This window comes from Equus quagga, chromosome 2, assembly GCF_021613505.1.
Source record: "Equus quagga isolate Etosha38 chromosome 2, UCLA_HA_Equagga_1.0, whole genome shotgun sequence".
Lineage (NCBI taxonomy): Eukaryota > Metazoa > Chordata > Mammalia > Perissodactyla > Equidae > Equus > Equus quagga.
This window is the reverse complement of record NC_060268.1, coordinates 122,521,612-122,591,715: the sequence shown is the minus strand read 5'-3', so window position 1 is coordinate 122,591,715 and position 70,104 is coordinate 122,521,612. Positions and strand designations below refer to the sequence as shown.

Below are 70,104 nucleotides of genomic sequence, written 5' to 3'. Positions count from 1 at the left end.
CATCTAAGGGGACTCTTGGGTTAAGCCTTGGGGTGGACCATGGCTTGGCAGAAGTGAAAGTAGCCCTCAGCCCATTTGATCAAGGTTGTGGGAATTGGTAGCTGCATTCTCATGGAGGGCTCCAAAGTGGAAAGCAACAGGTTGATTTTCTAATCTAGGCAGCAGGGGAGAGGAAGTTTCTCCTTTCCTGGGCAGTATTTGTGTGGGGAAAAATGGCATCTGAGGCATGACCTCCCTTGGCCCTCCCTTTGCCAAGTCCCTTTTCTTAGGCTCTAGCTTCTAGGGTCAGTTCACTAAGCAGCTCCCATTTTCACAGCATCCTTCCCCTGCCTCTAAATTTAAAGGTAGCTGTTATCTTCTCAGGGAACATATCAGCATGTCTAAAGTATATTACATTTTCATTTCCCTAGCTGTAGGGTAGCATGTTTTGGAGTAGATTCAAAATTAGTACTGCCTTTGGCCTCCCACTCTGGGCTCCACCTCTCATCCCTTATAATCCTTCCTGTTAACAATAACCATTTAAAATAGAAATGGCTGATAACCTCAATGTCACACTGTAATAGGGCTTGGCTTACAGGGGAAAGACCTGGGTTCTGTCTCCTAGTTGTGATGTAGTGGGACTGTGTGTGAGTTCAGGTAAGCCACCAAACCACTCTGTCTCAGTTTCCTCATTTAATATAATGGGATCATAATATTTGGAAGGCAGTATAGTACAGTGGTTTAAGGGCATGGACTCTGAAGCCAAGTGCCTGGACTCAAATCTTAACTCCTCTACTTGCCAGCTGTGTAACCTTAGGAAGTTACTTAGCCTCTTTGTCTCTCAGTTTTGAGTTGGTAAAAGTACTTACCGTCATAGGATTACTATGAGGACTAATAAGTTTAATACATACAAAGGATGTAAAACAGTACCTGAAATATCATAAGTGTAAGGTATCATCATCATCATCATCATCATCACCACATTGTAAGGATCCACTGAGTTCATATTGTAAAAGTACTTTGAAATTGAAAAGTGATATCCACTTTGTGACTATTACCTTACCGAAGGTATTTAATCGTGGAATTAATTATGCTAAGCCTTCAGGTTAAGGAGGGCTGTTTTGAATGGCACCTTCCCAAAGCCTTGATAACCTACCCTTGCCTGGGGAATTCCTCTGCCCACAAACTGGCATGGAGGACACAGATCCCCATTATTTATATAGAGCCTTAGATGCTGGGGAATTAAGAACTGAAGATATCACACTTCCAGGGAATGACTTAACCACCTCTGCAGGAAAGAGTTGGGGAGGAAGGCCTCAGTCAGCATCCGGTACAAAGGCAATGCCCTGGCACAAGACAGAGACCTGAGAGGGAGTTATGAGAAGCCTGGCTCTTGTGCCAACCTTCTGGGGACTGGAGGATAGTCCCTCCAGGCCCTAATGTCCTTATCTCTAAAAGAAGAACAAGAGTCCCTGTTCTGCTCACTTCATAAGGTGCTTGAAAGAAGACAATGAGTTAGTAGTCTCAGATATAACAAAGAAAAGGTATTGTTGGAGTATAAGGTTATACTGTTACTTGGCGAATCCCCATAGCTGAACCAAACCTCCCTAAAAGTGAGTTCTAGTGGAGAGTCAGGGTGTGGGGGTGAGCAGTATGCCCTCTTTTGATATAAGGCTCTCCTGCTGCCGCTTACGTTTGCCGTGTCTAGCCTTTTCTGCTAGATTGTTCAGTAAATTGCACTCATTGAAGGCTTTGATTGAGTCTACAGAAGTTTGGCCACTCTGCCACTTAGTTTTTCCACTGTTCTGTATCTGCATGGTCAGGGGCCTATGGAAGGCTTTCTTTGCTTTTCAGCCCTTCTGCACTCACCGCACATCATACAGGTGTTTTTGTAGTAGACACCAAGTCCTATGTGGTAGACTGTGTACTCTTTTCTAATGTGACTTCACTGCTCCATCCATCAAGAGCTGTAGGGACTCTTGTAGGGACTGTCTTTGTAGCTGGCTTTGACTAATAAAATGTGGTGGGAGTGCTATTATGTGACTCAAGAGGCTACTACTTTTGCCCTCCAGGGATGCTGGCCTGAAACTACTGTGCCATGAAGGAGCCTGGGATAAAGGTTCTTGTAAGGAGAGAGGCCCAGCTGATCAGGCTATCCCAGCTGAGCCCAGTCCCCAGCTGATGCAGCTGCATGAGTAAGCCCAAGGGAGACCAGAAGAACTGTCTAGGCAATGCACAGAATCACAGACATAAAATCACAAACATAAGCCACTAAGTTTTCGTATAGTTTGTTAGGCGGCAATATATAACTGATATAGCTAACATTTTATTTCTAAAGCCCCTTCCCACTGGTCTTCTCTATCTTGAAAGGCCTAGCTCTACTTCTTTAGGAGCACAGAATGTGTTCTCCCAGCCTTTTTGGCCAATATCCAGTTCCATACTGTCCTGAAGTCTGTTTTCATGAGGCTGGGCTTGGCTCTAAGGCTGTTGTATTTTAAATGCAGTGGTGAGTCACTGTTGCATTCTCACTTGGCTTTTCCTGGAATTAAATGGACCAACACATATGCTTTCAAAACTTTTGAGTTAAGAAATCACAAATTTAGACTTCTGCCTGTGGCCAAGATGGAGTAATAGGGACCAGATTTACCCTCCCACTTCATTGATGCCCCCTGCTTTGTCACCATCATCCTAAATATGATACTCCAGATGTGATATGGACCCAGTACTGAGAACAGGCAGCCCATGCTCCCCTTGACCTGCACCCCATATGTCTTTCACTTCATGTTTGTAATTTCATGAAGGAGATAGAACCTGAGCAGACACTCTCTGTAGTAGGTTGCAAAATGGCCTCAGCTGACCTTTCCAGCCTAGCCTTGCTAGGTAACCCCTCTTCCTGCTACCTCCTCCCCTATTATCCCATCTGTTTTAATTTCCATTCTTGCCATATTATTTGTAGTTGCTGAACATTCCAAGCCGTATCATGCCTGGGCATCTTTTCTTATTTGCTGCCCTTCCCTTCCTTGTCTGCCACACAAATGCATCCTCCATTTTTAAGACTATTTACTTCTGAGGCCGTCCTGATGCTCTCAGGATGAACTGACTCCTTCGTAACCCTACTGTTCTCTGTTCACATAGCAATCTTTGTACCTACAGCACTTTAAAATACTTGTTCATATTTGTCTCCCTTTCTAGACTGTGAGATTGTTGATTTTTAATTAGTCTCCAGCACAGTGTCTGACACATACTAGTTGCTTAATAAGCATTTGTAGAGAGGAAGGAATATGTGTCACAAAATCTGAAAGAATAGGGATGGCCCTCCCAGGTGGAAGAATAGCCCATGCAAAAGCTGTGTTCCTCCTGAGTGATGAATACGGTAACTTGATTTCATGCTAACAGAGCGATTGTGGCATTAATTGAGACTTCACTAATTTTGAAGGAAGGACAAGTTGGATAGTTCATTTTATACCATTTATGAACACAGGGTTTGTTCAACTAAAATACTGTGATATAAACAAGAGCAAGCATTTCAATTAACCTTAAACTCTTAACATGTAACCCTTTCCATATAAACAATTGATGGACTGGATTAGAAAATATTCTCATCTGTTCATTAAAACAAATTTCCTTTAAGACCTATACTGAGAAGCAATTTATTAGCATAGTTCAACTAGATTCCTGAAGGTAATAAAACAGTTTCTTTTAATATGCTTTATGATTTCAGTCAAACCAACTCTTGTTAGATGGGCCTAGTTAATCTAAATTAACTATATTTGAAGTCCTTGGTACTTCAGAGAGCAGAATGATTCATTCAAAAGGTATGTCTTTGTAGCTTGTCTCATAAAATTGCTGGAAACCCATAGGAATCTGATGCTGTTTTGGAGGAGGTGAAAGAGGTGTCCTTGGTACACTTTGGTCTCTAGATTTGGACCTCATGAGCTTGGTGGCTTTCTACTTGTAGGGGAGCTGTAGCAGCAGCCCTGACTCTTAACAGGCACCCTTCCTAACCTTGCCCCCCTCCAAAAAAAAAGCCCACTTCTATACACATATCATACCCACAGAGCTTTCCTGTGGCATAAGAGCCTTAAATGAAGAAAAACACAGACTGGTCATGGAGGGTCATCCTGTTAGAACAGAAGGGTGTTACCTGGGGAGGAAACCTTGCTGCACATGACCACACTTACCTGTTGGGAGAGCAAAGAGGCCATTAGTGCTGTGCTGTGCTGTGCTGTGCCTCCCAAACAGGGTCTTAGGCAATTCTTCCAGCTATGACTTTTCTACTCTTTGCTAAAATCCCCTGGAGTAGAGGTTTCAAGAAACTAAGGAAGCTTTGGGAAGAGCAGAAGTGCGTGTGAAGGCCTCCTCTCCCATCAGAAAGCAATGCTGGGCTTCTGGGACAGGTGATGTCCTTTCCTGAGCCTCCCCAGAGGTGGAGCCACAGCTGGGCTTAAAGGCATTCCAGGAATCTAGGAATTCCAGTAGCTTCCTCCTGCCAAGACCTACAGCAGGTTACTTTGGAGGCCGCCACTGCTGTGCTGTGGTTTCCACCTCCCAAGTCAGATTCCATGGGAAAACCCTAAACCCAAGGTGGCCTGACATCCTGAACTGAATGAGAAGGCAATATTCTGAACTAGGCAGGAAAGCCCTGGTTCTGTATGTTCTTTTTTTTTTTCCTTTTTTCTCCCCAAAGCCCCCCAGTACATAGTTGTATATTCTTCGTTGTGGGTCCTTCTAGTTGTGGCATGTGGGACGCTGCCTCAGCGTGGTCTGAAGAGCGGTGCCATGTTCGCGCCCAGGATTCGAACCAACGAAACACTGGGCCGCCTGCAGCGGAGCGCGCGAACTCAACCACTCGGCCACGGGGCCAGCCCCTGTATGTTCTAATTGTGTCCCTTCATTGACACAGTGTTTCTCATCAGTCTTTGCAGTCTCCTTCCTTTGCTTGCCTGCCATTTTTCCTAGTTACACTGAGCTTGGGTGTGAGGCTTTCATTGCTAAAATTGCCCTTCCAGGTTGTGTTTACAGGGCTTAGAGTACCAATCTCTGCAGAGGGGTCTGGGAGCATACCTTTGGTCTCCCTGGCCCTCTTCTAGGCAGTTATTTCTGAAATCATGGTTCTTTTATATATTTAAATATTATATATGTAATAAAATATATACACTTTCTATCTTATACATATATTATGTATTTTAAATATTTACATTTCCTGTACCATTGACAGACTCTCCTGGTTGGCTCTTTTGCCCCTCTTCTCTGAGATACCCCTTTCTTTCTGCAAATGGCCACTTTTTCCATTCAACTTAACAGCTATTTGTTGGTCCACTATGAATAAAGCCTATATTGCAGGCTGTCCAGGGGAGTTAAAGATGAAGATTAAACTGTCCACTCTCAAGAGTTTATAATCTGATAGAGGAAAGCAGAAAAAACACAAATGACTGTAAAGGATCATAATCATTCTGTTTATTGAGCACCTGCTGTATGCTTAGTGCTTTAAATGTAATATTTCATTTAATCCTTGCAAGCCTTGCAAGACAGTGATATCATCCCCCACTTTACAGCTTGTTGAAGAACTCCCTTAAGGTTATACTGTTAGTAAGTGACAGAGTTGTTATTCAAACCTGGGCCACTGTCTTCCAGAGTCTATGAGCTTCTCTACTGTACCAGGAGGCCTCTCAGTGCAGACCATAAAAGGCAGATCCCATAAAAGTGATATGAGACTCCAAGGAGGAGCTGGATCTGGGAAGGCTTTAGAAACACATTTGAGATAGCTGTGCCAGTTTACTCCTCTGAGCAGTAGATGCCAAGATAGAATTAAATGTGCAAAAGATTTATTGAGGGATAAGCCTGCGATGGACAAAAGAGAAAAAGCAGAAGCTTTGGATTTCAATATGGGAAGGAAGGAAGATTGGGTAGGAAGAGTCTCAGATGGCAGCACAGTTCTAAAAAAGTTTTGGCGAGGCCAAAGGGGCATCCTCAAGCTGAAGTGTCCTGTTAGAGGAGACCCATGTTTTGCAGGGATGGACCTGCATGAGTACCACCCCCATGCTCAGTCATCGTCTGGGAGCAGCCTGTGTGGCTTCATTGGATACAGAGGGGCAGCATCTAGAGCAGTGAGGCTGTTGTGCTCCTCATAGCAGGAGATCTGAACAGTGCATTTTCATGGCTGCCATGATAGGCTTAGAAGAATTGGTTAAATTTTAGGGGTAGCTATGTTGAGAATGACATTTGAGATAGCGCACTTTCTATGGAGCACTAGTCCCTTACGATCCTTGAAAAAACTGGGAACATATTGCATTCCCCTTTCAGAAACTCATCATGTACAATAACTCAAGGCTCTGTGAAGTTCTACTTAAAGAAATAGGTTAACCTTGGTTTAACCCAGCAGTTCCCCAAACCTATTTGACCACAGAGCTCTTTCTATATATGTAAATTCTATTAATGCCCTGTGTAATTAGTGTTCAAAAAAAAAAACTCTGTGGATGCTTAGGAAGTTAAGTTTAGGCCATGTTTGGGTGACTTTAGCCTGTATTTAACTTTGTGCATGGGTTGCCTCATGGAGGGGTTCTGAAGAGGGGAGTCATGCACTCACAGTTGTGTTATCTGGCAGTAGTGTATAGTGGAGATTGGAGCAAGATGGTGGCCCTCAAAGTTAACCACTGATTACTTACAGCCATAATCAGCCCTGTGATTGCCCCCAGTCTCCATACATAGCATGTGAATCATTTGAAATCCAATTGCTTTACTTCCAACCAGAGGTCTAGGAGAACTCACATTGTTGGGAAGGATGGTGAGTCTGACTGACCAACCTCCTACAGCCAGAAATAATGGCCCATTGTCCCTCTGGCTTCCTCATCAGCTTCCCACTGTACTTAGTGTCCAGGCGGCTGCCAGCCAAGCTGCCCTTGTGACTTTCCCAGGCCTCAGAACTCCCCCTCACCCTCCTTCCACTGCTTCCCACACCAGCCCCAGAGATACAAGGCAGCCACACAGTAGATGCAGGCAGCCGTGGGATGTGAGTCATGAGACATTCTCAGCACTGACCCAGTGACAAGTCTGTGGAGAAGCCAGCTTCCCTCTCCCCTGTTTACCTTTGTTGTGGAGGCTCATGCCCTCATGACAGATTTACCAGGGAAAGTTTTTTAAGGCAACTATCTCTGCTAATGGGCTATGACAAGGATGGTCCAAAGCAGTGGACTCTGAATCTTCCATAAATATGATTAGTCACCCTCAATGGATAAGGCTTGGACAATGGGGAGGCAATGTGAATTGTGGTTAAGAGCATATGTCCCAGATTCAGACATAGCTGGGTTTCAATTTTGTCTCCATCACTTAAAGAACTAGCTATACATCTTGGGCCAGTTATCTAACCTCTGTAAGCTCATATTTCTTATCTATAACAGGTATCTTTATAGTACCTGTTTCATAGGGTTGTTATAAGAATCAAAAAAAGCATATGAAGTATTTAGAGCAGTGCCTAGCAAGAAGGAAGTGCCTGATATATGTTAGCCCTGATTATTCTGATTGTGTTTTCATTACTATCGTCATCATTATTAGATATTGGGTGGGTGGGTGGCTGGGGATAAAGGTGAGTGAGAAATCGTTCTCACCATTAAGGAGTTTGATAGGGAAGGCAGAAGGCAGAAGTATTTTTTTTTAAACATGTTTAGGTAACTTTTACTTAAAAAAAAAAAAAACCATAAACAAATATTCAACTCCAGCTAATGATATGCATGCTGAAGTATCTAGGGGTGAAGTGTATGATGTCTGCAGCTAACTTTGAAATGCATCAAAAAGGTAAGATGGATTGATGAATGGATAGATGGATAGATATGGGATAAAGCAAATACAACAAAATGGTAGTTGTGGAATCTAGGAGGAGGATATATGGGTGTTCATTATACAATTCTTTCAACTTTTCTGTCGGTTTGAAAATCCTTATAATAAAATAATGGGAAAATATGTAATAAATGCCATAAGGTAACAAATGCCATAGAAATTTAAAGAACGTAAAATGAACCTATAGGTGGTAAGTCAGAAAAAAAAAACTGTGATGTGGCGTGAGTACATTTGAGTTAGGATGTATTTTAAAAGGATTCATATGGTTTAACTCAAAATGGGGGTGGGAGGAAGGAAGCATTCTAGGTAGAATGAGCAGCATAAGCAAAGGCAGTGACACTGAAAACACCATGATTTGGGAATAGTCTGTGATCTGAATTAGTACAGGTGGCAGATGGGAAACAGGACCTCTGGAAGGCAGAGTAGGATCATGTTCCTCTTCCTTATATCAGAGACCTTATCCTATAGGTAAAGGGGAGCCACTGAAGTTTCTTGAGCAGGAGCCTCTGTGCATTTTCCCAGTTACTTTGGGCTAAGCTTTCCCATAGAGGAAGGTGTGAGCTTTTTCAGGGAACAAAACAATGTTTCACGAGTGCTCATCACTGTGACAGTGTAAACACTGTACACAGTGTACACCAGTGTAATTGGAACTCTGAGCAAGATTGGAACTCTGAGCAAGACCACAGCTTGCTGACTAGATAATAAATAGCTTTATATCAGTCTCTGCATCAACCCAGAATCACTACATTGGACTATCAATTGAGAGGAACTGCATGGAGCTTCCACTTAATTTGTGTCATGACTGTTAAGCTGTAACTCCATCCTCTGCTTCAGTCATCACATTTTATATTAAATACTAAATCAGAATGGAGTCCACCCTGCATGTGATCTGGAGAGCTATAGAATGCTCCTCCTTTCTCCTAGTCACTGCTGGGATTTGATAGATAGTCTAGATCAGTGGTTTTCTTGCTTTAACGTGCCTAAGAATGACAGCCCAAAATTTTATGCACAAAACCAGGCACATTGTCCTTTTTGCGCAATTTCAGGGATTTTTCACAGGTACTGGCTTGACTTTCAAGCCTAGTTAATCCTAGGATACCCTTCACCTCTAGCTGTAGGTCTTAACTCCCCAAAATATTTTAAGTCCCTCTGATTTTCTTTGCTTTCCTTCGTTTTCATCCCAGTCCTTTCTGTGCTTCCTTCTTCCTCATTCGTCCTCCCACTGCTGCCTTCCCTGCCACTCCATCCCACAGTGCCCTCTAGAACCTCATTCTATTGTCAACAAACTACCCTAAGTCCTCAGCTTCACTACCGAATGCCTTTCACTCTCCTTACCTTAGCACAAAACTACGTTTTCCCATGGATATTGGATCGCAGGGAATGCTGCTTGTTCTTCCACACCCTCCTCAACCCTAGTGCTGGACCTGGGGATGGAAAGGGTGGCCACTTTCTTCATTCCTCCACCCTCTTATAAAATCACCTCCTTTGAGGTTCATGCCATCCTCTACTTATCCTTTATGACCTGCTTCCTGGTCACTCTCCCTTGTTCCCTGAGGACTTTGGCACCTGACTCATAGTTTCTCTCTCTACCTCATATCCTAGCCACATCCTGGTAACTTCAGTATCCCTGCCAACAACCTGTGCCTATCCTACCATTGTGTATTGGATATATGTGGGGCAGAGGGATCCAACAACTTAACCTCACCCGTCATCCTTGACCACCTCAGTTCCAGTGAACTTCACTTCCACTATACCCTTCCATGGCCACTCACCACCCAGAATGCCCCACTGCTAAATCTTACATCCCAATGTCCCACATTCTAAACATAACCACAGCTTACAATCTTCTTTCTTTCTCTCACTGTCTCATTTCAATGTTTATTTCAATCACATGAAGATTCCCAGTCCCTAACCCTAATCTTCGACTTGGGCAAGAGGGGCCCCCACCCTGGACCTCATATTTTAGAGTGCTCCACTCTAACCCTCCTCAGATTGTGCTTATTCCTATGGGGTGAGGAGTCTGCAGGGCCAAGTGAACATGCCTACCAAAGCCCATGCCCCCCCTCTCCATATCTGGACCAAACTCTGGATATACAAGATTTCAGTCTTCCTAGTTGAAACAGTCCTGAGCCTGCTTCTGGGGCCTGCATGGATTTCTTCTTCAGAGTCCTTTCTTCTGAGGATGGACTGAACTGCCAGTGACACATCCCTAAGCCCATGGGGTAGTCAAGGAGCATGTGTATGTGAGGGGGGATGGAGCTTGGATGTATGGGCTGGGGTGTATTCCTCACATTGTAGAATACACCTGGGGCAAGAAGAGAAGGAATGTGTATCTAGAGCTCGCTCTCCCCATGTGACCTCAATTTGCACAGACAGGAATAGGACCGAGTCCTAATAAAGGCATCTTCAAAATTTGCCTGGCTGGATTTTAGAACTGTTATGGACTCATGTGTATGTCCTGTTTCCCCCCTTTTCACAGGAGTGTCTTTAGCACTTATCCCCTGCATATCCTACTCTGTGTGTGTTGGATGTGTGTATGTCGGGGGGAGGCAGACAGCTGGTCTCTTTAGTCCATAAGTCTTCAGATCATGAGGAACTGTACTGGAGTTGCTGTACTTAAGGAACTACACATGAGAGGCCTCTTGCTGATGCTATAAAGGCTGGAGGTTTGGGGGAAGCCTTGTGACGGACTTAGTGTATTTTCTGTTTAGGAGAAATATAAATAATGTGACGAGAGGATCGACTGTGGTGATTTAAAATACATCCACAAATTCTTTGACACTCCTTTCAAAAGGCTGAAGCTAATTCCTCTTCAGTGTGGACTAGTCTTAGTAATTGACTTCTAACAAATAGGATAAGGCAGAAATCACAGTGTGATTTCTGAGGCTGGATCATATAACACATTATGGCTTCAGTCTTTTCCTCTCTCTTGAATCACTTGCTCTGGGAGAAGCCAGCTGCCCTGTCATGAGGACACTCAAGTAGCCCTATGGCGAGATTCACATGGTGAGGATCTGAGGCCCCTTCCCAATAGCCACATGAGGGAGCCATCGTGGAAGTGGATCCTTTAGCACAGGCAACCCTTCAAAAGACTGTAGTCCCAGCCAACATCTTGACTGCAAACTCAGGAGAGGCCCTGACCCAAAACCACCCAACTAAGCCGTTCTCTAATTTCTGACCCACAGAAACTTTCAGATAATAAAATGCTTATTGTTTTAAGCTACTAAGTTTTGGGGTAATTTGTTACACGGTAATAGTAACTAAAACTCTTTACCGCACTTGACTGCTCCTCAGGATGTGACACTGTTTAGCACTCCTTCCCTTTGGCTTCCAGGAAAACATTCCTTCCTGAGTTTTCTTTTAGCCTCCTACCCAGACCTTTCTCCTAGGCTTCATAATTGCCTACGGGACAGCTCCATTTAGATGTGGCCCCTGATTCCTCGTACTTATCTGAAACTGAATCATCCTCTTTACCCTTCACACTTCTTCTTCCTGCAGTCCTTCCCACCCTGAGTGGAACCTTTGTCCTCCCAGTTGCTCAAGTCAGAAATGTTGCTTCCAGCTACCCCAGACTCCTCCTCACCCACTCTTTTCAGGACCTTCAGCATTTCGCTCCAGCCAACATCTTTTTTTTTAAGATTGGCACCTAACAACTGTTGCCAATCTTTTTTTTTTTTTTTTTTTGCCTTTTCTCCCCAAGTCCTCCCAGTACATAGTTGTATATTGTAGTTGTGGGTCCTTCTAGTTGTGGCATGTGGGACACCACCTCAACACGGCCTGATGAGCAGTGCCATGTCCGCACCCAGGATCCAAACCGGGAAACCCTGGGCTGCCGAAGAGGAGCACGCGAACTTAACCACTTGGCCACAGGGCCGGCCCCTCTCAACTTTTTCTACAGGTTTTTTCCAGCTTTGTTTACTTGTGGTTTCCAAACAATTCGTGTCACTTCAAGTCCCCATATGGCTTTGCATATACCTCTTTCTAGAATTTTGCTTTCTATCCTTGACCTTATGGCTTTTTAATTTTGATAAGTCCTATTTTCAAACTTTAGTGCAAGTGTCTCCTCAGTCTGACTGTGCCCGCAGTTCTCTGTGGCAATACACTTTTTCAAGGATGTGTGCATAACAAACAGCCTTTGGAGATAGAGGTAGTGTCTCCCTCTAGGGCAGAGGGAAGACAATTTCCTGCAAAGTATACTGTAATAATATCTCCCTCTGGGCCAAAGGCTAGGCAGGTTTGTTAGCAGCTGCTTATAAGCAGGAGGTTTCCTCAGCTCAGGATTCCCCAGCTGTGACACAAATACATGGTGTGCACAGGTTCTATCTAGGGTGCTCTGCATCACCCCTGTGGGACATGGAGGGCAAGGGGAACAGATTCAAACATGAAACTTATGCTGCCTGCTGTGCCACAAGTAATAAAGTCCTCTGTCTCTGACTTTCGAGTCTCATGTCTTCAGTCAGCATCTATGAACCTATGAAACTACGGCAGGCTAACTTGCTAGTTTGTAAGTAGGGTAAAATCTTAGATCCTTCACTGTTCTTGACACTTCTACACACACTTTAAGTGCTTGAGAGCAAGGGCTGCATCTGAATAGACTTTGGTTCTCCTGTGGGTGACAGAAGATAGTTGCTGTGTAAGTGGTGGCTGCTACTAATGCTGCTTTGGTCTAAAGGGCTTTGGATGTAAGCACTCAGATATATTTACTGAATCTAACTTTGAAGTAAATTGCTGTGATTCTTTTCCTGGTTATTAGGTATTGTGTCTGTTCCCTGGGTTTGCAGACAGTGAAGCCTCAGATCGGTGTTCTGTGGCAAAGTGAAATTTTCTGGGAGTTAAAAATGCTACAGATAGGGGCTGGCCCCGTGGCTGAGTGGTTAACTTCGCGCTATCCGCTGCAGGCAGCCCAGTGTTTCATTGGTTCGAATCCTGGGCATGGACATGGCACTGCTCATCAAACCACGCTGAGGCAGCGTCCCACATGCCACAACTAGAAGGACCCACAACGAAGAATACACAACTATGTACCAGGGGGGCTTTGGGGAGAAAAGAAAAAAAATAAAATCTTAAAAAAAAATGCTACAGATAGTTCACAGTGTGAATAAGCCCTACTTTAGGTAATTGAGGTGACTAAGCAGAGACTAGGTTTTTCTGGGAGGTGGTGTGTTATGCTTCAGTTGGAATGGGATGTCAGTCTCCGCCATTAGCCTCACAATAGCATCAAACATAGCCAGAACAGACCAGCTGCCAGTGGAGCTTTCAGACCAACCTGTCTGAGCTTGAATGAAAGAATTAATCAGTGCTTCTGCTGCCTGAACTCTTAAGAGCAAAGACTCTTCCTTTCTCTTAACCCTTTACATGAGTAAGCCCAACCATGACCAGGCAAGATTGCTGGCTGGGTTTGCTCAGGGGAGGGATATCCATCAGGCTGCAGCTATAATCCTGTTTGGATTGTGGAAGCCTATCTAGCTATCCTTTCCTGGTATAGGAGGAGGGTGGAACCTTGGCAGCATTTGACCAGAGCTGGCTTTCAGAGCCAGAATAAATCAGGGGAAAAGATTCTTTGCTCATAGTGTATGGCTGAACAGCTATTAAAGACCACTTCGTCTGATTTAAATTGTCATTTTACAGATGAGGAAACTGGGGTACAAAGGGGATAAATTGCTGACATTGGTGATTGACTCCGGAGCCTCCACTGACCCCATTTCTAGCTCATTAGGCTCATTTTTTCTTATTCCCTTGGCTTCCTCACTCTTCCTGCACACCCAGGGAACTTGAGCGCAGCATTCAACGCCTGGTCAGCATGACTCTTAAATTTTCTAGCAGGCTTGACTCACGAAGACAGCGCGGGTTCTGTACCTGTGTAAAGCAGTCCCATCCTTAAGCGGGGAGAAGGCGACAGAAGAGGAAACCTGAGGCGTGAGCAAGAGGGGGGAGGGGGGACGGGGGAGGGGGGACGGAGGGTCGGGGCACCCTGAGGCGTGCTCAAGTTTGTCCAGGGAGGAGCAGCCCAAGAGCGCCTCTGGGGCTGAGTCCCGCTCAGCAAGGCGATTACACCGCCGCGGAAGGCAGACGAGGGGAGGGAGGGCGCGAGGGGCTGGAGGTGGTGACCCTGTGGCCTACTCGTTTCTCCCTGGGCCTGGACGGAGAGACGGTCTTTCAGAAGAGCACGCTGCACTTGCTCAGGGTAAACAGGACTAAGGCTCAGCTAATTCCTTCCAGACGCCCTATACGGTAGAGGGTCTTAGCAGGTTACGGGACCCACGGCTGAGAATGGGAGTTGGAGAGAGATGTACGTGACCCGCGGGGTGCACGGCCGCGCCCAGTCGCTCCGGGCCCCACGCGGGCACACGCCTGACGCCCCGCCCGTGACGAGCGCGCGCGGGGCCTCCGCCCCATCCCCCTCTCGCGCTGTCCCAGCCGCGTTGCCTCTGCCGTTCCCCGCCCCCTCGTCTTTGGGGCTGCCCTCATCACTGCCTGACCCGAGGTCCAGCAGCTTCTGCTTTTCCGGCCCCCGCTGACGAGCGGAGGCAGTCCACCCCGGGGGCGGGGGTGCCTTCGGTCCACGAGGTCGTTCCGGAGCGGGTTGGAGTGGGAAGCGGGTGGCGCTGCGGGGACAGGCGCGGCGGACAGCCCCGGGTGCAGCGGCGGGGTCCTGGCGGGGAGAGGACAGGGTTGCGGCGGGCGGAACGGTGTCTCCTTCACTTCGCCCTCCAGCCGCCGCAGCTGCAGCCTGATACGGAGCGAGCCGAGCAGCCTCAGTTGTGAGTGGAGCGGCGGCGGCGGTTCCCGTTAGGAGACTATCAGGTACCGCCGCGCTCGCCTCCCTCCGACCTGGGAGTCTGGGCCCCGGCGGCAAAGCAGGAGGCCTGAGCCAGACTCGGGGTTGGCCTTGGCTCCCTAAGATGGCCGCGCTGCCCCGCGGCCCCTTGCCCCCTCTGTGTGAGACTCCTTTCTGGCCTCCTGACCCCCGCTGACCGCATTTTTTTCCCTTCCGCAGATCACTTCTTCCCGCGGCCCTGCCATGGCGACCTGCGGCCAGAGCTGCCCGCGGCGTAAGTGGACCAGGGATCTCTGAGGGATAGGGTGGCGGTGTCCCGGGAATCTAAGCCTGCGGACCAGAAAACCTCTCCTTCTTTCCCTCCATCTCTCCAGGGACTTGGAAATTCGCCCCTTTCGGTAGCTGCTCCACCAGCCTGACTCCCTCTCCCGGCTCTCTGGAGGAGGGGCTGGGCTGCTGGATTTCGGATAAGGGGACTAGGCCGGGGGAGTTGGTTTGTGACTGCATTCACTTTCAGTTTTTGGACGAGTTTTTGGCAAACTTAAAAGCAAAAAGTTGCTAATTACTGGACTCGATCTTTGGCGGATTGGATCAGTCACTTTTCTAGAGGAAGTAGTAACCCCCCCTGTGAGAGCGGAAGGTCATTACACGTACTCCTAAGGGCGTGAACGTGCTCTGTAGAATGAATGAGCTGGTGTAATGAGCTCAGATGGCTTGCCCTTAAGCCGCACAGCATTGGCCGAGGACTTGACTATCGTATTAATATGTTTAAAGTGCCATTTGATATTTAGTTGATGTAGACACTTGAGTGAAACACAGATGGCCGTGTTTTTGCTAAGTTTCAGTGTTTAAATTCCCAAAGTGTAAATTACCTTTGTCTTCCCGCTCCAGAATGTTGGTTTTGGACTCAGTGAGGATGCTAAGGGATGTACTGGGGCAGAGGGCCTTATCTCCGGTTTTGATTTATCTCATTTGGGTAAATCAACCCATTCCAGTCAATTTTGGCGGCTGTATCTGTATGTATAGGTGTACATGTGTGTATGTGTTTGTTGCTTTGTACTAATCCTGTCCTAGGAGGTGAGGCTGTGTAAAGTTAGGAATAGAAAGTCTGTTTTTCTGTTTTGTACAGCATTTCCCAAGTTTGTATAGCCACTTACTGTGGTTATCCATTTTAGAAATAAGCCTTTGTTGGTAATGTCTTTCATGGGTGATTGGAGTACAGTTTTAGTATAGCTCCTGGTGCTATCGAAAACACATCTCCAACAGGTTGAACTGCTTGAATTTAAAGATAGCCGTGGGTCATAATCTGGTTCTTGGACAGAAAGTGGGAGAACCGGAACATTAACACTGGAATATTTCTTCCCACCAGCAATGTGTGTTCCTCCATCATATGCTGACCTTGGCAAAGCTGCCAGAGATATTTTCAACAAAGGATTTGGTAAGAATTTTTTAGAAAAATTTTAGGTCAGAAGTGAAAATGTGTGTTTGGATTGCTTAGGAAAAGTAAATCAGTAATTCAGATTGTAAATATCCTGCTGCTTCACTTCTTCTATTAGATACATTTTAGGTAAAATTTCTGTTAAAATAGTTTTTTAACAGTCCACGTTCGCATCTACCCCAATTTTGTCCCATTTTTTCAAACTAAATTTCAAGGAATTTACGTTTAAGAGAAAAACAGCTGTGTTTTCATTTCCTTCAGATGTAGCCTATGCCTTGGTTGACTAGAATTATGATGTGTTACTGTTTTGCTTTGGTGGTGGTGACTCCTAATGGATTGTGGGCTTTGTCAAAGGAATTTGGGTTTTCTTCTTTTTTTTCTTTAATTTTTTTTTTTAAAGATTTTATTTTTCCTTTTTTCTCCCAAAGCCCCCTGGTACATAGTTGTGTATTTTTTTTTTCAGTTGTGGCTCCTTCTAGTTGTGGCATGTGGGACACCGCCTCAGTGTGGTCTGATGAGCGGTGCCATGTCCAGGCCCAGGATTCCAACTGGTGAAACCCTGGGCTGCGGAAGCGGAGTGCGAGAACTTAACCACTCAGCCACCAGGCTGGCTGGCCCCTGGGTTTTCTTCCTGAAGATCCCTGCCCCCTCTTTAAGTTATTCCCCCAATTATTTAGATTTTTTAATCCCAAAGAGAGATACCTCTTTGGGATAAATGTTTTAAATGTCTGTATTATAATAAGCTATTGGTTCTGAGGTTTAAGTTGAATTGATTCTCTGATTTGATATTTAGATTTTAAAATCATTGAAAGCATTTTTTTTTTTGGTGCCAAATATATACCAAAACACTATGCAAACCTGCATAGGGATGTTCTGTCCTTTACATGTCAGTTTATATAGAATAATTTAAAACTTTTTCATTTAAATATTGTGTATCAACACACATTTTTATCCCGCTCTTAATCTGTGAAATCTCTTTTTTATATGTATAGTCAGCTGTTGGTATGCATCTTCTATACAAATGAATCATTTTCTTATCTTTTACTCTCTACTTGAAGGTTTTGGTTTGGTGAAACTGGATGTGAAAACAAAGTCATGCAGTGGTGTGGTGAGTGTTAGATATCTAATAAGTTCTGATGAGCCTTTATATAATTTTCAACCTATAAGATAGTCATAACTGGAAAATGTCTACCCATTTTATCTTAAAGAAGAGGCAGAAGTTAATTTTGTTTTAAAGGATTTGCATGTAACTTGGTTTGTTTTGGCTTTGGATATGATTTCTGATTTTCATGTGGTCTTTTGCCGTGTTACTTACTATGTATGCAGAGGGAACTCAGGAAAGACACTGGTCATGTGGGACTCTGTTTACTTAGTAAGATTACAGGCTTGAAGCCAGGGAACCTATACTGTTTTTTGGTAACCCTTTCTTTCAATGCATTTTTTTTTTTTTTTTAAGATTGACACCTGAGCTGACAACTGTTGCCAGTCTTTTTTTCCCTGCTTTTTCTTCCCTAAATCCCCCCAGTACGTAGTTGTATATTTTAGTTGTGGGTCGCTCTAGTTGTGGCATGTGGGATGCCACGTCAACGTGGCCTGCCTAGCAGTACTATGTCCGCACCCAGGATCCGAACCAGCGAAACCCTGAGCCACCGAAGCGGAGTGTGCGAACTTAACCTCTCAGCCACAGGGCCGGCCCCCTCAATGCATATTAAAAGCATTAAGAGTTCATTAAAATATTCAGTAACTCTTAATTTGAGTGTTCTAATCATTTTATAATGGTTGGATTTTAGCAGCCCTCCTTTGAGAAGATTTCCACATGTATTTTGTGAATTTAGAGAACCCTGATTTGAGTATTTTTAAAGAGGTAATATTTTGGTATTTTCATGTCTTGATTCTCCCTAACAAACTCCCTCAAAGGGAGTAAAGTAAAATTTAATTTCGTGTAGTTTTTTTCTTTCTCTAAAATTTTTTTGTTTTGAGGATGGGTATAGTGTGTGCATATTGAATATTTTTGGTTATTTTGATAAGTTCTTGCTGTGGTTGTTAATTCCCTTAGTGTACATAGCTGGTATTTCTTAAAATTAGTCATGTTGTAGTTTCTTAATGCCTAGACTTGGGTTTCTGGGGTTTTATATTGGTCACATCTGTCGTTTGGTTTCTTTGATCTGAGGGGAAGCCTGAGTATTCAGTGTGGTTGAGTGACATTTGCTCAGAGTGATAGGCTACAGAGCAGTGACTTAGTGATTGTTGTTTTGTGTTCCCACTCTTAACCTATTGAGGCCCCTTATAAACACTTGCTCTGTAATCTGTTGAAACACAAAAGGCCTTCTAAAAGTAAAAGAACACTCAATCTTTGTGTTTAAAAAGCTTACTTTCTGGTTGGAGAGACAAAATAAACTTTAAACTAGGGAACAATCAGAGAAGTATATCTAGTACTAGGTTGTTTGAAAAATCAAAATCTTTCTTGGGAAGGAAAGGCTTATTGTGGACAGGGTTAAGAAAAGTTTTATGGAATTAGGTGTAAGATCATGAAGGATGTGTAGGAGCTGGATTAGATATAGCATGTTCTTGTTTCCACTTAATGTATATGCAGTCATTTGTCAATGATGGGGATATGTGCTGAGAGATGCATTGTTAGGCAATTTTGTCATTGTGTGAACATCATAGAGTGTACTCACACAAACCTAGATAGTATAGCGTACTACACACCTAGGCAGTATGGTACTAATCTTAATGGTTCCACTGTTGTGTATGCGGTCCATTGCATGTGTGTTGACTGAAACATCGTTATGCAGCACAGGACTAATTCAGCAAGCATGATACTTTGAAGTACTATGATCTTGTAATATGTACCTGGCCCCAAATAAGTCCCATTAACGGCTGGTTCTGTTTTCTCACCTGAACTGTAGAGATGCCCAGTCCACTGCAGAATGTGGAAGCCTAAATGTCTGGTGGTGGAATGAAGGGTGTAAGCTCCACCAGTGGTGTCATTTCGCCCAATTCTGGTCTGACAGTGTGATCTTCTTGCTTTTGTGTCTTGAGGATTCCTTGGCATCTATATAGGCTGGCTCTCAATCTGTGGGCTGATGGATGGCAGTGGGTGGGGCCTTAAGAGTCATTAATTAGTGTCACTCAGGATTAAAAATAACTACTCACGTATTCCCCATTCATGTTTTATGTATATTGTTTTAATAATACTTTCCTTTTGTGTAGAGCACATGAAAATGTGCAAAGCTTTCACAGTGTCATTCCAATTTAATCCTCCACAGGTAGGTTTTGTTATTACAGTTGAGGAAACTGAGACCCAGAAAAGTTAACTGTCTTCCTCAGTGTTAGTCATGTATTGAATGACAGCCAGAACTGGATGCCAGGACTCCTAATTTTTTTATCCAGTGTTACTTCCTGACATAATCCAGTGCTTTTTAGTATGGGCATTGAGTGCCAAGCTTTTTGACTTGAAATTCCTGTTAATGAAAGCATCTGATTTCAGGAGAATTGTATATAAAAACGTAAGGATTTGAGTCTGTTTAATTGCAGAGCAATAGTTAGACAAATGTTCTATTTCCTAAGTGAAGGATGATTGGCCTTTTCTATTGATACAGTTTTTGTTATTTCTTCACTCTCCAGATAGCACAATTTCGGGTTGAAGTTCTCTTTTTCATTAGTTCAGATCAGCCATCTTCTTTAGACTTGTCTTTCTAACGGCCAAAGTGTACAGCCATCATTAGCAGACAAATTGTGAATCAGAACCCTCAGGGTGTTTTTATATTTATCTTGGAAGATTTCAGTTGCCTGCCTGTATACTGAGCTCTGAAAGATTAGATTTCTGGCTTATCTGTTGTAGATTTTAAATTTCAGATAAGCCCTCCTCCATATTATGCCTTCCCTTTCAGTTGGTGTGCAATTAGGAATTGACAAAGCATATTTGCTACAAACATAAGATTATATCATGCACTTCAAATTGATCCCTGGATTGGATTATTTTTTCTACTGATAACATCTGTTATACATAATGTAGTTTATATTATGCATGATATAAACCAGTTGTAGAGTAAATTTCCTTTAATTCCCTCCCCCTACTTTCTTTTTCTTTTTTAATGAGAATGTGAAAGATGGTTGGAAAGGCATGAAACCTGCTGAAGACTCTTATCTCAGAAAGACAGAATGTTGGGATTACCAGAGAATTTTTAAAAAAAATCTTTTGTTTATGGTGTGGATTCCTACAATGGGTGCTTTCCTTTAAGGATTTTCAGGAAAAATTTCATAATAAAGATTGAGTATCAGTTATTATAAACTCAGATTTTAATCATGAGCTCTGTGATTAACCAAACTGACTTATTTAGTGTTTTATTCAATATCAGGTAGACTGGATGCAGTGCTAAAACATCCATTCCTTTGTTTTCCCCCACTGATTTTTGAATCCCCAATAAAATTACTTTAGCAGAAGTTTGCTTAAAAAGGTGTGCAGTTTGTTGTTCACTTGAGAATTAGATAGAGGTTAAGTTGTGATAGATTGGTTGGAAATGTCAACTGTAAGTAAGTCGGCAGTCAGTAGCTACAGGCTAATTTCTAACTCTGTGTGTACTCAGAGAGTAGCCGAGGGTAGGAGTACTCAGTAAGCTAGAAGAAAGAGGACTAGTGAAATTACCAAATGTTCATTGGGTTTTTTGGTGTAAGTTAGGCAGTGGATTCTTCTAGGTTTACAAGAAAAAGTTCATGAAGTTTTTATTGTCTTATTAGGAATTTTCAACATCTGGTTCATCTAATACAGACACTGGTAAAGTTACTGGGACCTTGGAGACCAAATATAAATGGTGTGAGTATGGTCTGACTTTCACAGAAAAATGGAACACTGATAACACTCTGGGAACAGAAATCGCAATTGAAGACCAGGTAACATTTTGAAAATGTGATTTAGTATTAATTATTTAATTTTTGTATTTCAAAAGGAAATAAAGCTGAAAACAAACTCTTTTTCTTTCAAAATAGATTTGTCAAGGTTTGAAACTGACATTTGATACCACCTTTTCACCAAACACGGGGTAGGCCTGGACATTTTTATCTGCTTTAAATTTAAAAGCATTCCTCTTCTGTATATTTAGGAAAGTTGCACATTTACTGTTTGATAGTTTAGTCAACTGCCTTGTGGTGGCAAATTTCTCTTTTCTTCTTTCGTTTGTGCCCTCTCTGCAGAAGTTATATATGTAAATCTATCCCACAGGCATCAGTTTTAAGTCAGTTTGTTCTTTTTCCAGAAAGAAAAGTGGTAAAATCAAGTCTTCTTACAAGAGGGAGTGTATAAACCTCGGTTGTGATGTTGACTTTGATTTTGCTGGACCTGCAATCCATGGTTCAGCTGTCTTTGGTTATGAAGGCTGGCTTGCTGGGTACCAGATGACCTTTGACAGTGCCAAATCAAAGCTGACAAGGAATAACTTTGCAGTAGGCTACAGGACTGGGGACTTCCAGCTACACACTAATGTGTGAGTATTTCTTTTGTGGGATATTATGGTGTAGGACTTGAGGACGATTCTTATTAATCTAGGTAGAATCTAAGGGATTTCTTTTAACATAAAAAGGAGATCATCCTTGGGCCATTTCTAGGTTGCCCCTCCAAAATGTGTAGTAAAAAATGTCTGACTTTTGGTGCTGAGAGAGTAAATATTCATTCCATATGAAGCTTGATGTGCTTTGGATTTTTAGAAGAGGCTAAGACTTTGCCAGACTCTGCCAGTGCATTCATTTGATGTAATGTAATGTAATTATATTAATGTAATTACAGACTTAATTGTCTGTAATGTGTGAGGTGCTGATTTGATAGGATTGCCTAAAATGTATGGTGTTTTTACTTAACCCAAAGTAGATGAATATGTGGAAAGGACTTAAAAAGAATTTTTTTTCCCTTATAAAAATAATGCATTGACAGATAATAGAAATTCAATGAAGAAAACCAAAATTTCCCATAATCCCACCACTTAGATATATAATCTTTGTTAATGTTTTGGTGTTTCACCTTTTTATATGTGTATATATATGTAAAATACATACTGAAAAGGCTGTTTTATAACCCTTTCCTCAGTACATTTTGATAATTTTCCTATAGCATTTTGTATTCTACATTGTGATCCTTAGTGGCTATGTGGCAATTCCACCTGGGTGGATGTACCATGATTTATTTGACCAGTCCTTGTTTTTTGGACATAAGTTGAGAAAAGACCTTTTAAAACTTTCAGGTTTTCGGGGTCAGCCCGGTGGCGCAGCGGTTAAGTTCGCACGTTCCACTTCTCAGCGGCCCGGGGTTCACTGGTTCAGATCCCGGGTGCGGACATGGCACCGCTTGGCAAGCCATGCTGTGGTAGGCGTCCCACATATAAAGTAGAGGAAGATGGGCACGGATGTTAGCTCAGGGCCAGTCTTCCTCAGCAAAAAGAGGAGGATTGGCAGCAGTTAGCTCAGGGCTAATCTTCCTCAAAAAAAAAAACAAAAACAAACTTTCAGGTTTTCTGTGGAACAGTAGAGATGCATGTGAGCAATGGCTTTTATTTAAATGTGATGCTATAATATCACTCTAGTGCTTTAGACATATTACATTGTGTATTCTACATTTACTAATTTAAAATATCTTACAGCAATGATGGGACAGAATTTGGAGGATCAATTTATCAGAAAGTATGTGAAGATCTTGACACTTCAGTAAACCTTGCTTGGACATCAGGTACCAACTGCACTCGCTTTGGCATTGCAGCTAAATATCAGTTGGATCCTACTGCTTCCATTTCTGTAAGTACTACTGTGGACTTAGAATGGGGTTTTAGTAGTGAGAATTAATCTTTTAGTATATTAAAAATTTGAACTGTGGTTCACACAATCCCCAGTTTACACCTAAATTGGAATTAGAACTTGGAATGGTGCTTTTTCTATGGAGGCAGTGTTAGAAGTTGGATATCCAGGCCCCAGGAGTTTTTTTTTCTTTTTCTAATTAAAAAAAAAAATTTTTTTTTTTAAAGATTTTGCTTTTTTCCTTTTTCTCCCAAAGCCACCTGGTACATAGTTGTGCATCTTCTAGTTGTGGGTTCTTCTTGTTGTGGCATGTGAGATGCCACATCAGCATGGTTTGATGAGCGGTGCCATGTCCGTGCCCGGGATTTGAACTGGCAAAACCCTGGGCTGCCGAAGCAGAGGCGGCAAACTTAACCACTCGGCCATGGGGCCGGCCCCCCCCAACCAGGAGTTTTTTTAACTTCAAAAGCTGCTGAATTAATTTAGGTAATCCTGAGCCCCAAGCCTGTCTAAGCCCAGGGAGCCAATATTTTGGGCCCTGACAGTTTTTATCTCTGTCAGAGAATAATTGTACTGTAATTGTTACTTTGTCTTTCTGTCTTTTTATGAGGAATAATAGTACTTTAATTGTTACTTTGACTTTGTCATTTTGTGGTTTACAAAATATCTTCAATTTGATCTGAAGGGTCTGTAGTACACATGCCATTTTGCAGATGAAGAAACCAAAGCTTGGAGAGAGAAAAGACTTAATACCACTACTAGGGAGGGAGGAGGGGAGGGGAAGAGCCAGGACTGGACTGCATGTCTTTTGATTTCCCTCCTGTCTAGGGTGATCAGCTAGCTCATCCTGCTTTGCATGGGACTCTTCCAACTTAGCACTCAAAGTCCTGCCTGCATCCTGAGGACTCCCTTCCCCCATCCCGAGTTAGCTGGGTCGGATGGCCACCCTGGTCCCGTCTTTAGCCTCTTTCTGCTGTTTCCCCCTTCAGTCATAGTGGGTTGAGGTAGGAGGGAGGGAATGCCGTGTCTGAGGGTGTAGAGGACCTAGCTCCAATTTCAGGCAGATCAGCAGCTGTTTCTGTGTGTCAGGTGATTACAGGTCAGGCACTGCCTGTACTGTATGTAGTGGGAATGAGAGAAAGTTAAACCTTCCGTGAGAGTTAATTTTGTTCCATAAAGTGGTCTTCATTCCTGAGGACAACATGTTTCGATAATTTAGACAGTTAAGTTTTAGCCCCATCCTTGTTTTATCTTAGCACAGTTGTAAGCAGAGAGAGTGAGAAGCGCCCAGAATGCTTTCCCCATTGTTAAGGGAGTGATTCATTTATTTTTCCCTTCTGTGTTTCTAACTGCACAGTAGCAATAAAAACCTCAGGAGTCACATAGCATACTATTCTCTGGGAGCTACATTGCTGTTCTCTGCAAATGTATGTCTGTGGCACCATCACAGATTTAATGCCAGCAGAAGATGGCATTAGTCATCTATATATAGATGTATATAGTCATCTATAGATATATCTATCTATCTATCTGTATATCTATATAGATAGATATGTATCTAGATACACTCATCTCATAGTCTAAAACGGTAACGGATCTTGGGACCTGTGTGTCACTGAGTGACTCCTGGGGATTAGTTTGGAAAGGTATGTGGCATTTCCCACCTAAGAAATGCTGCTGTTGCCCCAACCAAGCAAGTTTCTGAAGCGTTGCTTAGTGCTCCATCATAGTTTCATGGTTGAGTCCTATTCTAAAATAGTAGGAACTTGTGTCCAGTTCTCTGAAGCTTCTAATTTGGGGCATTTCTTCCTTAGACAAATAACTCACATGGTCATTGGTAGCTCATGAATACTTGTCTGTAGTGCCAAGTGAATACAAGTGCAGTTTATGTGACTTTTGCCTGTACAGTTATATCATTTTTCTCTCTGTATTGGACTGTTTTGATGTTACACATTACAAAAGAGTGTTGTAGACATCAAATCATTTCTAAATGTGTTTTCATCCCAGAGGCTGTCTATTACCTCTGTACCGTAGCACTCAATGTGAAGAGCAGAGTTGCCTGGCTAGGCAAACTAGTCCTTGCAGATTGGGGTGAGATGCCTCCAGTTGTAGCCATCGGTCCCTGGTATGGCTTCATGATGTTAGCAGCAGGAGAAAATGGAGCTAGAAGGACCTTCTCCTTACCACGTCTTGCCCTCCAGGGATCCTTCCAGCCCTTGCAGGAGTATGACTAAATCCTAAAATAATAGAATTGTGCAAGGAGGGCAGGGGCCTGGATTGGTAAATGATGCCCTGTTGGAACCTCTTCTCAAACGCAGTCTAGTTACATATAGCCAAGACCCAGGGACATTAATGAGAGGTGTAAGTATGTGAAGTAAAGGATTTTTAGTTGATTTGATTCTTCAGAGGAAGTGCTTGTCATTTGGAGATTCTTTTGGGAGACCCCTGAAAGTAGTAATGTGTGTGTCAAAGTTATGAATTGAACCTCCATTTTCCACACGTTGAGGCTGGTATGTGCGTCACATAGCTACTGAGCCTAGTGGACTTCTTACCCACATTTTGGCATGGTTTTGTTGTGCTAGATTAGACTCAACAAGGCCGATTTTTATGACAGTATATAGGCTCTTGTGCTCTGTGGATAATTTGGGGTTTCTAACATCCCACATTAGATATTAAGAGTATTGTCTTTTACTGACAATTTGACTTTGAGTTTAATGGATAAGAATTAAGTGGTACCTGGTTTTCGTTTGGTTTAATAACGATATTAAATTTTATTCTTTTATATGTTAATAGAAAAGCTAAACACTTTGTAATTGCAGGATAGGGAAACATGTAGGGGCTTTGTCTCTCCATTCAAAAATTTTTCTTATAGTTGTTTTTGTATTTTAGGCAAAAGTCAACAACTCTAGTTTGATTGGAGTCGGCTATACTCAGACTCTGAGGCCTGGTAAGTATTCTTGATAAAGTAGGATTGTTCTGATAGTGTTTTAAAAATTAGTTATCATGTCTCAGCTTCTTATTTGCAAACCTTTCAAGCATATGGAAGAATTAGCAGAAGAGTATGATGAGCACGTGTTGAGTTTTAGCACAATTTTTTCTTTCTTTTGTCCTCCTGCCCGCTTTTTTTTCTTTGCAGGCTGTTTGGAAGCTGCAGCTGTCATGACACTTCCCTAAATGCTTTAGCGTGCATTCTCAGAATAGGAATGTCCTCGTGTTCTGCATAACCACAACACCATTATCACCCCTGAGAAAGTTAACAGTGATTCCATATTATTTAATATCCTTTCTCTGTTTACTTTCCTCCTTGTACCGGAAATGTCTTAGAATTTTTATTGCTTTAATCAAAGTTGATTCATTGTTTTGGTTGTCGAGTCTTCATAGCCTCATTTATAGAATTTTGAGCCTTGATGTTTTTTTCTGGAGCAGTGCTTCTCAAACCTCTGTGTACATGAATCACCTGGGGAATCTTGTGAAAATGCCAATTCTGATCCCATAGGTCTGGGATGAGGGCTTCTGTCTTTCTAACAAGCTCTTAGGTGATGCCAGTATTGCTGGCTCTTGAACTACTGTTTGAATAGCAAGGTTCTAAAGCACTTGGCACTTTTTCCCCTCCAAATAGGGATCTTTCCTCCTGACTTAATTTTGATTATTTTGAAATCTAAAGAAAAGAATGGTACCATGAACACCCATATACCCTTCCCCACATTCACCAAGTACTAACATTTACCACATTTCTTTTATCTCTCCATGTTTGTATACATAATCCTTTTCTTATTGAAGTATAGTTGACGTAAGGTATTATATATTAGTTTCAGGTGTACAACATAGTGATTTGATGTTTGTATACTTTTTGAAATGATCACAGGTCTAGTAACTGTCACCATAAAACTTAGTACAGTAATACTGACTAAATTCCCTATGCTGTACATTATATCCCCATGACTTATTTATTTTTTTATTATTTAATTTATTTTTTTGAGGAAGATTAGCCCTGAGCTAACATCTGCTGCCAGTCTTCCTCTTTTTGCTGAGGAAGACTGGCCCTGAGCTAACATCCATGCCCATCTTCCTCTGCTTTACATGTGGGATGCCTACCACAGCATAGCTTGCCAAGTGGTGCCATGTCCACACCTGGGATCTGAACCAGTGAACCCCAGGCTGCTGAAGTGAAACGTGCGAACTTAACTGCTGCGCCCCCGGGCCAGCCCCCATGACTTAACTTGTTTTTTAACTGGAAGTGTGTACCTCTTAATCACCTTCATCTGTTTCACCTTACCCCCCTACTCCCCTCCCCTCTGGTGACCTTCAGTTTGTTGTTTGTATCTATGAGTTTGTTTCAGTTTTGTTGGTCTTTTAGATTCCACACATAAGGGAAATCATGTGGTATTTGTCTTTCTCTGTTTGACTTCTTTCACTTAACATAGTACCCTTTAGGTCCATCCACGTTGTCACAATTGGCAAGATTTCATTCTTTTTTATTGCTGAGTAATATTCCATTGTGTATGTACCATATTTCCTTTATCCATTCATCTGTTGATGGACATTTAGATTGCTTCCATATCTTGGCTATTCTAAATAATGCTACAGTGAACAAAGGGGGTGCATATATCTTTTTGACCTAGTATTTTTGTTTTCTTCAGATAAATACCCAGAAATAGAATTGCTGGATTGTATGGTAGTTCTGCTTTTTTTTAAACTTTTATTATCATCATCATATTATTATTATTATTTTGGTGAGGAAGATTGGCCCTAGGCTAACATTTGTGCCAATCTTCCTCTATTTTGTTTGTGGGATGCTGCCACAGCATGGCTTGATGAACGGTGTGTAGTTCCACAACTGGGATCCGAGCCTATGAACCCCAGGCCACTGAAGCGGAGCACACAAACTTAACCAGTACACCGCTGGCTTGGCCCCTATTTTTAATGTTTTGAGGAATCTCCATACTATTTTCCATAGTGGCTATACCAGTTTACATTCCCACCAACAGGGCTCCAGGGTTCCCTTTTTTCCACACCCTTGCCAACAAATATCCTTTTGATAATAGCCATTCTGACAGGTGTGAGGTGATATCTCACTGGTTTTGATTTGTATTTCCCTGATGATTAGTGATCTTGAGCATCTTTTCATGTGTCTGTTGGTCATCTGTATGTCTTTTTTGGGAAAATGTCTATTCAGGTCCTCTGCCCATTTTTTAATCAGATTGTTTGATACTGCATTGTGTGAGTTCTTTATATATTTTAGATATTAACCCCTTATTGGATATATCATTTGAAAATATGTTCTGCTATTCAGTAGGTTGCCTTTTTGTTTTGTTAATAGTTTTCTTCACTCTGCAAAAGCTTTTTAGTTTGATATAGTCCCATTTGCTTATTTTTGGTTTTGTTGTCTTTGCCCTGAGGAGATAGATCTAAAAAATCACTGAGACCGATGTCAAAGAGCTTACTGCCTATGTTTTCTTCTAAGAATTTTATGGTTTCAGATCTTATGTTTGTCTTGAATCCATTTTGAGTTTATTTTTGTATGTGATATGAGAAAGTGGTCCAGTTTTATTCTTTTGCATGTAGTTGTCCAGTTTTCCCAACACCATTTATTGAAGAGACTGCCTTTTCCCCGTTGTATATTCTTACCTCCTTTCTTGTAGATTAATTGACCATAAAAGCGTGGGGTTATTTCTGAGCTCTCTGTTCTGTTCCATTGATCTTTGTGTCAGTACCACTGTTTTGATTACTGTAGCAAAAGTACAGTTTGAAGTGAGGTATCGTGGCACTTGGAGCTTTGTTGTTCTTTCTCAATCCTTTTTACTTTTTTTTCCTACAAACCCTTAGGAATTATTTAACTGTATGTTTTGTAGACATAGTAGTCCTAGTATGCATATCCTAAGAGTAAGACATTTTTCTTCATAACTATAATATCATTGTCACAGCTAAGAAAACACTAATAATACCTAATATGTAGTCTATATTCAGATTTCCCCACTTGTCCCCAAAATGTCTTTCCCAGGATCCAATTGTGATCATCTTTTAGTCTGGGTAGTATAATGAACATTGTTATATTTTCTAGGGCACTTTGAACCTTTATTATTAACATTTTTAATGCTCTGTGACTTGATGTGTTACCCAGGATGTGGTGCCAACTGAATTGTTTCTAGTATCTCAGATACCCCCAAGCGCCCTCTGGTGGCTGGCACTGGTAGGTCTTCTGATGGCTGAGGAAGGGTGATTAAAGAAGACTACAGGCTCTTTGAGGTGTTTCAGCCACATAATGGTTGTCTGCTTTTGTTTACAGGTGTGAAGCTTACGCTGTCTGCTCTGGTAGACGGGAAGAGCATTAATGCTGGAGGCCACAAACTTGGGCTTGCCCTGGAGTTGGAGGCTTAATCCAGCTGAAAGAAACCTCTGGGAATGGATATCAGAAGATTTGGCCTTAATATATTTCCAGTGTGACCAGCAGGCTTCCCCAGCACCCCCCCCCCCCCCCCCCCCCCCCCCCAAGAAGGTGATCAAAACACAGGATGATCTAAATAAGAGCTGTATTTTAAATATTTAGACGGTTACTTGTTAGCTGGTTTCTAGTTGAATTGGTTATCTATCTAGTTACCAATGCTGCAGTTATGCAGCCATCTATACATTATTTAAATGTATTTAACTATTAAATGCGCTACCCACCAATAATGAAATAGACCTTTAAGAAAACTGTGCAATCGTGTGCATGTTTGTTTTTATGTTCCTTTTAACATTGAATATTGCCATTGAATGAGATGGATCAGTGGATGTTTTAAGATGAGGTTAAAAAAATTTTGTTAAATTCAGCCATTAGAATTACTTTTGGTATCCCAAAACATTACAAATTATGAATAAAACAAGTATACATAATTAACGACTCCAAGTATTTGCAGAGTTAAAAATTTGCCAGCTAGGATCAAATCTCCCTGGTATCTAGCTAATACTTTATTTTTCCAGTGAGCATTTTGCTCTTTACCTAAATCTGTGCCACAAAGTCTTCTGTGTCCCTAGAGTAATTCCATGAGCTTTTTAGACTACAATAAAATAAGAGGATATATGCCTTTACATCTTCAGTTTGTAAGTTTGTGCAAAATTACATTGATCATTGTTAACTCCAGGAAGCGTTTGAGAGTAAGTGATGAAGAAAGGAAAGTGAAGGGATGGATGGTGCTGGAAGGTTATATGCATACATTATACCTCTCCGAGCTATTGCTACGGGAAATGAACTGGACCTTAGTTAGGTGCGATGAGACTTAGGTGTGGGGTAATAGAACAAGGTGTAGACAGTGTCTGTAAGCAGAGGGATTGTCAGAGGGGAGTGTATAGGGCCGGTGAGAGGCCGTTACTCATTTCCTTCCAAGCAGACGCTGGCTGAAAAGCTTGGGCCTAAGATTGAAACCAGAGGCAACACCTTTAGGCTGTGTGGCCATTGGCCTTCATCTGGATTGGGGATGAATGATAGAAATTAATAGGTGATTCTGGTTGGAAAAGTAGGAAAGAGCAAGTTTTTTGATGGAGCATATGATCAAAGGTTGGAGAATGGGGAAGTTTGTTCAGGAAATTCATAATGCTAGATCTGAAGTAGAGTTTTAAGTCTGAGAGAGAACAGATAAGAAAATGTAGTCCTTTGAGACTCATTACCCAAAAAGTGATATTTGCTGAAAATTTCCAGGTCAAGAAGAATCTTAATGAGAGATTAGAAGAAGCCCAAGCAAGCTCTCCACACAGGTGGACTTGGTGGGGGGCACAAAGGCCCTTTCTGGTCTCATGATGTTTGTCTTAAGGGACTGGCTAGAATGGCCCATGTGAATCAGACACACATGACTTAATGGTAGAAAGTTGGAATTTTGAACCAATTTGATTGAGTTAGGACCTATTGCTATGTAAGAAAAACAGAAAAGATGTCTATGCAAGCTGGGTGTGACAGCACCTCTTGTGCTTGAGATACATATGCAAAGTGTGAAGTAGACCAGCAGACAGCTCTCAAACTGCTGGTGGTGCTCAGCAGACAAGAAACCTGGTCACAGGGCCTGGCAACACCTGAAGCCCCCTTACGGCCTGTTGCCCCTTAGCTAACCAGTGGCCCTCCCTCATGCTGTGGCTGGGGTCTCCTGGTCCAATACTCTGGACTGGGGTGTGGCCATATGTTGTGAGGTGTGGCACAAGTGAGTTACCAGTTTGTCAAGAATCTACTTAGAGTAAATTGGACCTGTTCACCCACTTGCATCCTAATATGCTTAATATGCTTTTATGAGTGGAAGAGAGAAGGGTAGGTTTACAGCTAGGGTCCTGAGAATTGTCTGAGATGCAAGGTATATCCCAGGAGCTGTAAGATTATGAAAGTTGCAAGCTGTGGGCTCCTCTAGCTTGTGCAGTCTTGCTTCTAGCAGCCTCCAGGATGCACATCCACCATCCAGGCCTAATCAGGTGGTGGCAAAACCTAATTGTATTCTAGGCTGATACTATTTCTCCCTGAGGCCTGAGGCAGTGTTAGTGGAAATAATACAGTATCTGAGCCTGATCTTCATCTGTGGTGTGGAGATGAGATCTACCTACAGGATTGGGGAGGTTTAAAGGAGAAAAGTGAAGCATCTGGCTTGCTTTCCATCTCCACTCCTAGATGTTGGTGCTGGAAAACCTAACTTTCTCTTCATCTTCCTCTGGGGAACTTGTTAGAAATTGCCATACTAATAATCTCCTGTAGGCCTGTCTGCTTCACATCTCTCTGGCCAGTGATCCTACCCAGTCCCTCACCTTCTAGGACTTAAATGGGAGGGCAGGATATATACTCCAGTCAACTTTGAGGTTCTCAGGTCTAAGTCAAGTGGTCTGGTTCTCAGAAGTGATGGCTACTGACAAGGACCTCCCCTGCAGAGCTGAGGCCGAGTTGACAGTTCTGAAAACAGAGGCAAATGGCCAGCAGAACTGGCATAACCTACAAAAGTACCCAGTACCCTGGTTCTCTGCAAGGCCGCCTCCTTGTTAGATCCCAGATAGGGTCTCCCCAGCGTCCCAGCTGCACTGAAAAGGAACTTCATTTACTTGTCCCTCCTAGGAAGTTAGTGGGGAGACCAAGGCAGCTCTACCCAGCATCCAGCCCTCACATCCTGTGGAGTAGAAGCAAACCTGAGGATCTGGGATCTCTGACCACTTGTGTGTGGCCAGGTCAATCAGAACTATATACTGCCTCCAGTCAGGTGGAGGCTCCTTGGTGCTGGGCAGCCCTCAGGATTGTGCCAGGGAGGGGATGCACGTCTATGACCTCAAGGCTCCCTTTTCCTGACAAAGCCTCCCTATGCTGGGCCTTCCCACCTTACCCTTTTGAGCGCCACGAAGGAAGGCTCAGAAGTACGGAGAATCGGATCGTGTCCCAGGCCCAACTTTATTGATAGATTTAAAACTTAGGGTCCAAGGCTGGGGTTCCTAAGTTCCCCCTCCCTTGAGGCCACTTGCCTAGGGGCCAGCCCTAGATCTTGAAGGCTAAGGTGAGGCCGTCGCCCAGGGGCAGGAGGCTGATATGGACCCTGGCGTCCCGCAGGATGCGCTCATTCAGGTTTCGCACGCACACTGCCGCAGTGTCCCGAGGTTGAGGCTGCAACACCTCGCCGCGCCACAGGACCTGTGGATGGGCGGGGCATCACGGGGGGCGGGCCTCGGGGAGGGGCCTGAGCAGTAGGCGGGGCGAGAGCTGGAGACCGAGGACCCGAGGCACGGAAAGTCAAGGGACTCGAGTACCACGAGGGAGGGGCTTTGGGGCATGGGGGCGGGGCGTAGGGAGGAGCCAAGGGCAAAGGGGACCCAGCCAGGGAAGGTGCTGTCTTCTCCCCTTCGGCTGTCCCTTACACTGAGAACGGCGAGGACGCCTCCGGGGCGCAGCAGCTGCAGGCACCGTTCATAGTAGGCAGCGCAGTTCTCCTTGTCCGCGTCCACCACGGCCACGTCGAAGGTGCCAGCTTCGCCGGCGGCCAGTAGCTCGTCTTGTGGGGGATGGAGGAACAGATGCGCTGAGTCCGCAGGCCCCAGCGGCCGGAAGCCCCGGCCCAGGCGCTGCGACTAGCCCTGCCACCCTGCATGTGGTCGCATACCGGAAGGTCGGGCGGCAGGGGCTGTCATTGCCCCAAGCCTGCCCAGCAGACCTGGTCACTAGCTCGCGCCCACTGGCCCCATTTGGGAAATGGCGCCAAGGCCCTTTCAGCTCCGGTGCTCACCCAGAGTCTCCAGGGCGGGCTTCAACCGAAGGTCGATCTTGTGCTCCTCCTCGGCCTGCAAGGAGCGAGGTCAGAACCAGCACGTCCCTTCTCCTGGAGATGGGAGTGGCCGGGCTCCCGGGGCCTGACGAGGACTTCAGGTGTGTGGGACACTCACCTGCCTCCACAGGGGCCGCCCCAGTTCCGGGGGCCCCGCGTTCACCTCGCAGGTCACCACGCGCCCGGCTGGAGGCAGCGCCAGGGCCAACGCGAGGGCTGAGTAGCCTGTGAAAGTGCCTGGGGACAGGGACACGGGCAGGGTCAGGCCAGAGTGGGGGGACGGCCCCGTGACCTCGGCCCCCAGTGATCCGGACCATGCGTCTTACCGAGGTCCAGCGCCTTCTTGGCCTTGATGAGCCGCGCCAGGTTGGCCAGAAGCTGGGCCTGCTCACAGGTCATCATGGAATCCCCCTGCTGTTGCTCCAGGGTCAGCTGTGTGTGGGGGGGAGAGGGTCGCACTAGCCCTGCCAGACACCCAGCCGCGCTCCAGGTTCAGACCCGCCCCGGGCCGTGGCTGTGGGCGCGACTGTGGGCGTGGCCGGGGATGGGCCCTCAGGAAACGCCCACTGCGCGGGGCCTGGGGAGCCCGGAAGCCCGGAGAGGGCCATGGCCCAGCCCAAGGTCACACAACCGCGTGGGACCCGCTGGCCCGAGGTGGGCGCCTGTTCCCGTGCCCAGCCCTGCTGACCAGCCGCAGGCTCCGCAGCGCCGGGTGCTCCCGCATGGAGCGGCTCAGCAGATACTGCCACAGCGGGCTGTCCTCGGGGGGCAGCAGGCGCTTCTCTCGCCGAGATCGCCACGGAGGGCACCGTCTCCCTGCCGGAGAGGGGGTGATGGGTCAGAGCCGGGGGCTCCAGGCGCCAGGGGTGAGCCTCAGCCTCGGCCAGCCTTGCGGATTCTCGGGCTCTGCTCCCGTGCCCACTCTGCCCGCGGGGACCCTGCGGAGGGTGCCGCAGGTCCGGCCCTACTCACCCAGGAAGAGGCCGGTGGCGAAGGCGGCGCCCAGAGCTGCCGAGCCCAGGGCCAGCGCGGCGGGCACAGAGAGTCGGGGCATGGGCTGGGTCATGGCTCAGGCAAGAAGCGGCGGCGGCCGGGTCCCTTGCGCTGGGGTTACCGGGACGGCACCCGGACCGGCGGGCCTTCCTGGCTCCGCCTTATCTGGGCACTGCCCGCGGAGCCATGGCCTCGAGTGCCATCTTGCGGCCGCATTCTCTTACTGCAAGCCCCTCTCGAGCGAGCCGAACGCCATCTGGTGGTCGTGCTCGAAACTGCGCCCGGTGGGGAGCAAGCATCTAGGGTGGGGGTTCTTCGGTGCCTGTGGTCTAGAGGCCTGGGTCAGGGAGGAAACGTTTGATGCCCTTCCTGGCTACGCTTCTTTCTTCTTGCTTCCATTTCTGCTGAGATCCCCTGGGGCACCTGGGGTTGGTGTAACAGAATAGTAACAGCTGCAAAGTGATAGAAATTAAAGGAGTCCTGAGAAAGACAGAGAATCTGGGGAGGTGAACAAGGGTATCCGGTTGACCAGGAGTGAAGGACCTGGTTTGGGGGAACACAGCCAGAGGTGGGGCTCTGGAACCCTGGAGTGGGTCTGGCTGCTGGGGCACTGAGACAATGTCCTTAGTTAGAGTCCTACCCTTGGGTGCCAGTAGACGTGGGTGTGAGATCTTGGGCCCATCATTCTCTCTGAGCCTCAGTTTCCTTTATGTAAAACGGGGAGCACAGTCTTACCATAAATGGCACCAGATCCCACAGCCTGGCACACAGTAAGTGCTCAATAAATGGCAGCTGCTGTTATGATCGAGTTGGAGTGAAGACATTTTGGGGATGAAAGATATTGGAGGGCAGGTGAGACACCTTGCAGGGCTGTGTCCTCAGGGACACTATCCAGGGAGCATTGAACACCTACTGTTTGCCAAACTGGCGGAGGTGAAAGCACCTGTCCTGTTTTGTATTCTTAGTGAAGACCGCAGGACACACAGAACTGGTGGCCAACATCGGCTTCACAATTTCCTCTTCTGTAAAATGGGGTTATTAATAGCTCCCGCTTCCCAGGGGATGAAATGAGAAAATCCAGCACTTAGAGGGTTACAACAGTTACATTTGAAAGGAGTCAAAGTCCAAATAGCAGAAGGTCATCCAGCAGCTACTGCTCTACAGCTGTCCCTTGGGGCGGCCATTTAGTCACCACACTGGCCAGACTGGAGCTCCATGGGGGGCTTCCCAGGTGGGACCCAGCAAGCAGTCCCAGAGGCAGGCTTCTTGGAGGCAGGGGAGGGGTCAATGAGAGAGTGGCCTGGCCGAGGCTGAAGACCAGGGCTAGCTGGAGAGAAACTTGGGACACTGGACCGCCCTGGGCTGCCTGGGGACGTGATGCAGGAGGACGCCCAGTTCCAGGGCACGGCCTGGAATCAAGGCAGGGCTGGGACTGATCCTTTGACCAACCAGCCGGCTACCCCCAGGCCCAGAGTGCCAGGCAGGAGCTGCTGTCCCTGGCAGTGGGTGGGTGGGCTGCCGACCCCGCTCCTCCCAGTTCCCTGTCACCAGGCAAGGTGCCCTGCTCCTAGGAGAAGCTCCTTCCCCCTTTTGATCCTCTACATCCTGCTTGGCCCTGTAAATGTTTCTCTGACCTGATTATGAGTCTCATTTTCCAAGATCAGGACCGAGGCTGCTGGTCTCCTTCCCCAGAGCTGAGCACACAGCAAGCGTTAAATAAATCTCTCTGAATAGTGTCCTGGTGGTCTCTGGGTCTCTTTGCTGCCTGAGCTGCCAGTCTAGATAGTAAAAAGAGTAATAGGTGGGGGCCTTTGATTGAGCACTGGGCACTACACCTCCAGCCTCTCTGTGAGGCTGAGACATTATTCCCATTTTCCGGAGGAGGAAACCTCGGCTCAGAGAGACCACCTCGCTGTGCTTACTCCCCAGATCCTGCTCTTGCTTTCTTAAACCCTCTGACCCACTGGCCAGGGGAGGACACACCTCTGAGCTCCTCTGATGCACTGGGACCCAGCGGGAACCAGACTCCCAAGAGGTGCTTTCCTGGCACCTCTTGCTGGGGCCTCTCCATCAGGCCAGCTGGCATGGCGGCCCTGCGCTCAGCTGGGGTTGCAGACCCGCACTCTCCCCTGTCTGGGGGTCAGAGTTTGGGCAGTCCCCCAGCTCACACCAGAACCTCTCTCCCCGAGCCAGGCTTCAGGCCAGAGCCTGTGGAGGCTGGGGGAGCGGGCGGGGAGGGGAAGCATGTCACCATATATCCCCGTCAGATTAAAAAACTAATTTGAAAAGATTAATGTATTCCATTCTTGTTACGCGGGCTCTGATACCTCTGGGCCCGCGGCCGCTCTGCCTCCTGATTATTGAATTTTTATGGCCTGGTAATTAATTGCAGATTCCCTGTTTTGTTCTATTTCTTTTTCTCTGACATTTTAATTTCAACAAAAAGCAGTGGTCTCCATGCAGGTTCTCTCTAGAGATCCTAATGGCCTATAAAATAGAATGACTTATAGATGTGGCACCCACTTCAGTTGGCGAGCGATTGTTTGAAACCTTGCTGATCACGCAAAATTTAATTTTTCCACCTCCCTCCCCCGTTTGCTGCTCATTTCTTGTCTCTTCCATTGCAGCGCCAGCGTCTCAGCTCACAAGGAAGGGAGCAGAGTGTTACCTCTGAATCTGCTACAGGGCCTTTTCCTGGAAGGCCTGGGCCTGGAGACAAAGTAGGCTTTGATTCTTTTCCTCGGAGGTGGCCCCAGTGGTGGTGGGTGCAAGTGGCCTCCGCAAAGGGCCACTGGATGTGGGCAGCTACCCTGAGGGGAGTGCAGAGGCTGGGGAGAGGGGAAGATCATTTTTACCTCCCTCAGTTGCCCTTTTGGCCAAATGCAGCTGTCCCATCGGGCACCTGCAGGCTCCTGGGGGTAGAGAAATTGGGTGCCCGTAAGTGCCCTTAGGTCCACCAGGAAGTCAGGGGTTGGACCCCTGGTGAATTCTTAGCTAACTTGGGTCACTGGGAACAGCTGTCCACAAAAACAGGTTTAAAAGAGGCCGCTGGGTTTCTATCCTAATGCCCCCAACGCCTGTTTCTCCCAGCCTGCTAACATCACACAGGCTGGGCCCCTCCCCCTGGGGTCTCCCAGGACTGGGTGGGGCAGGGACAGAAGAGTAAAGTCATGGAGTCAAGTTGGGCCTAAGGGATTGGAACTCACATGTCTTCAGGGGCCAGGCAGGTAAGTGAGGGGAGGGCGACAGAGGGCAGTGGGGACTGCAGTGCTCCAAAGCTCGTGTCCCGTCAGAGGGTGTGGCAGCCACTCGGCCCCAGCCTATGCTGCCGTGTGGGAAGATAGGCGCGGTGGGACCAGAGCTCCTCATTTTTCAGGAGACGTTGGAAATCTGGCTTTTAATGTGAAACTTCACAATTTAAAACATTTGGGTTAGGCTTTTTCTTTTAAGCTCTGTGTCAGTCAAACTGAATACACGTTTGATTTTCGTGTCTGATCTGGCCCATGGGACACTGTCTCCTCTGGCATGCGCCAGAGAAGCTAGGCACTGGAAGTGGAGTCTGTCAGGCCCAGAAGGGCCTCGGTGGCCGGCTGATTGCTCTCTGCCCCGGCCCTTCCTACCTTGGGCCCTTCAGGCCCCTTCCCTCACTCAGGGGCTCTTTCCCAGCAGCCTGGCTGCCAGAGGTGCTCTTGGGCCTCTCTCCAGGGCTCGCCTTCCTTAGCCCTCCTCTCCACAGAGAAACTTGCAGCCTGGAGTCTGACCGCATCTGGGTGGGCCCTGCTGAGCTGGTGGCCCACAGCCTGGCCCTGCCTCCTCTGTGCTGAGATGCTGCGGAGCTGGCACTGACAATGCCCCAGCCTCTAGTGCCTCAGTTTCCTCATCTGGACAGGCCAAATGGGAAGTGACAGCATGGGCTCTGGATTCAGATGGGTTCAAACACTGGTCCTACCACTCCCTCTGTGGCTGTGAGCTCCGAGTGTCTTGACTAGACGGTGGGGACAATGCCTCTGTCTTCGTGTTCCACTGCCGTGTGATACACTACCACGCCCTGAGTGGCTTCAGACAGACCCCATGTATTGGCTCACGGTGCTGTCGGTCAGAAGTCTGGAAGTCACGGGGGGACTCTCTGCTCAGGGCCTCGCCAGGCTAAAGTCAAAGTGGCATATGGGGCCGCAGTTCTGTGCTGGGGCCCCAGGCCCTCTTCCAGCCTCTCTAGTTGTGGGCAGAATTCGGTTCCTTCTCATGAAGCCCCTCCATTTTCACGGCTAGTGAAGGCCCCTTGACTCTTTCTGGGGGTTCAAATCACTCTGCCTTCCTCTTCTGTTTTTAAGGGCTCATGTGATTATGTGGGGCCCACCCAGATAATCTCCTTATTTTAAGGTGAGCAGCTTAGTCTCCCTAGTTGCAGCTGCAGGGTTCCCCTTGCCATGTAAGATAACCACCATGGGAGTGGGAGTGTTGGTGGTGATCATGAGAGGGCGGCAAAACCCTGCTGGGCACAACCTCTGACCTCTCTGAGTGGCTGTAAGGCTGAATATACGCCTGCTGGTTCCCTGAGAACCACAGTGTTGGGTATTTAAACGCACAGGATCCCCTGCTACCGCGCAAATAGAACAGGCAGTGGGAATGTGCCTCACAGCAGCCCTCTCCAGTAGCCAGCATTGTCTCCACTTTCCAGATGTCAGGTGATATATAGGTGGCAGAACCAGGAAGTGAACCTGACTCTGTTTCAGCTTCACGTGAAAGTTTGTCATCTCACCATTGGGCCCAAGTCCGGAGCCTGAGTATCCTCTGGAAATTCATTTAGTTCTTTTGAGAAGCATCTACCACGCACCAGCGATTTACCTATGATCCAGTTTCTCTGGTTCAGTTCAGGTCCTGGCATTTGGGTCTTTCTGAGAGTTCCCAGTGGATGATGCAGGTGTCTATTTCATGGTGTCACTGGTTTCTTTCCCCCTTTCTTGACAGGATGGCCAGGGGTGCCACTATCACGGCCACTCCTGGCCATCATCTCTTCTGCTTGGATTTTGTCCAAGATGAGATGCTTGGAACTGTAGCAGCCATCTTGTGGCCATGAAGCAACAAGGTTAAGGCTAAAAAACCAAACAGGATGGTGAGAGGAAAGATGAAGTGTTGGTCTTTGAAGACATTATCTAGTCATTGAACCACCACCAGCAACTGTCTACCTCCAGACTCCTTGTTATCTAAGAAAATGAGCCTTTGTGTTTAAGCAATGATTGGCTGTATATTTTTTGAAGTTCAAAGCATTCCTAACTGATACAGGCCCCCAAGCAGTATGGCCTGTGCCCACAGGGGTGTGCTGAGGGAACCGTCCCTGATTTTCCTTCAGTCTAGAATGACAGATTCCACATGAACTTGAAATCATGCCCTCCGCAGGGGAGGCCCTGTTTTCCTCAGGGGTCAGTTTCCTCACAGGAGATGCCTTGTCCTACAGACTCACGGCAGGCCCAGTCCCGCCCCCTCCTGCGGAGTCCCAGTGCCACCACACTCCACAAGTGACTTTCAGGTGGGGGATGTGACTCATCTGAGGGCTGGCAGCCAGGATGCGGGGGCTGGCTCCAAATGTGTGTGGCCCAAAGCCTGAGGGTCTCCCCACTCCAGGGGGAGTCTCTCTATTTGCCCCAGGCCAGGGGCGCAGGGGCTTCTGGGACAGTGGACGACCAGACAGGGTGGGAGCTTCTGTGCTGTGAGCTGGGGACCGGCTTACGGAAGACCACACCCTCCTGGCAGAGGAATCAGGTCTCTGCTGTGACACTGCTGTGGAACAGCCCTAAGTCTCAGCGGCTTCCCAAATAGCCCCCCTGCTTTTCTTGTTCCTGGGTCAGCAGGTCCGCTGGGGGCTTCTGCTTAGGCCATGGGTCCAGATCATTGTGAGACCAGTGGCTACCTGGGGATGCTCTTTCCCAGAGCTGTGCTGTGCTGGGGACAGCACAGGTGCGACAGGCCAACCACACGAGTGCTTTTAGAGCCTCTGCCTCAGTCAGGTCTGCTGATGTTCCAGTGGCCACAGCGAGTCACCTGGCAAAGCCCCGAGGATGGAGCAAGTGCGTGTACTCTAGCTACTCCATGGGGTGGCCCTGTGAGGGCACGAGGCAAAGGGTGTGGATGCGTAACCATATTACAGGTGGCAGAGCGAAGAGTCAGGGTCTACACACAGGTCCCAAGGGCCTCAGGGTGTCCCCAAAGCTGGGGGTGCGGAGGCTGCCCCTTGGGCAGGGCCTCAGCAGGGCAGGCGGACCAGGGGCGCTGCCTCAGGCTCGAGCTGAGGATTCTCTGATCTATTTTGTGAAAAAGCAAAAGATTCCTCAATCTCCCTTTCAGAGGAAGAAGCTGAAGCTCTGGGGAGTCAGAGGGCTGCCTGAGGTCACAGGGCAGCCCCTGCCTCTGCCCACCCTCCTACCATCCCAACCCAGGCAGGGGAGGGAGCGCATGCCTCTCCAGGAGGGACACGCCCCCAGCTCCTTTCTCTCCTGCACAGCCCACCACACGCCCACACGCGTGTGTCCACTTCCCACAGAGAGCCTGGGACTCTGATTCCGACTGCATTGCCTGGGGGACCTCTCGGCACTCATTTGCATCTGGCAGCTGCTAAGCTGGCCTGGGGGCATATTTTGTTTGTCTTGATCAGTGTTTTGTTTGTTAGAATGGAGCCAACACTAAACAATCAAAACATTTCACAAAGAATTCAGATTTGATTTCCATTTCTTTTGAAAAAGCAGATTTGACAGCACGGCTCATTTGGCCCCGCATGGCAGGTGGGCTGGCACTGCATGGAGCCTGCCGCTGTCCCTCCATGGGCCATGTGCTCTTGCCCCAGTCCCCACCACTCCCTGCTGCCTCAAACCCAACAAATTTCACTCATATTCTGTATTGTTTTTTGTGCTGCTGGCACGTGAGCTATAACCTATGATTTAATCCACTCTCCAGAGCCTCAGAAAGAAGAGATACCTGCCCGGGGTACACAGCCAGTCAGGGGCCTTTATTTCTCTTTCTTTCTTCCTAAGAACTTCATCTAGATCCCAGAGGGCAGTCCCTCTTCTGGGCTCCAAACCAGGAGCTCAGTCCCTGCCGCCCATCCCTGTTGGCTCAGATTGGCATCCTCTCCCTCAAGGCAAAGCTGTTTACGTGATGGCTGAAGCTCAGAATGCCCCTGGCATTGCTGTCCTGAGAGCACAGTCACCTTCAGGGAAAATCCACACTGAGATGAAGCTTTGGGAAATGTTACGGGGACCCAGGTCCCTGAGCTAGATAGGGAATCTGCCTAGATGTGGAAAAATGGGAGACTAACTGCTGATACTTACTGTGTGCCAGCCACTTCTTGTAATTTCATATTAACTGGCTTAATCCTCACATTAACCCTGTGAGGTGGAACCATTTTTATCCCCACTTTGTAGATGAGAAAGCTGAAGCACAGAGAGGTTAAGCAACTTGCCCAAAGTTGCACAGCTTGTAAGTGGTAGAGTTGCGATTTGAACTCAGGTCCTCTGGTTTCAGGGCTTACAGTTCTTAACCACTGAAATATCCTAGAGGAAATGCCTATTGAGATGGCTGCTTTTACTATAATGTCTCGTTTCACCCTCAGACTTGCCCAACAAGGTAGGGTTGGGTTTGGCTGTGAGTGACAGAAAAACCCAAAAGAACAGTGACTTAACCAAGAGAGAAGTTGATTTCTATTTTATGTACATGCAACTTGAAGGTGGTAAGAAGGCTCCAGGGTCAAGAGGGACTCAGGCTTCTACTCTGTTTTAGTGCCATCCTCATCCTTTGGCTTCTCCTCATTGAGCAAGATGACTACTTGAGCTCCAGCCATCACACCTTCACCCCAATTTAAAAAAAAAAAATGGAAGGGACAAAACAGGACTCATCCCCTTCCTTTAAGGACATCTCCTGAAAGTTTCACAGCATACTTCTACTCACAACCCTTTGACCAGCATTTAGTCACATGGCCACCTAGAAATAGTCTTTATTCTGGAAGGTTATATGCTCCATGAAAAATCAGTTCTATCATTAAACTTAAAAGGGAGAGTGGATACTGGGAACATTTAGCATCATTGCTACCTTATACAGATCCAGAAGCTGAGGCTCAAAGAGCTGAATGAACTGCTGGAGGTCACACAATCAGGAAGAGGTGCTGCCTGGATCTTCTGTCTCTGGGCCCTTTGGAGCAGGTGGGGTTCCAAAGACACATGCTGCCAATTTCCTGGGGGGCAAGGGGGAGGGTAGATATGTACATTACCCTCTTCCCAGGCCCCAGAAACGTCCAGGTCCCAGATCCTGCCAGCCAGACTCCCCTTGGGCCTTCGAACACTGGCAGCCTCTCTGGGCCCAGATCTGTCACGCTGGCACCAACCATGCCCCAGGCCTGACTCCATCCATCCCACTAATGCGGGCACAGACTGCTCAGGCAGCTCCTGAGGCGGCTCAGCGGCGCTGAATAATTCAGGCCTGTGTAATGGGATAATGAATTTACTGACAACCCAGTGTAGTCTCGGTACTGACATTTCAAGAAATACTGACTCCCCAGGCCCGTTCAGCAGGATGGAGACGTACACGTGCCAAGGAGCCGTTGCTCTGCCTGCCTCGTGGGGTTCAGGCCTGACTGAGGGGAGACCCTACTTTGGTCTCACTGGTTCTTCAACTGCTTGGGCAAGTGGGGAGACTGGGGGCAGGGGGCTGCCTGGCGGGAACTTTGGGGGGAAGTGGAAGTGGACTCACGGAAGCTTGGGAGAGCAGAGCTGGAGAGGAACTCAGCCACCCTTGGTTCCGCAGGCCCATTTTAGGAGCAGGGACACTGAGGCTGCAGAAGGGACAGGCCTATGCTCCTGTACACCGTCCCGTGGCTGGAATGCTGTGGATGACGTGGGGCTCTGGGGAGGGGACCTGCTTGTTTTCCTTCTCCCTGCTGGTTTTCCCGTCCCCTCGCTTCTGGGGGGAAGTCTCGCAACTGCCCCTTCACAGGAGGCGGGTCCTCAGCTGGGCGAGAACCGCCCACCCAGAGGCTGTGTGCAGACTGTGGCCAGTGACTGGCAGACGTGGTGGTACAGAAGGCAACCCCAAGCGTCAGGTAGGATGAACGCTGCAATGTTGTCCGTGCTCCAGAACCTTCAGAGGGACCAGGCTGGGGCTAGACTCCAGCTGACACCATATTCTGGCTTAGCGTCTACCCATTCCCCATCTTGCCTCCCTCACTCCTCTTCTCAGAGCCTCCGCCAGTAAATCATCTGGATAGGAATCCCTGGCCCAGGCTCTGCCTCTGGGGGACCCACCTAAGACAGCTGCCTTTCCTGGTCAGAGCCCTCCCTGCCCTCTGGACTCCCCCCAGAGCACTAAGAGGGGCTCAGAGCCAGGAATCCTTGGCCCTGGCTCTGCTGTGTGACTCCAAGGAAATCACTTGTCTGCCCTGGGCCTCGGTTCCCCATTTGTATGGAGGAGGGGGAGGCTTTCTCAGGTCCCTTCCGGCTCTGAAGGTTGTGATAGGACCTGAGCTGCCTGGAAACTTCTCCTGACCCTTCCTAGCCCCACAGGTGCATGGAGTGCTACCATTGGGGCATCACCTTTTCTCTGAAGGCCTTTTCAAAATACAAAAGCCTCTGAGGTGAGAGTGAGTTTCGTATTACATGACCATGCTGCAGGGCAGAATCTCTCAAGGTGGCGTCCTTGGATCATCTGCAATGGAATCCATCACCTGAAGGGCTGTTTATTAGTTCATGGGGTGTTCTTCTTTTGAATGTGGTACATGATGTCTGGAGCTTCAGCAGCTATCTTTCAGCCATAAGGAAACATCATGAGATGTAAACAACAAGCTAAGGATGGTGAAGCAAAAATACAGAAAGAAACTGGTTTTCAATGGCATTTCTGAATCATTGCACAGAGCCTGAAAACTACCTCTAGAATCTCAGTGTGTGAAATAATTAAATATCTTTATTGCTCAGGCAAGTCTTGGTTGACTTTTCTGTTATTTGCAGCCCAGAGCATTCCAAACAAATTGACAGTCTTATCTCAATGAATCATAACAACAATCCTTTGAAGTAGGGATTATCATTGGCTCAACGAGGTTAGGTGACATAGCTAAGGTCACACAGCCGGCCAGTGGCAGCACCACTTTGGGCTGGAGCTTTCAAGTTGGGAGGAATTTTGATTATTGATAAGAATTGAATTCCTGTCCCCTTTGCTGTCTGTGTCCTGTTGTATCTGACCACTGGGAATAAGCCCGTCCCTTGTCATTCTGGTCTTCCGTCATTCTCTCCCCATCCATCCTACCCTGGGTCTCAGCTTCAAGACCTGGGAAAGGTCCTTGTAGGGTGGGGAGAAGCAGGCGGCAGGTTCATTCCTTCACGGGATTTTCCTAATGAGTATGGCCAGGTCCCAGCACCAAAGACTGAAGGGAAGGTGACCCCATTCTGGAGAAAATTCGAAACAGCCTTTAGACACCCTAGACCTTTGTGAGGGTTACAGCCAAAGAGAAAAAGAGCTCAGAGACACAAAAATAGATGGACAGAGGGGTTGAAGGAGAGAATGAGAGAGGCAGAAGTGCAGTAGGAGGAGGCTGAGGGGGAGAAGAGAATGGTCTCAGGTTCTAGAGATAAATGTTGAGACGAACATGACAGTGAGTCTTGGCTCTGGCACACTAGCAGCCCGGTCCCCCAGCCTCCGCTTCTGCACTGGTGACTGAGGAGACAGAACACAAGGAGGCCAGCAAGGACAGACGGCGCAGGCTGACCTGTAGCTGATGCTCAGTGGGTGGGCACTGCTGCCCCACACAGACCGGTCTGATGGTCTTGGTTGCTGCTCTGGGGGTGGAGGCCGGGCTGGAGGGGAGGGTGATGTGACTTTGAGTGAACCTTTGTTCAGCCTCTTCTGGAGATCAGAGGCCTCACGGAGAAAGGAGAGCAGCGTATGTGTGTGTGTTTCCCTCTGTGCCAGATTAGGTACGTCCAGGTGATCAGAAAACTGCATATTTCCCTTGACAGAAAAGTGGCCTTCTCAGACTACAGCAATACCGGAAATGCATTCTATCTCCTTATCCGCAGCGAGGGGTGCGGTGGGTGAGGGAGGAGAAGCTTTACAGACTCATCAGGAGGCAGAGAACTGAGGAGCCACAGCTGGAGTTCGCGGGGGACTGCCTCAGACCCTGAGACTGAGCCCTGAGCATCGGGGGCTGGTGTTGGTGTGGGGAGCCCTCTCTGAAGGGCCTCCTGTCTGCCCAGATTAGTGGGGACAGAAATGTCCTCAGACTGCGGACAAGAAGAAGGCTCTCTGTCAGCTACATGAAGCACATGAACTTCCCCTCCATTCCTTTGGGTGGCAGGTGGAGAGGAACCCTTTGGCTTGGGTGGCATCTGGGCAGAGTCTGGATCTCCAGGGCCTGGCACAGAGCCTCAGCCAAATGAGTGAGCCTGGGACCCTGTCAGGCCTGGAGGCTGTGCTTGAGGATGGAAGGGGCGCAGGACTCCAGCATCAGCTGAGAGGCTCAGGGCTGGGGCAGGGGGAGTGGCTCCTCTTCCTGGCACATGCCCTGCTCACCTGGTACCTCCTTACACCTAGGGGTTCAGGCAGGCAGACATTGCTGTCTCCAGGGAGCCTTCCCTCAGCCTCCAGGTCAGATGCTCCCCCTGACGAGCTGGTAGGGTGGTTTTAATACATGTCCATGAATTCTTAGATACTCCTCTCATTAGGAGGTGGAGTCTGTGTCCCCTCACCTTGAAGCTAGGCAAGCCCCCTTGAACAGAATGTAGCAGAAGTGATGTTCTGTGACTTCTGAGGCTGGTTAGAAAAGGCCAAATAGCTTCTCCCAGGTTCTCTCTTGTGTGTGTGAGCTGCCCTATGGGGTGACAGACCCAGAGCAAGAACTGCCTGGAGTCCAGGCAGCCTCCAGATTTATAAGCAGAATAAATGGTCATATATGAGTTTCCTAGGGCTGCCTAAGTAACAAATGACCACAAACTGGGTAAAACAACAGAAATGTATTCTCTCACAGAACTGGAGGCCAGAGTCCAAAATCAAGGTGTTGGCAGGGCTGCTTCCTTCCAAGGGCTCTGAGGGAGCATCTGTGCCATGCTTTCCTCCCAGCTTCTGGTGCTTGGCGTTCCTTGGCTTGTAGACACATCACTCCCGTCTCTGCCTCCCTCTTCACCTGGTTTTCTCCCTGTGTCTGTGTATTCAAATTTCCCTCTTTTTATAAGGACATCAGTCATATTTGATTAGGCGCCCGCCCTACTCCGTTATGACCTCATTTTAAGTCATTACATCTGCAATGACCATATTTCTCAAATAAGATGACATTCTGAAGTACTGAGGGTTAAGACTTTAACATATCTTATAGGGGGTCAAAATTCAACCTATAACATATAGTTATCATTTTAAGCCACTGTTTTGAAGTGAATTGTTATGCAGCAGTAGTTACTCACAACACTAGAATTAAGGGATGGCTAAGGAAGCAACTAAAACGTCAGCGGAAATGTAATTTACCAGAAAATCCCTCCAGGAGGCTACTGTATGTGGTTGGAATAGCTGGCTTTCTAAGTAGCTTAAATAAAAGTTGAATATCTACTTAAAGAGAGTTAATGTGATTATGAGAGTGTTTCTGGCCTCTATATATCTCAGTGTGGCCTGTTTACTAATGCCTACCCCATCAGAGCACCGATTAACTGTGGGGTGCATTTGCCTGGTTAAGTGTCTAGTTTCTCCATAGACCATAAGCAATCCCGAGGGCAGGAACAAGCTCTGTCTTGTTCTCCTCTGAATCTCCAGCACAGTTCTTGGCACATAGTAGGTGCTTAATAGTTATTTTCTAAAAGCAAAGACGTTGGAAAAGAAACAAAGTGTTTTAAAATCTATATGATGACTAAAGGTTTACAAATATATCAGTTACAAAACATGTAAGGATGCTGGAAAAAATATTTTTGAAATTCTCTTCATTTAATGAAAGGGCCTATAGGAAAATAAGGAAATTACGAGAGGCTAGGAACAAATTGAAAACATCTGTCCAGGGAATTAAGTGATTGCTGAAACTGCTGCACACCTTGAGGACATCTATCTTGTCGGGCAGCTTACAGCTTTCACAGCTTGAACTTCTGTGGCACAAGAAAGAAGCAAAGGATGATAAAAATGACCAGGCAGAAATGAAAAATAAACAAACAGAGGTTCTAGAAATGAAGATCTATCACATGAAATTAAAAACGTAATGGAACAGTTAAATAGAATAGACACAGCTGGAGAGGAAATTAGTAAACTGGAAGATAGACCTGAAAAAACTACACGTAATGTAGCATAGAAAGAAAAATGGAAAATATGAAAAAGAGGTTAAGAGACATGGAGAATGGAATAAAAATCTTTAATATATGTTTAATCAGATTTTTGGAAAGTGATTATAGGAATAATGGGAGAGACATAATATTCAAAGACATAGTAGCTGAGAATTTTTCATGATTACTAAAAAACATGAATCCTCAGATTCAGGAATTCCAATGAATCCTAAACAAGATGAATAAAAAGAAGTCCAGACATAATTACATCATAGTCAAACTGAAGAATACCAAAGACAAGGAGAAGATCTTAAAAGTCTCAGAAAGAAAAAATTTTGTTGTTCACAACTTCTGTAATTAGAAGAAATAAGAACTAATGGGTGATTAATTACAATAGTGTCAACAGTAACAATGAAAGAAGATGGTAATGGACATGGGATTTCCCTTTTGGGTGATGAAATGTTGGGGAATTAGATAGTGGTGATGTTTGCAAAACTTTATAAGTTTTTAAACCTAAACCTAAAACCACTAAAGTGTACACTTTCAAAGGGTGAATTTTATAGTGTGTAAATTATATCTCAATAAATGCAAAAAAAAAAGAGTAAGGGTGGAAACAAAGACATTTTATACTAAAACCAAGATAATTTATAAATAACAGACCCTCAATTAATTTCTGAAGGATGAACTTGAAGAGAAGAAAAATGATCTCAGGAAGAAAGTCTCAAATACAAGAAGAAACAATGAATTAAGAAAATAATGAAAATATGGGTAAATTTGAACAAACACACTGATTGTCCAAAACAATGTCTATTCCATGGGGTTACACAAGAGATGGAGCTAAAAGGGTGGGCCTTAAGTAAGTGAAATTAATGCTTTCAAAGTACTTTGCATTGTTCAGGAGGATAAGATGTTGATGAACCTTAAACTAGGTTAAGTTCTGTAATCATTTCAAAATGCCAAGTCACCAATAAAAAAAAAAAGAAATAGAATGCCTATCTTTCATACCAGCACATGGGGAAAGAATGGAGTGAGTAAAAAACCTCAATCAGTTCAAAACAATGTAACAAAGAAGATGAAAAATCCTTAGGAAAAGGACAAATTAGAAAAAAACACACAAAATGAGATCATAGAAATAAAGCCAAATATATTTGTAATTTCTATAAATATAAGTAGACTGAACTCTCCAATTAAAACACATAGAGTATCATAGATTGAAAAAAGAAAAGCCAAATTCTGCTTACATGAGACATACCTAAAACATGAGGACATATAAAAATTTGTAAGTAGAACAGTGAAAAAATACAAGAAAAATACTAACCAAAAGAAAATTGGCATGGTTGTATTACTATCTGACAAAATAGACTTTAAGGCAAAAGGCATCATTAGAGATGTAGAGGGTCAATATATGAAATTTAAATTCACCAGGAGAAAATAGTTCTAAATTCATGGATCCCTAATAATATAAGTCCCCAACCAGATACATGATTTGAAAATATTTCCTCCCGTTCTGTGGATTGTCTTTTCACTTTATTGATGGTGTCCATAGAGGCACAAAAGTTTTCAATTTTGATGAAGACTATTCTTTCTCCATTGAATGGTCTTGACACTCTTGTTGAAAGTCAGTTGACTACAGACATATGGTTATTTCTGGACATTCAACACTAGTCCATTGATCTTTGTATCTATCCTTGTGCCAGTACCACACTATCTTGATTACGGCTGCTTTGTAGTGAGCTTTGAAATCAGGAAGTGTGATTCCGCCTACTTTGTCTTTCTTTTTCAAGACTGTTTTGGCTTTCCCTGGTCCCTGGTAATTAAGTATAAATTTTAGAATCAGCCTATCAATTTCTACAAAGAAGTCAGCTGGGATTCTGAAAAGGGATTGCAACGAACCTGTACTCAAGTCTTACATCTCTTTGCAGGGTGAACACAGCTCCATTCAGCTGGTGCACCAGAGTAGAACCAAAGGACTTCCTGCCCACGCTGGTCTGGTGTGCCCCCATATATGTGCCCTCAAGAAGCCACATCAGTGTGCGTGTCATTGGGACTGAGTGTGTGTGGTAAGAGTGTAGATGGCTGCAATAGGAACTCAAGTCTTTGAGCCCTTCCAAAGTTGTCACCATGACTGTAGTAATAATCTTAGGTTGGGCCACAAGAAGCAGACCTTGAGATGAGGATTTGAGTGAAAGTAGGTGGTCCTAGGAAGTGCTGGAAGGGGCGTGGGGAAGGGGGCCAGGGAGGGGAAAGAAGTCGGGAGAAGGTGCCTAAATGAGCAGGTTATTGCTGTGGGCATCTGGGGCTCAATCCCACTGGGGACCTCTGTGAGAGGGTGGAGAACAGGGCTTCTCAACTTCAGCAGTACTGACATTTTGGGCTGGATAATTCTTGGTTGTAGGTGGCTGTCCTGTGCAATGTAGGATGTTTAGCAGCATCCTGGCCTCTGCCTACTAGATGCCAAGAGCAACCATGCAACTACAATGTCTCCAGACATTGTCAAATGTCCCCTGGGTGGCAAAATCATAGCACTGGTGAGAATCACTGGTGTAGACATGTCTCAGAATTGTCCCATCCAAGAGAGGAGGGAGCTGGGGTATTTACACACCAGCTCCCATTCATCATTGTTTTAGGGCTGCTCTTGGGAGTGTCAAGTCCCTGACGTCTCTTTGTCCTGAAGGTCTACTGAACATGATCCCAGGTCAGAGAAAGCCTCAGGCAGTATTGCAGGTGCCCATAGTAAGAAGCCACCAGCATGCATGGAAATAATGAGTGCTGAGGGGATGTGGGCACCCACAGTGCAGCTACATGGGTCCTGCCATATGTGGCTTTGGGGACCCCAGTACCTCCCAAGATCTGCAGCTTGGCCTGGCAATCCACGTTCCTAGGGCTTTGCAGGTCCCAGTGTGTACACTGTTGAAACCAACCCGCCCGGAGCAAGGCTTTGGCCTCTCAACGTGCTTTTCAGTCTCCCTTTCTGTTGCAGCCCTGGCCCAGCCCCTGCAGGTTGAGGAAAGACGGCCTGTGAAGAATTTTAGACTGAAAAGACCCTAGGTGATCTTGTTTTCCCAGGTAAAAGGCACGAGGGGGAAAGGTATGCTCACAGGATTCTCCTCCTTTCCCTACCTCCACAAAAGGAATCTCAGCTCCCTGTACCCACCTGCAGCCGCTAAGGATGTTCTCCTTTTTCAGAATGCTGTGTGCCTTTGGGAAAGGACACCTCCTCTCTTGGCCTCAGTCTCCCTACTGTAAAAAATAAGAGTGCGGTGGAGTGGACCAGATGACCTTGAAATGTCCTTCCATGTAGAGTGGCTGTTGAGAGCCCAGGAAGGCAGTGGGGAGTCACCAGCCAGCGGGAGCCTGGGAGCTGGCTGGAAAATGTGACTTCATGACAGCTCAGCCCCCAGTGGCATTGCTGGCCTCTGATCTCTGGGCATTTCTACCGTGTGCCCGACACTCTGGGCCCGGTCACAGCCCAGCATGGTCCCTTGCTCACTCAGGAACATCTGCTACAGCATTTACCACGTTAATAGATTAGCTTTGAGAATCGGGCAGGTGTTTTCCACCCAAGCCAGAAAACATCAAAATCAGATTGCTCTCCAAGCCTTTCCACACAGGCAATCGAGTTAGAATGACTCATACGGTCTAACAGATAATAAAACACACATAACATTTGCTTTAAGGTACAGGCGGGGGTATTTCGTCCTGCGCTTAGGAGAAACAAAAACTCGCTCTATCTGGGAATAGGGTAATTGAATACAGATGGGAGGAGGTAAATGAAAGAATTTAGCAAATATCTCAGTGGAATAGCTAATGGGAATGAGACAGAATAGGAAATTAAAAATTATTCGAAGCAGATGGACCATTCTTTGAGTTTTAAAAAATTTATTAGGGCCGCGAAAAAATGTGTCTGTTTATTTTCTACGGCCATGAAATTAATGACTTGGTGAGTTTTGCTTGTGCAATTTTATGACTGCCATGTCATCTGTCATAATTTGGGGGCTGTTTGATATGGATTTATGAATGTCCCCACCCCTCCCTGATCGATTGGTGTGGGTCAAATGTGAATTAGGCTGTCCCCTATCACCGGAGCAATGCCCAAGGCAGCATTACCCACAGGCCCTCGGCAGGGGGCCTTGGGGTACTGTGGACCCAGAGGTGAGTGGAAAAGCTGTGAGGGTCACTCCGGGCTGTGGGAAAGGGGCAGGCCTGACCTGGGTGAACTTCCTCTGTGGGGCTGACCCCAGCCTGCCAGGGCTGGGGAGGCGGTGTTGGCAAGGGCCTCTTCGCAACCTGCTGGGAGCAGGAAGCCAGCCCAGGTTCTTTGTGCTTAGCTGGGGCTGGGAGGGGCCATTGCTGCAGCCTTAACCCGGCCTAAGGGCCACCTGGTTCCCTGCTCCTTTAGCCTCCGTAGCCGGGCTCACCTGTCCCAAGAGCTGAATCTCAGGGAAGGAAAAGAAAATTTGCATTGATTGGAAGTCTGTTTGTGCCTAGACAGGTGCGGGGGGCGGTGCTTAAGTGCATTCTCTAGGTGGTGGTTGAAACAGGACTTTACAACCAGCAGACTTGGGCCCAATTTTGCTCTGATTCTTCCTAGCTGTGTGGCTTTGGTTTGGCCGCTACCCTCTCTGAACTTCAGTTTTCTCCTCTGTAAAGCAGGAATAGCAACACCTAACATTAGGGGTGTTTTGAGAATCAAAGAGATAATGTAACAGCCCTAGGACATAGCAAAGCGCTGGTAAATAGTAACTATTATTCTTCTTAATAGCCATCCAGTCAGCATTTTGAGGTGGATATTATTATTTCTCCCTGACTGATGGGGACACTGAGGCTCTGAGAGGTTAGTAGTTGGCCTGAGGTCACCTAGTCACAGGGATGGAGCTGGGCTTTCCTCCCAGATTTGCTCTTTCCTCCATAATTCGGGGCCCAGCCTGTTCTGAGCTGGGAAACTCCAGACCCTGGAGGCACAGTTCCGGGCTACAGACTCATGCCCTTGTTCTCTGGTTCCCCTGGCTGGGCCTGGCCTAATTCCCAACCTGGCCTGGGGGTCCACCACAAACTCAGTCCTGGTAACCAGCCCTTCCTGCTGCTCGGGCTCTCTAGGGGACAGAGAGCCTCTTATCAGCCCCAGGGTGGCTGGGCACCCCGTCTAGGTGTGGGTGGGAGGGTCTGTCCAGCCTCAGGACCAGGTCCGGCCCCATCCCTCGGGTGCAGGGCTTGTAGTAGGTGGGGCTCGAGGCCCCCTCAGGCCGGGATGGCAAATCCCTGCCTTGGCCAAATGTGCTGGCGTGTGGTGTTTGGCCTCTGGACAGGCTGTGGGTAGCTTTGAGTCCACCTGAGCTCTTCTCTTTAGCTCCACCTGTTCCCAAAAGTCCAGGCCCCCTCGGGCCTCTCTCAGCACCTGCAAATTAGTAGCGGTGATAACTCCTGTTTACTGAGTGCCTATGACGGGCCAGGCCTTGTGCAAGGTGGCTCGTTCATACAATCGGCCATTTATTCCTCCTTTGGTTAAATAGTTGTTGAGTGACTTCTAGGTGGCTGGCACTGTCCCTACACTGGGGACACAGCAGGGAACAAAGCAGACATGGTTGCTGCCCTCACTGAGCTTACATTCCAGCGGGGAGGACAGGCATTAATAAACATGTTACTCTCTAATGTGTTAGGTAGTCTTAACGGCTTTGAAGAGAATTAAAGCAGCGTAAAGGACAGAGAGGAATGGAGGTGGGGGTGGTGGGGGCTGGTGGGGAATAGTGGGGGGTGGTGGTGGTCGTAATGTCCATTTTAGATAGGCTGGTTAAAGAAGGCCTCTTTGACAAAATAACATTTTGAGCTGAGACCTGAAGGAAGTAAGCCACGCACATGGATATCCAGGGAAAGAGTTTCCAGGTATAGGGAACAGCAAGTGCAAAGGCCCTGAGGTGGGAGGGTAGTTGGAGAGTTCAAGGAACAGTAAGAAGGCTGATGCAGAGTAAACGAGGAGGGGGGTAATTTTAAAGTACATTATCTCATTTAATCCTTACTGTGGTTCCCCAAGGTGGGCATTATTAACCACTATTTTACTTATGAGGTCCCTGAGGCTCAGAGAGGTCGGGTCACTTGGCCAAAGTCACACAGCAGAGAAAGGTTCCAGCCCTGGGTCTCTGCATTCTTCCCACTCTACCACGCTGCTTCTCTGGATTACAATTGGGTGACACAGCAGAGTGGCACCAAGGGCCCCGAAGTAGGAGGGGTGGAGAAGACCACAAGGCAGTTTACAGTCCCTGAGATATCTGGACGTTTTGGCTCTGAGTGCAAGCAGGGCTCTCTCCTGTGGCCAGGAGGCCCGTGGTGGCCCCAGCTTAAATCCTTAAAGGCCAGAGCGCTGGGCTCTGACAGGGCAAGATGGATGAGAGCTCTGGGCTTAGCGTCTGCCTGAGTTTCCAGAATGGTTTTATCCAGATGGTCTCTGGGAGGATGAAGTTTAAGAAGACTGATTCCCTGCGAAGGGAGGACAGGACAGAGAAAGGGCTCCTAGCTGGCCTGCCCACAGTGGAAATGTCTCTTGTCTTCGAATAAAGGAAACTACTGCTTTGAAAAGTGTGACTGGGTGGGCTTAGCGGCCTTGGTGATTTGCAGGCCTCAGGATTGGGGCAGGAGGACAGGAACGGGTGGTGATGGAGTGGGCTTTCCCACCTGGGAGGAGGGCAGAGGGGAGTGGCTCCCATCCCTCTGGGCAGGGACACCTGCAGCCTCTCCAGTGTTAGGGGCCCCCTCGAGTCCAGTCTCCTCAGCCTCGCCTGGATCTCTCCGCCTCCTGTGTCCTCTTTCACCTCTGAATGACTTTAGGACTCCTGTTGACCCCAAGCGGGCACAGTACCAAGCCTCTAGCCTCTGCTCATGCTGGGCCCGGGCCTGGAAGGCCAGAATTCACTATTCAGTGGTGTGGTGGCCAGTGAGGTGGTGCTTACTGTGTGTGTGTATAGTAAATGATACACAGAACTTGTATCATTACAGGACAACCACATAAAAGGCACAGGGGCCTTCTGGGAGAGAACGGATCAAGACTCCAACTCCTTTTGTGTAAGATTTGAAGGTATTAATTTTTGGAGTGTGTATGTGATAAAGAGCCAGTGGCAACGTTCTCAAACTGGCTGTGTAATGGTTGTACATATTGGTGACTATATCAGAAACCATTGAATGGTACACTTTAAATGAGTGAATCGTGTAATATATGAATTATATCTCAGTAAAGCAGTTGTTAAAGCAACAACAACAAAAAGACCCAATGGCAGGGAAGGCTGCCGAGGTCCCTGAGATAAAATCAGCAGGGACAGGCATGGGACCAGCGGGTTGGCTGATGGAAGGGGAGGTGGCTCTGGGCAGGCGGGGAAGGCAGCAGAACCCAAAATCTGCTTTGGCCCAGTTGGCTTGACTGGACCTGGGATTCATGTGTGGTGAATTATTATTTTTAAAATTATTTTTAGAAAACTTCAACCAGATAAAGATACCAAATGATTCTTTTAGAAAATGTCAAACAGAAATTTTCAAATATCCAAACAGAAAGAGAACAGTATAATGAAGGCTTGGGTACCCATTACCCAACTTCAACAATTATCAACTCATGGACATTTTTTTTTCATCCACATCCCCATTCACTTCTGCCCTTTCTGGATTATATTGAAGCAGACCCCACACATCACATCATTTCATCTGAAAGTAGCATTATTATGCCTAAAAGAACTAATAGTAATTCTTTAAGATCATCAAATATCCAGTCATTGTCCAAATTTCCAAATGCTTCATTAATGTCATAGTTTAAAAAAAATTTTAGTTTGTCTGAGTCACAATCTAAATTGAGACTAGTTGTTACATCTCTGGAGTCTATCAATCCATAATTTCCTCCTCTAATTTTTTTTCATGAAGTTGATTTGTTTGATTGTTGTTCAGAAGAGTTTCTCACAGCCTGAATTTTCTAATTGTATGTTTAGCAAGCTCCTCTGGACTCTGAATTTCCTGTAAGTTGGAAGCTGGATCTAGACGTTTGATCAGATTCAGGGGTTTTTGTATCTTACTTCTGTTTTTGCCAAGGGTGCCGGTGTTGGTGGTATATTCCTCCATCAGGAGACATATAATGTCTGGCTATCTCTCTTTTTGTGATATTTAAAGCCTAGATCCGTAAATTCATAAAGGACTACAAGACCTATCATTCCTACTTCATTTGTTAGCAAAGAGAAACTTCTCCTCACCCACTATTTGGTTACCCAGTGTACTGTTCATAAAGGAAGAGCAGGATCAGGCTGGATTCCTCCTTTTATTTACCAGTCGTCAAAACAAGAAGTTTGTTTCCAGTCATCCTCCTCTGTTTGCTTGTTTGTTTTTAGTATCATTATGGACTCACAGATTTACACATATTTGATGCATTTTAATCCATTGCAGTTAGTTCTGTTATTGACACCCGACTTCTTCCATCTTTGTTCTCTTTAGTTGGCTCCCGATCCTTTTGACATTACCCTAGTGTCTTTGTAGAGTCCTTGCCAGCTGTTGTGACATGGGCCCATCTTGTACATTTCCTGCCTCAGAACTGGGATCAGCTGTTTCCTGTGGGTGAATAAATCTAGGTCCGTTTTAGGGGGAGGAGCATCCTGTCTCACATCATGTGCACCACTTTGACCCAGCACTGTGGCTCTGCCTGGGGCACAGCAGTGAGTGACCTGAGGACCTCAGCATAATCCCACTGCCGTGGACAGAGCAAATGGCAAAGGTCTCAGTGTAAACAGCACTTCCCCGAGAAGCCCTCCCTGCTCTCCCAGACTACATGAGCAATCTCTTATTTTTCCTGTTTTACTCATTTTTGTAGCAGTCAACATTCTTCATTGCAAGCAACAGAAACTGCCTCTGGTAACTTAAGTGGAAAAGGGGTTGATTTTTAAAGAGTGTTTATTAGGATATTGCCTTGGCTGCATTGACAGGTAAGGTAGAGAATTTATTTCTGTCTTATAAAAATACAAGACGATAGGCAGTCAGGGCAGAGGAGGCTGCAGGGTGGCTTTGCTCCTCAGAGCTCCCCAAAGGCCCAGGCTCCTTCCGTCTTGTTGCTCCACATCGTCCAGGACAGCACGGTCCAAGAGAACTTTTGGTGATGATGGAAATGATCTCTATCTGTGCTGTCCAATAGAGTAGCCACTAGCCACAGGTGTCTATCGAGTACTTAAAATGTGGCTAGAGTGACTGAGGAACTGAGTTTTAAATTTTATTTAATTTTAATTAATTTAAGTAGGCACATATAGTTAATGGCTCTAGTGTTGGACAGCATATCTCTGGAGTTGTCCTTATCTGCCTGACTGAAAGGGACTCTACCAATCCACCTTGTAGATCTCAGAAGTGGGAGAAAGGAGAGGGCATGTAGCTTCCCTTTGAGGGCACACATCACTTCCTTTCATGCCCCATTGCTTGAAACTTAGAGGGCTGCACCTAGCTGTAAGGGAGTGTGGGAAATGAAGTCTCTATTTGGAGAGCTGTGTGTCCAGCTGACTCTCAGCAGTTCCTGCTACTAAAATGAGGAAAGGGGAGAATAGACATTGGTGGACAATTAGAGACAAGGAAACTGGGCAGCTCTCGACTGTTGCCAGGAGTCAGGAGGTGAGGAAAGCAGAGAAGCAGGCTTCAGGGCCTCCAAGGCAGACATAAACCTCAAAATTCCCACTATGATGCTGATCCTGTATCTTGCTCATCATGTGTCCTCAGCAGTGAGAGCTCTGGGACACAACTGAGGGATTAATATTGCCACCCTGAATCTTAAAGCTGAACCCTGAGTTGTATAGCTAACTGGACATTCATTTTATTATTTAATCCTCAAAAAAAATCTAGGAGGAAGGAACTGTCACTTTCCCCCCTCCAATCTTGGCCTCCGTCTTCACCTCATCTTCTCTTCTGAATGTCTGTCTTCTCCTCTTGTTTGTCTCAAATCTCTCTCTGCCTCTCTCTTATAAGGACACTTGTCGTTGGATTTTGGGCTTACCTGGATAATATAGGATAGGCGACTCCTCTCAGGATCTTTAACTTATTCACATCTTTTGCCATATAAGGTAATATCCACAGGTTATAGGATGGGACATAGACATATCCTTTTGGAGTCACCTTTCATCCCACTATAGCCCAATTCACGTACCTGCTAAGTGGGCCCCCGGGTTGCACAATTCCAGGGACAGGGTGTTTAATGGAGCAGCCCTTCTGGTGACAGCAGAGCCAGGACTTGAATCCAGGCAGCCTGATTCCAAAGCCCACTGTTTCCATCTAGAATGTAACCTCTAGAGGTTTGAGGGTTCAAGCAGTTCAAGAACAGAGAGCCACGGTTAGCCCACGACCACCAAAGGTTGGATCTGAAGTTCACATCCCCGATGAACCTCTCAGCTCCACCATCAGGTTTTCTTCTTGGTCTCTCTTTCTCCCCTTACTGGGTCCCCCACCGACACCCACCGTGGGGCGCACTGTGCCTCTAAACGAGAAGAATTCTTCACATCTGTAAAGTGCTTTACCTTTTATAAAGCAGTTCCACGTAATATGAAATTGAGGACTTTTTTTAAAGAATTGGCACCACTTACTGTTCTTGATTTAAAAAGCAGACGAGTTGAGTTCCTTTGTTGTTTTTCAAGGAAAAACAGTCCCCAGATTAAGTTGATTTTTTATGTGATCCTTGCTTGATTTCTTTTTGGGGTCAGTGGCTTTGACAGAAAAAATATTCACACTCCTGCAGCCCGAGGAAATGGAAAGACAACAGGAGGCTTGAGTTGCCCAAGGCAGGAAGTGTGGGCCTGCTCCCCACAGCAGAGGGCTGCAGAGAAGGAAGCTGCCCAAAGGCCTAGCTTGCCTTCATGGGAGGCGGGGCACCAGGCTAGGAAGCTGTGCCCTGGGGACCAGCGCCTGGCTGGTTGTGGCTGCTCTCCCCTGAATCCTGGCACAGGTGCCCTCAAGAACACTCATGCTCATTCACTGCACAGCTGCTTACATTTCCACACTCAGAACCCACACCAACACACACTCGCGCATGCACACACACACACACACACGTCTATTTCTGAATAATAATTGCTAACACTTATTAGACACTTTACTATGTACTGGCCCCATTTGATCAAGTGCTTTTTATTCATGAATTCATTTCAATCCCTACGACAACCCTGTGAGATAGGTAATATGATTTTTCCCATTTAACAGATGTAGAAACTGAGGCACAGGGAGGCTAAGCAACTTGCCTGAGTTGGATTTGAACTCAGTCCATGTTGGCCTAGAGTCCACACTGCTTCACCCAGGCCCCCACCTACTCTGGTGTGAACTACACACACACACACACACACACACACACGCTGACACGTGTCTGCCTTCACATGTACACACAGATCCACGTGTGCACATGTGGACAAATGCACGCACACACACACTTTGTGCCATTCACAATGCTGTCAGACCTGTTTGTGTGCAAATGCACTCTGACATACACCCTCACCCGCTGACCACACACACTCCTGCTGCCCCTGTGCCTTCCTTCTCCTTCCAGAGCCCTCTTTTCTTCTGAAGCCAATGACTGAGCCCAGGCCAGGCCGGCGTCAGGGTCAGGATGGGGCCAGGGTGGCTGCTGACAGGGTGATGGAAAGCAGGAAAGTCATAGATAAGCAAACAGCCCCGCCTGGACACAGCCTTGCTGAGCATTTCCTGAATGTCCAGGGACATGTTTATTTGTCGACGACTGTCAGAGGCGACCCCAAGTCTTTCCCTTACCGAATGGCCGTCTCGGTGGAGCCATTGTGCTGTGGGGCTGATGTTTACAAATGTTTCTCTTCTCTAAGAGAGGCTGGGAGGCCCTCACTGGTGGGCCCAGTCGACTTTTCAGCCTCATCCCTCCCAACGCCGGGTGCCCTGCTGCTGGCTCTCTGACCCCACACCCTCCAGCCCTCTTTGGCTTTTCTGCCTTTGCTTCAGCTGTCTTCTGCCTGGGGTGCCCAATTCCTGTTCTCTAGGTAAATCCTACTCTCCTTCCTGGACCTCACCTAAACCTCCTCGGGAAGCTGTCTAGGATTCTTTCAAGGTCTAAGGAATCTCTTCCTTCCTCTGGCACTTTTTAAAAAAAAGTTTAAAAAATTTTAATTGTGGTAAAATACATATAACATAAAATTTACCATCTTACACATTTTTATGTGTACAGTTCAATAGTGTTAAGTACATTCACATTGTTGTGCAACCATCACCACTATTCATCCACAAAACTCTTCTCATCTTGCAAAAGTGAAACTCTGCACCCATTAAACAGTAACTCCCCATACCTTCTTCCCCCAGCCCCTGGCAACCACCCCTCTATTACTGTCTCTATGAATTTGGCTGCTCTGGGTACCTGCGGTAAGTGGAATCATACAGTATTTGTCTTCTTGTGAACAGCTTATTTCACTTGGCATAATGTCCTTAAGGTTCATCCATGCTGTAGTGTGTATCAGGATTTCCTTCCTTCCTAAAACTGAATAATATTCCAGTGCATGTATATACCACATTTTGTTTATCCATTCATCCATCTATGGACACTTGGGTTGCTTCCACCTTTTGGTTATTGGCTATTGAACAATGCTGCTATGAACATGAGTGTACAGCTATATATCTTAGGCATTTTGGTGTTTTTTTTTCTTTTGCTGAGGAAGATTCACCCTGAGCTAACATCTATTGCTAATCTTCCCTTTTTTTGCTGAGGAACATTCACCCTGAGCTAACATCTGTGCCAATCTTCCTCTATTTTGTATGTGGGTCACCACCACAGCATGGCTGCTGATGAGTGGTGTAGGTCTGCTCCCAGGAACTGAGCCCAGGCTGCAGAAACAGAACACGCCGAACTTAACCACTAGGCCATGGGGTTGGCCCTGGCATTTTGTTCTTTTAATACAGCACTTATTTGTCCATTCATTTGTTGATGGACATTTGGATTGTTTCCAGTTTTTGACTATTACAAATAAAGCTGCTATAAACATTTGTCTACAAGTCTTCAGGTGGACTTCTGCTTCTATTTCTCTTAGGCAAATATCTGGGAGTGGCTGGATCATGTGCTAGGTGTATGTTTAACTTTCTAAAGAGACTGTCAAACTGTTTTCTAAAGTGATGGCACCATTTCACATTCCTGGCAGCAGTGTATGAGAGTCCCAGTTCTTCTGCATCCCACCAGCATTTGGCATGGTCAGCCTTTTAAATCGGAACTATTCTAATAAGTGTGCAGTGGTATCTCATTGTGGTTTTCATTTGCATTTCCCTATTGACTATTATTTGCCATTTGTATATCTTCTTTTGAAAGTGTCTGTTCAAATCTTTTGCTGATTATTTTTATATTGAATTGTTTGTTTTCTTATTATTGAATTTTGAGGGTCCTTTGTCTGTTCTGGATGCAAGTCCTCTCTCAGACATGTGATTTACACATATTTCTCCCAATGCATGACTTGTCTTTTCATTCTCTTAACAGTGTTTTTTGAAGAGTAGAAAATTTTAATTTTGATGAAGTCCGATTTATCATTTTTTCCTTTATGTATCACACTTGTGATGTCCTACCTAAGAAATTTTTGCCTAACTCAATGTCACAAAAATTTCTAGAAATTCTATAGTTTTAGGTTTTATATGTATATGTATCATATCCATGTTTTAATATGTATATGTATTTTTTATATGTATATGTATATGACCCATTTTCATCTAATTTTTTACATATGGTATGAGGTATGGCTTGAACCTCAGTTTTTATGTATATATTTCCAATTGTTTCAGCATCATTTGTTGAAAAGACTATTCTTTCTCCACTGAATTTCTTTCTTTGTATCTCTCTTGACAATTAACTGTCCATATATGTGTAGGTCTCTTTCTGTTCCATTGATCTGTCTATTTTGATGCTAATAGCACACTATCTTGTTAACTGTAGCTTTATAATAGATCTTGAAATAAGGTAGTGCTAACCTCCAACTTTGTTATTTTTCAAAGTTGGCTGGCTATTCTAAGTCTTGGGTATTTCCATATGAATTTTAGAATCAGCTTGTCAATTTCTACAGCAAAGCCTGCTAGGATTTTGAGTGGGATTGCTTTGATGCTATACGTCACTTTGAGAAGTGACGTCCTAACTACCTCCCAACCAGGGAACATGGTTTATCTCTCCATTTGTTTAGGTCTTCTTTATTTTCTCTCAGTAAGGTTTGTAGTTTTCAGTGTACAAGTCTTACACATCTTTAGTTGGATTTATCTTTAAATAATTATATTTTTGATGCTATTGTAAATTTAAAACTTTTTTTCAGCTTTACTTAGATAAATTATAAGATACGTAAAGTATACATCATAATGATTTGATATACATATACATTGTGAAAGGATTCCCCCCATCTATTTAATTAACACATCTACCACTTTACATATTTATATATTTTTTTCCTTTGGTGGAAATATTTAAGTTCTGCTCTCTTAGAAAACTTCAGTTATACGATAGTGTTATCAACTACAGTCACCATGTTCTACATTAGATCCTCAGCATTTCCATCCATCTTATAGCTGAAAGTGTGTACCTTTTTACCAGCCTCTCCCTATTCCCGCCCCCACTCCACTTCGCCCTCCCCCAGCCTCTGGTAACCACTTTTCTACTCTCTGTTTCTAAGAGTTTGACTTTTTTAGATTTCCCATATAAATGATACTGTGCAGCACTTGTCTTTCTCTGGCTTATTTCACTTAGCATTAATGCCCTCAAGTTCCATCCATGTTATTGCAAACGGCAGGATTTCCTTCTTTTTCATGGCCAAATAACATTCCATTGTATGTATATACCACATCCTCTTTGTCCTTTCATCCACTGATAGACACTTAAGTTGTTTCCATATCTTGACTATTTTGAATAATGCTGCAATGAGCATGGGAGTGCAGATATCTCTTCATTATCCTGTTTTCATTTCCTTTGGATATATACCCAGAAGTGAGATTGCTGGATCATATGGTAGTTGTATTTTTAATTTTTTGAGGAACCTCCACACTGCTTCCATTGTGGCTGCACCAATTTACATTCCCACCAACAGTGCGTGAGGGTTCCCTTTTCTCCATGTCTTTGCCAACACTTGTTATCTCTTGTCTTCTTGATGAGGGCCATTCTAATTTCCATTACAATGGAATTAGAATTTCCAATTGCTCATTGCTAGTATATAGAAATACAATCAATTTTTAGAAATTGATTTTGTATCCTGCCATCTTGCTAAACTTACTTGTTAGTTTTAGTAGGGTTTTGTAGATGTGAATGGATTTTCTACATAGATGATCATGACATATACAAATACAGACAATTTGCTTCTTCTTTTCCAATTTGGATGCCTTCTTAAAAAGCTTTTCTTGCCTTGTTAGATTGTCCCGAACCCCTAGTACAATGTTGAATAGGAGTGACAAGATCAGACATCCTTATCTTGTTCCTGATCTTAAGGGAAAAGCATTTGGTCTCTCACCATTAAGTATAAGGATAGCTGTGAGGTTTCTATAGTGTCTTTTATCAAGTCAAGGACATTTCATTCTATTTCTAGTTTTTTGAGAATTTCCATCATGAATGGGTGTTGGATTTTATCAAATTCTTTTTCTATGTCTATTGAGATAATAAACTGGCTTTTATCCCCTTCATTCCATTAATATGGTGTATCACATTAATTGATTTTTGGATATTAAATCAACCTTGCCTCCCTGAGATAAACTCTACCTGGTGATAATGTGTTACCCTTTTTATATATTGTTGATTCAATTTTCTAACATTTTGTTAAGAATTTTTGCATCATGATTCATGAGGGATATTGATCAATAGTCTTTTTTTTCTTCTTTTTTAAGTAATGTCTTCGTCTAGTTTTGGTATTAGAATAATGCTAACATTATAGAATGAGTTTGGAGAGTTCTCTTCTCTTCAATTTTCTGGAAGAGTGTGTAGAATTGGTGTTATTTCTTACTTAAATGTTTGATAGAATTCACTGTGAAGTCATCTGGGTCTGGGAAGGTTTATAACTACAAATTCAATTTCTATAATAGATACAGGAATATTCAGGATATCTATTTCTTCTTGAGTGAGGTTTAGTAGTTTGATTAAAAATTTTGGTCATCATTTCATCTTTCCCCTCTCCTTTCCTTTGGGGATTCTCTCTCTCCCTCTCTCTCTCTCTCTGTATATATACGTGTATATATATATGTATATGGCTGCCTGAGTTGTTCTATAGTTTGCTGATGACGTGTTCCACTTTATTTTTCTCGAAGTTGATTTGGGTCCTTTTTGTGTCTTCCATGTCTCTACTTAACACGTTTACTCTTACCTTTAGCTTTTGAGTATATGCATACAGTTGTAATAACTGTTTTAATGCTGTTATCTGATAATTCTAGGTTTTTCTTGATTAATTTTTCTCCTCTTTATGGGTTGCACTTTCCTACTTCTTTGCACGTGTGGTAATTTTTGATAGATGCCAGACATTTTGAACTTTACTTTGTTGGATGCTTTGTATTTTTATAAATCCTCTTGAGCTTTGTTCTGGATGCCATTAAGTTACTTGGAAACGATTTGATCCTTTTGGGTCTTGCTTTTAAGATTTGCTAGGTGGAACCAGAGTAGTGGTAGTCTAGGGCTAATTTTGTCCCACTGCTGAGGCCAGCCCCCTCTAAGTACTCTGCTCACTGCCCAGTGAAAAATGGGGGTTTCTTGTTTGGCTGGTGAAAACAGGAAATATTCTTGGCCCTCTAATCTCTTCTGGTAGTTCTTTCCCTGGCCTCGGGTTGCATCCTCATACACCATGCACTGGTCAGTACTTGCTGAGTATTTGAGCGGGAACTGCACATCTCTGGAGTTGTCTCTCTGTGCAACTCTCTCCTCTCCAGGACTCTATCTTGCAAATGCCAGATGCCTTGGTTTCCTCAGAGACCATCTTAGCTCCATCTCCTTAACTAAGCTCTCCCTGGGATTCCTCCTTCCTTTGCTGCATCCTGGAAACTCCCTTAAGGCAGTGAGTTAGGAAAAGTATGGCTCACCTTGTTGATTTCACATCTCTGTTGCTTGATGTTCAGTGTCTCAAAAATCGTCTCATATACTTTGTACTACGCCTTAGTTGTTTCAGGTGGGAGAGTCAATCCAGTTCCTGTTTCTCCTCCTTGGCTGGAAGTAGAAAGTGCTCAGTGCTCTTTTACTTCCAGCAACAGTGCCATTAAACTAACACTTCTGGAGGAGACTGAGGTGGGTTATGGGACTGGCTGGAGGAAGAATGGTCAGTTGATATGAAAGGGTATGCATCTCTGTGCCCATTGCTGTGTATCTGTTATCCTTGATTGCACATCTGTCTGCAGGTCTGTCTGTACATCTGTGTGCATGTCTGAATGCATTCTGCTGGAGTCTGGGAAGCTGTTTGTGGCTGCCCCCTGGGACAGGGTCCTTCTTACTGTCTGCTCAGGTGAAACTCCAGGCTGCTCATACAGTGTCATCTCGTCAAATTTCTGGATGTCCCATGCCAGAGCCCATCAGACCTGGGCTGTCTACAGGCTGCAAATAAGCCAAGTAGACATTTGCCTTTCGTCGTTCTGGTTGGGAGCAAATGGCTTTTCTGTTTTGAGTCTGCTGGGGCTGATCTGAGGGCCCTGACTCTCCTTTCCCTTCCACAGCAATCCCAAGGGCCCCAGGCTGATCCACCCTTCAGTGGTTCCTAGCTTGAGTGCTGGTCTCTCTGGGCACAGGAGGGGTCTGGTTGTTGCTGTCAGCCCAGCCCAGGTCTTGGAGGAGCATAACCTAGTGTTCTGCACAATGGATTTTTCCATAGGTCTCCAGGAGAGCTAATGCCATCATACTTCAGGGAGATCTAACCTTTAGCAGAACTCTCTCCTTTTCATCTCTTGCTCCTGTCACCTATGCCTGGGGATGGGCAAGGGTTGATATTGCCGAAGCCACCTCCATAACATCCAGCTCATTCTGAGGCCTTTTTCCTAAGGGTGGACAATAGCACATAAAGCTGTGTCTATCACAGGTAGCAAAATTTCCATGATACTTGGAATAGAAGAAAGATGTATATTTTTTTTATCAAGTTAAATTTGGTTCAAGGTTCCACTTGTCAAGATGGACAATCAGCCCAAGAATTCTAGAACTTATGTAGATAAAAAAAAAAAAAAAAAGGGAAGGCATTTAATCCAATTAAGTTTATTAAGTATATATCCCTAGTGACCCATCAATTCAGCTATCTGGGAAATCCATATTCCAGGGAAACTACAGCATTGTATGTGGTGGTGTGGAGTTGGAGGCAAACTGGGTGATATCCTGCCTGAGGTAGGGTGAGAACCAGGTGCAGGGAAGACCTTACAGTGCAGCGTCTCTCATTCCATGATGGGCTTTGTTTAATCTCCTCCTGTGACAGGTAGCTCAGAGTGAAGTGTTATGTTGCTTGGAAGCTCAAATTGTGCCAGAATTATATCTCACTGCAGATGATCATAGTGAACTTAGTATCTTGGGGGTGGGAGTATGCCTTTGGGAGAAATATCATGTATTCATTCATTTATTCATTCATAAAACAGTTATGGGGCAATAGCCTATGCTAGGCTTTGGAGATGCAGGGGTCTCTGCTTACGATCTAGTGGGGGAAAGAGATATTAAACAAATAACATGTCTTCAAATTGATGATTCTGGCAATAAAGAAAAATAACCACATTTCTATGATAGAATTAAAGTTTGTGGGGGATAGATAAAGGAAGATCCCTCTGAAAAAGGAGTGTTGAAATGAGATCTGAGAGCTGAGTAGAACTGAGCAGAGGAAGGAGCAGGTTGGTGTATTTCAAGTGTAGTAACAAGGCAGGGAAGAGCTTTGCCCCTTCAAGGAACCACTCTGCCTGTTTGGCATGAGGCGTGTGAGGTGGAGGGAGCAGAGGACAGGAGCCTGGGGACAGAGGCAGGGCTGGGAACATGCAGAGCCTACTGCCTGATCAGGTGACCAGGTAATTTCTCATCCAGATGAGGACATATTTGAGACTGAAAGGAGTGCTACTACTAATAATGTCGGGATGCCAGGTCACCCCTCCTTGTAGGTCAAGGTAAACAGTTTGAGTTTTATTCTCAAGGATATGAGAAGCCATTGGGGTCTGGAGGAAGTGGAGATGTGACGCTGTTTGCACCTGGAGGGCCTGAGGTGGAGCCAAGCAATTAGAAAACTCCCACCATCCTTCCATTCATGTGGAGGAGCCTCTTGAGAAAGGTCAGGGAAATATAAGAAATCAGGAAGTGCGAGGGGCAGCCAGGAGCCCAGCAATGGCCTGTGGAGTCCTGTGGGATGGGCAATGAGCAAGTCACTGAAGATATGTTCACACATCGGGAGGTGACCATAGTGTTACCACTCCCCATGCACACATAGGTCCACAGACCCAGGTGCAGAGGACAAAACACAAACTCCTGTCACCAGAGAGCTTGGGGTCGACAAAGCCCAGAGAAGGTGGCTTAGGAGGGAACCAAGTTTCCAAAACTCCTCAAAGCTGTCTGTGTGCATATCCAGCAAATCAGAGTCTTTCTCCAGTTGGGACCCAGGTCTCTTCCATGAGAACAAGAGGCACCCAAGGGTAAGGACTGGGTGTGGCAGACCCAGTTCATTGCATACCCAGCAGCCATCCCTTCTTTCTTATTAACAATGTGATTTATGCAATTAGCAACTGGAGAGACTTGATCTTTGAGAGGCTGGGACCCTGAGATTATCTCCCCAGCCCCAGGAGATAAATCATGATTGGTTTAAATGAGCCTTGGCAACTCATTCCCTTGGCCAATGATTGGTCTAAATGGTGGACAAGGTGGGGGATATGGGATCCAGTTCTGGCCAATGAGATGCAAGGGAACGTCTGCTGGGGAGGGCTCCACTACCCAAACACACAGAAGAAAGCTTGGCTGGAGAATTTCTTTCTTCTTTCTCTCTAATCCCTTTTTCCTCCCTGAACTGAAGACATGACGCTTGGTGGTGCAGCCGCCACTTTATAACCGGAATACAAGAAGCTAGAATGCAGGGATAACGGTGTGGGAAGATAGAAAGAGTCTGGACTCTTGAAGTCACTGTTGAGTTGCACCAGTCCCGGAAGACCTGCCTCTGGCTTTCTTGTTATGTGAGACAAAATAATCTGTACTTGTTTAAGCTGCTGTAACCAGGCATTCTACAATGTGCAGCCAAAGTCTGGCCCTAACTCCCACCCATGTGAAGTAGCCGAGGCTTCCAGTTTGGGGCACCACTGCCCCCATCCTTAAAGGAAGAATTGAATGGCATAAGGAAGTGAGAGTCTCCCAAGATCATGAACCCCAGCTTGGCCTCTTCTCTAATAGGATGACATTAGGTGAATTAACCTCACTGGGTCTTGGTTTCCTCATCTGTACAACAGAGCCAATAAATAGCACTTGCCTCATAGGGCAGTTGGGAAGGAAATGAGAAAATAAATGGGATAATGAGAAATAAATAAATAAATCCAAGAAATCACTGGATGTAAAGTAGTGTTCATTAAAAATCAGCCCCCTTCTTTCTCTGGGAGTCACAGGGACCCATACCTCCAACCCTGGCTGTCAAGTTGCACACACACTCATTGTGCATGTCACCCTTATTGCCAGGAGAGGATTTTGCATTATGAAACCTCGAGTTTTAAATTAAGTGTCAAATATAATTTGGCCACACTAAGAATTAATTATGTGACTGCCCTTAGAAAAGTCAGGGAGCTCAGGTCTGAGTGTGAAATTGGCGTCTTCACACAAGGCAGGGAACCTCCCCACATCTAGGGAAGTGAATGGAAGGGGGTGGTGCTCTGCACAGTCTGTGCATTTCCCCCTCTGGACCCTCAGAAGGAAGGTTCCTTGAGGACTGACCAAGGGGTGAGGCTGATGGGTGGGGAAGAAAATATTTCCTGGAGGTGTCCCCGCTGACATGGCCCCGGCCCACCCGGCTAGTTCCGCCTTCCTTGGCTTGTGTACACCTGTCAGCTGCAGACACACATCTGGCTGGTGTCAGTCCTTCCGCTTTAAGGGAAGGGAAGCATTTCCAGAAAGGGTGGTGGGGAAGAAGAAGAAGACATGCGGCCAGAAGGGAGGCCATGTTTGTCTCGATGACAAACGAAGGACAACAGCTCAGCCCAGAGCATTCCAAGAGGATGGAAAGAGCCATCCCCCCTGGCCTCAGGGGCCCAGGGAATGTTTTGAGCAGAGAGACAGTGTGCAGGGAGTGAGCAGCTGGGTGCGGGCATCCAGAACCCAACACAAGTCAACAGTCCCCACCCCCAGCCCTGGCCTCCCCACTCCCAGGAGTCTGGGTTTAATTTTCTAGTCAGTGTGAAAAGGAGGAGGAAGATGACCAGGAGGAGGGGAAGAAAGAAGCGAGTTGAAGTTCTAATGCAGTCAGCTGGGATCTGTCACTCAGCGCACAGCCCACTGACGACTCAGGGCAGCCCCAGCTGTAAGCAGCCCATGATTTATGGACACCAAGTGAACTCCTGCGGCAGAAACCAGCCTTGAGATCAGAGCAGCAATAGGGCCCTTTTTTTGGCAGGAGACAGGGCCTGCATTTTTCTCATTCATGCCAAACTGCTTTGCACGGCAATTAGCTCTGTCCTCATTTAGTCTCCAGTCCCAAAGGGTAATGAAAGCCATATATCATCTTCAAGACTGCTAATTATTGAGCTCGCTTACAGGTAGGCTTCTTAACTGTGAGAAGGGCCTGTCGGCCCAATATTTATTACTCTTCCAATAAGTAAGCAAAAGGGTGGGGAGAGCTGAGGCGGTGGGGAGTGGGAAGGGAGGGAGGAAAAGAAGGGGGAAAAACAAGTTTCTTGAGAGACCGCCCTTCCCTAGCCCCAGGATCTCTGACATACCTTCTGCAAATGTTTTCATCAGAGGGGAAACATCTTTATTCCACGGAGCCATTTTTCATGCCCTAACAAACCAGTCTGGGAGAGCTGAGAGCGGTGAGGAGAAGCCTGTGCAGGGAGCGGGCTTGGGGTCTGCTGAGGAGGGCGGGGAAGAAGGGTGAGGGGGGCTGTGAGGAGGAGAGTAAGGGATGAGAGCAGAGTAGAAATGGAAGGCAGAATCCCCCAGCCCCCACCCAGGTCCACAACATTCCCTACCATTCTTGGGCCTGCTGGGGGGATGGCGGGGGTGAGGGTCAGGACTGGGCTGGGATTAGTGTCGTCTGTCACTTAAGGTATGGGATGCGTAAGGCTAATGCTGGAAAGGTTTTCATCTGAGCTCTTTTGCCTGTATTTGGTTGTCCTGCCACCAAGTAGGATGTACTGTCTGGGTGATAATCTGCATCAGTAGGTTTCCATGGGTGTGGTTAACTAAGGGGAAGGTAGGCTCTTATTCCCACTCAAACAGACTTAAAAAATATAATGATTTTTGGCATAATGGCATAGACATTAGCCAGCATTAATGATGGTTATTTTTAAATGGAGGATGCAATTCAAGTAAGGGTGAAAGAAATACAAATATTTAAGAACTATTAGATGCCATCCTCAACATGCAGTCAATATTTATTGAGTGCCTGTTCAATGAACATGTCAGGCCCTGTTCTATGTATGGAGGATACAGCAGAGATCAAGATGGACAAGGTCCTTGCTCTCAAGGAGCTTCTAGTCCAGCGATCAATCACTACTTATTGATCATGGTTTGTTTTCCATGTGGACTGAGATAGGAGCAACAGATAACCACTGTGATTTGTGTTATAAATACAGCTCACATCGTCTAGTGTCCACGAAGTGCCAGTCACTGTGCTGAGAGCTTTGTGTTCGCATTTCTTATTGAATCCTCACAACCCTATGAGA

General features: G+C 45.9%; 3 protein-coding genes across 4 annotated transcripts; 2 read left to right on the top strand and 1 right to left on the bottom strand.

Annotated features, from left to right (window-relative positions):
- Positions 1 to 14,453: 14,453 nt before the first annotated feature.
- Positions 14,454 to 29,506, top strand: VDAC2 (voltage dependent anion channel 2). Its single transcript, XM_046654365.1, has 10 exons — positions 14,454 to 14,616; positions 14,810 to 14,864; positions 15,960 to 16,028; positions 17,087 to 17,136; positions 20,769 to 20,921; positions 21,018 to 21,070; positions 21,284 to 21,511; positions 22,658 to 22,808; positions 25,698 to 25,755; positions 29,095 to 29,506. Exons 2-10 carry the CDS (start codon positions 14,834 to 14,836, stop codon positions 29,184 to 29,186), a joined length of 885 nt encoding a protein of 294 aa, XP_046510321.1. The 5' UTR covers positions 14,454 to 14,616; positions 14,810 to 14,833; the 3' UTR covers positions 29,187 to 29,506.
- Positions 29,507 to 32,175: 2,669 nt separating this feature from the next.
- Positions 32,176 to 34,345, bottom strand: COMTD1 (catechol-O-methyltransferase domain containing 1). The gene is made up of 7 exons (XM_046654085.1): positions 34,031 to 34,345; positions 33,747 to 33,874; positions 33,385 to 33,490; positions 33,177 to 33,295; positions 33,020 to 33,074; positions 32,655 to 32,788; positions 32,176 to 32,430 (listed from the first exon to the last, which is right to left on the bottom strand). Exons 1-7 carry the CDS (start codon positions 34,122 to 34,124, stop codon positions 32,278 to 32,280), a joined length of 789 nt encoding a protein of 262 aa, XP_046510041.1. The 5' UTR covers positions 34,125 to 34,345; the 3' UTR covers positions 32,176 to 32,277.
- LOC124235715 (uncharacterized) lies at positions 33,466 to 43,963 on the top strand. 2 transcript variants are annotated; one of them, XM_046654084.1, is made up of 4 exons: positions 33,466 to 33,712; positions 36,679 to 36,771; positions 42,140 to 42,240; positions 42,610 to 43,963. In XM_046654084.1, exons 1-4 carry the CDS (start codon positions 33,665 to 33,667, stop codon positions 43,286 to 43,288), a joined length of 921 nt encoding a protein of 306 aa, XP_046510040.1. In that variant the 5' UTR covers positions 33,466 to 33,664; the 3' UTR covers positions 43,289 to 43,963. The 2 variants fall into 2 exon arrangements, 1 of the variants encoding a protein (XP_046510040.1); XR_006887553.1 differs by lacking the exon at positions 33,466 to 33,712 and adding an exon at positions 33,787 to 33,924 and having other exon boundaries at positions 42,140 to 43,963.
- The last annotated feature ends 26,141 nt before the right edge of the window (positions 43,964 to 70,104 follow it).

Coding starts and splice junctions, on each gene's coding strand:
- VDAC2 (XM_046654365.1), top strand. CDS start 14,834: ATGGCGACCTGCGGCCAGAGCTGCCCGCGGC. Junction 14,865..15,959: donor CGGCCAGAGCTGCCCGCGGC/GTAAGTGGACCA, acceptor TCTTCCCACCAG/CAATGTGTGTTCCTCCATCA. Junction 20,922..21,017: donor AAATCGCAATTGAAGACCAG/GTAACATTTTGA, acceptor CTTTCAAAATAG/ATTTGTCAAGGTTTGAAACT.
- COMTD1 (XM_046654085.1), bottom strand. CDS start 34,124: ATGACCCAGCCCATGCCCCGACTCTCTGTGCCCGCCGCGCTGGCCCTG. Junction 33,875..34,030: donor CGCCACCGGCCTCTTCCTGG/GTGAGTAGGGCC, acceptor CCTCTCCGGCAG/GGAGACGGTGCCCTCCGTGG. Junction 33,491..33,746: donor CGCTGCGGAGCCTGCGGCTG/GTCAGCAGGGCT, acceptor CCCCACACACAG/CTGACCCTGGAGCAACAGCA.
- LOC124235715 (XM_046654084.1), top strand. CDS start 33,665: ATGGCCCAGCCCAAGGTCACACAACCGCGTGGGACCCGCTGGCCCGAG. Junction 33,713..36,678: donor GTGGGACCCGCTGGCCCGAG/GTGGGCGCCTGT, acceptor CTTCCATTGCAG/CGCCAGCGTCTCAGCTCACA. Junction 42,241..42,609: donor CTCTGGGCCCTTTGGAGCAG/GTGGGGTTCCAA, acceptor CCCGTTCAGCAG/GATGGAGACGTACACGTGCC.